Source organism: Colossoma macropomum, unplaced genomic scaffold (assembly GCF_904425465.1).
Source record: "Colossoma macropomum unplaced genomic scaffold, Colossoma_macropomum, whole genome shotgun sequence".
In the NCBI taxonomy this organism is placed as follows: domain Eukaryota; kingdom Metazoa; phylum Chordata; class Actinopteri; order Characiformes; family Serrasalmidae; genus Colossoma; species Colossoma macropomum.
The window spans coordinates 32,669,409-32,740,904 of NW_023494803.1; the positions used below are offsets into that span (position 1 = coordinate 32,669,409).

The 71,496-nt window shown below is 38.2% G+C and overlaps 2 protein-coding genes across 5 annotated transcripts; one reads left to right on the plus strand and one right to left on the minus strand.

Annotated features, from left to right (window-relative positions):
* Window positions 1–543: 543 nt before the first annotated feature.
* LOC118823467 (hippocalcin-like protein 1) lies at window positions 544–48,838 on the plus strand. 4 transcript variants are annotated; one of them, XM_036593110.1, is made up of 5 exons: window positions 14,589–14,969; window positions 16,593–16,723; window positions 39,939–40,445; window positions 43,853–43,958; window positions 44,580–48,838. In XM_036593110.1, the coding sequence occupies exons 3-5, from the start codon at window positions 40,068–40,070 to the stop codon at window positions 44,675–44,677; spliced, it is 582 nt and encodes a 193-aa protein (XP_036449003.1). In that variant the 5' UTR covers window positions 14,589–14,969; window positions 16,593–16,723; window positions 39,939–40,067; the 3' UTR covers window positions 44,678–48,838. The 4 variants fall into 4 exon arrangements, with proteins under 4 accessions (XP_036449004.1, XP_036449003.1, XP_036449002.1 ...); XM_036593111.1 differs by lacking the exons at window positions 14,589–14,969; window positions 16,593–16,723 and adding an exon at window positions 544–627; XM_036593109.1 differs by lacking the exon at window positions 16,593–16,723.
* Window positions 48,839–50,025: 1,187 nt separating this feature from the next.
* Window positions 50,026–54,925, minus strand: odc1 (ornithine decarboxylase 1). Its single transcript, XM_036593764.1, has 11 exons — window positions 54,809–54,925; window positions 53,620–53,771; window positions 53,099–53,233; window positions 52,821–52,994; window positions 52,522–52,694; window positions 52,203–52,419; window positions 52,006–52,089; window positions 51,704–51,866; window positions 51,481–51,596; window positions 51,133–51,347; window positions 50,026–50,915 (listed from the first exon to the last, which is right to left on the minus strand). Exons 3-11 carry the CDS (start codon window positions 53,198–53,200, stop codon window positions 50,777–50,779), a joined length of 1,383 nt encoding a protein of 460 aa, XP_036449657.1. The 5' UTR covers window positions 53,201–53,233; window positions 53,620–53,771; window positions 54,809–54,925; the 3' UTR covers window positions 50,026–50,776.
* Window positions 54,926–71,496: the final 16,571 nt, after the last annotated feature.

Consider the following 71,496-nt stretch of genomic DNA (forward strand, 5'->3'; position numbering starts at 1 on the left):
TCCAAGGCAATGTGCCTTGCAGGGATACCACACCTGTCAGCTATCATGCTATGAGGCTGAGCAGATGAAAGTCTGTCACAAACACAGTGCCTTTGTTCTGAAGATATGAACAAAGCACAGGGCATTGTCAAACATACAATTTTGTGGTCGTGCCTTGCGCAAAATTTAGATTGGCTCAAAGTCATTTCCGCAATCCCACACATCTCTCGCCTCTTTCTAGGTCCTCGCTTTGTTTTGGTCATTAGACAGAGCGAAATTCAGCTTGTGGTGACCAGTCTCCAGCATTGTTGTGCCATTTTAGACCAAAGTAATAACTTCCTCGTAGACAAGCTGCTCTGCTGAAGTGATGAAGTAACTGATCTGATATTGGACATTGCCATATTCCTCTCTCAACCTGTCTATGTTCTCAAAAGCCACATATGCAGTGCTGCACTGTAAACGTGGACTGTATAGTGGTGATGTAAAGGGGAGGTGGAGTGTGCTAGAGAGGAAGCAGCAGGCTTTAATAGCAGGTTTACACACAGTCAGGAGCATCCTGTTTACTCCAGCAATGCACAGTGGCGCTGCAGAAAAGTGCATATAGTGGAAAATAAGCAGGCATATCAGTGGGTGGACCAAGGCCTTAAGGTGGGTACTCCCTGATTTACATTATAATGTTCTGGGTTCTTTTCTTTTTGAACATGCATCTGTATATAAGATATATAATAAAGCAAATATATATGATATATATGATATCTGAGCAAGGTATTATGTATATAATGTATATAAAGAAGGTAGCTCTCTATATATGAGGTATATCATGGAGGAAGCTGTATATGATACATATGAAGAAAGTAATTGTATATGTGGTATATGAGGAAGATAACTGGATATGAGGTATATGAGCAAGGCAACTGTATATGAGGTATATGAGGAAGGTAATTGTTTATGAGGTATATGGAGAAGGTAATTGTATATGAGTTATACAGAGAAGGTAACTGTATATGAGGTATATGAAGAAGGTAATTGTATAGGATCTGTATGAAGCAGGTGAATGTATATGAGGTATATAGAGACGGTAAATGTATATATATAGTATATGAAGAAAGTAATTCTATGCAAAGAACATGAAGAATGTGTTTGGTTAGACAAACCTGTGATATTGTAACTATTTCACCACAACCGCATATACAAATACAGATTCCCATGATGACTTGATCTTGCTGTGGTAAGATTAGAATAAACAGACTGTCAAACACAGATAGTCCAGTGTGGTCATGGTTTAATTGGGCTCTGTGACATGGAAAAAATACTGGTATTGCGATTATATTGCAATATCGGCGATTTGCACTGGTGAGACATTAAAACAACATGGCTAATGATGAACCTCCTTATTTTTTACTACAATAAGGTACTGTTGTTGGATAACATCAGTGCCTTGACTCATCAAAACACCCACAGAAACATGCAGCTGGAAATCCCGAGGTTGCTCAAGATGCTCACAGCACTGTGATTAGTTAAGAGTAAGGGTTTCCAAATTTTGTGTCAGATACGGGCTTTTAACTCAAAATATTTAACTGAAATAACCCACTAGTATTTTAAATGGGCTAACATTAAATGATGAAGAGTAGGCTAATGTTTCTTAATGAAATAATTCCAAGTCCAGGTTTGCAGGTTTATCTTCCAGATGTCTTTTCAAGAAAGCTGGCTTTACCTTCGTTCATCATACTTTAGAAAGCTGCTCCAAGCATAGCACTGACTCAAAAGTACTATTATTGATTTTAGCCATGAAAAATGATTCAGCTAACTACATATTAAATATAATCTACACAAAACGGTCAATGGTTACAATGTCTATCACAAAAACATGATCTATTCTGTAATTATTGAGTGTGTCATTATGGGTTGGAAATATTAACTTCTGTCTGTTTTCCTTGTAAAAAATTATATGTACTTAAAAAAAAATGAAATTTCATTTGACAGTGATATTACCATCACAGTCTCAGAACCCTCTGCAATGTCACCCCAAACCCCTAGGGATTTGCAAACTCCTGGATGGAAAACCCTGAGTTAGGGGGCTCATTTGCGTATTTCATCATTTGGTAATTAGTATTGCAAAGGCAAATCTTGCAATAATGATTAAAAAATGTTGTGGCTTTCAAAAGCTTTTTCAATACTTTATTTAGCCATAACTAGAGTGAATTAATCATTTTCCAGAGCACCTTTATTGGTGTGTTGTACATCATAACATACATCATATTTAAGTTTGTTCCCTGTAGATGGTGTGTAAACTTGTTTTCACTTAGAAAATTAACAAAACATGTCACTTGACCATGCTGTTGAAACTTTTACATTTAAATGTATTTATTATTTAGAAGTCTAACTTTTCAAATAGTCAATATAACTACATTTAGGTTAATGTTAGATGCTGGTGGGTGCAGTGGTGTGAGAGCATCAGCTTGTTTGAAAGAAAACAATAGTGAGTAACCAAACGAGCAAATTATACTGTCCTTTTTTGGTTCATTCAAAGTACTCATTGTATGCAGTGCTCGTACCATAGACCTGAGCAGATTATTTTCTGCTCTGCTCATTCATCACTGAAGTTCTTTGTTGTGAATGCAATCCTGATATGTCAAGGATGTTTTCACTGCAGAGATGAAAACATAAACCCACAGAGACTGATTTATTACACAGAATCTGTGAAGTGAAAGGGAGGGATGTGGCACCAGCAGAGTCAGATTGAGCTTCATCACAAATACAGAGCAGGTTAGAGAAAGGGGACTAGAGACACGATGCCGCCTTCAAAGGCAGAGAATGACTGGAATGTATGTGTGTATAGTGTGTGTGTGTGTGTATGTGTGTGTATAGCTTTGCGGCGCCATGTCCTGTCCTCAAGCTTTCAAGCACTGCCAACACTGGAGCAGAGCTGAAAGTGGAATGTAGGAGCCCAGAATAACATTTCTCCAAAACTACACACACACACACACACACACACACACACACACACACACACACACACACACACACGCACAAGAGCAAGAGCATTAACCTCTTCAATTTGAAGGACCTGTCTATGGACCCACACTTCAATTCACTCACTGTCATAGCTACATAACGTCTACAGTACTGTACAAAACTAAGAGACCACCCTCCATTTATTTGATTTCCAGTCAAAATGGCCCTTAAGTACATATTAATAATATTAATTTTTCAGTGTCAAGAAAAAACAACTAAATATAACACTTTGCCTTTATTACAGTTATCATTCTTTTCAGGAGAAAATCTGCAGGGATATTTTCCACATCTCCAAAGTTCAGTCTTAGAAGTTGGTTACATGTTCAGCAATCCAAATAATCCCACATTCAGTGATGGTGAGGTCTGGGCTCTGGGGTCTGGGCTCTGGGGTGGTCAGTCCATTGTTTTGATAACACCAGCAGTTACTTTGATTTGCAAATTTTCTTCTTTTTTGTCTATTTTATGCCAGTTGGACAGAAACACCTGTGGATTTTTCAGATCTAAAGCAAGAGTGGAGCTTGATCTTCTTTCACCTCTCAGAAACGAAAGCCTTTGGTGATCTATCAGCTCTTGCATGGAGTCCCAATTTTAATGCAGTTTTGGAAAGTCCTGTTTATTCTCATTATTATTTTTCACTTATTTTCCTTATGCATGCGATATTATAATATATATCTAATCACCATACAAACACCTTCTAAAAATGATTAACTTGTACATAATGGTTGTTTTGACTTTGCACATTTGAGACATGACTTTGGTCTAAATAATTTACAGTAGTTACTAATAATAAGCCTCAAAACTAGTATCTGAATAATGAGCCTAGGACTTGAGGTCTTAAGCATCCTGCAATAGATAAAAATGACACTTATGAAGATACAGTGCAGAGGTGCCCCATTCTGGCGCTTGTTTGAAATATTCTATTTGTGATAATGAAAATGACATTGCTTAAATGTGGACAAGATGATTGGTTAGATGTGCTTCCTGAATTTAACACTACTTGAAAGTCTGAATGTCCAAAACTATCCAGACATTCTTCTGATTGGTGAATTCAGCTACTTTAAGGTGCACACATTGCTGAAACAGGTGTTCAACTATCACACACACAGCTTATATAATCTCCATAGCAAAGCATTGTCTATAGAATCGGTCTCTCTGGAGCAGCCACACATGAGCCAAAGGTCACCATGTCCATTGCTAAGCATCAGCTAGAGGGGTGTAAAGCCCCCAGCACTGGGCTTGGATTAGTGGAGCTGTGTTCTCTGGAGTGATGGAGCTCCATCCAGTACCATCAGGATGAGCTGAAGTGATCCAGAACTGATCATCCAGCATCAGTAGCTGACCTCACTTATGCTCAATCATCACAATCCTCACAGCAATGTTCCAGCGTTTACTGAACAAGTGTCTACAAGTCTTTGGATAAATAGTCTACTATTGTTATTGGTAGAGTGCAAAGTATAGATAACCAAATCTTCTGGGATTCAGCAGCAGTTGCTGAGTCACTTGTAGCTGATATTATATGATATTAAAGGTTCTAAATTGAAGTAAGGAGTGACTGATCACCTAGAACTCAGGAAAGTAGGTAGAACAGTACAGTGCAGTCTGTAAGTAATTGTACAGTGTCACAGTTTTTGTTGTTTTGGCTCTGTAGACCTGCAGATTGGATTTGAAATGAAGGGTTGCTGAACAACACTGCATCACTAGAGGAGACACTGTGTCTGGTGAGGTTTATGAGCCACAGACTTCAGGCTGCCACTGACTGCAAAGGAGTCGTAACCAAGTACTGAACATGACATTTGAAAATGGGCTAATTGGTTCAAATATTTATCATCATCGTGATAAGAAAACATTGACTCTGAAACAGCTGCTTTGTAGGAGAGATTATGAGATTGAGATAATAAGAGAGAAATAAATCCCAGAAATATCAGTAATTGTTTGTTTGTTCATTGTATTTCAACAGCTTACAACAGTCTCTATTTTATGGACCATTCAACCGAAGTAGTTCAAACTGTTATCCCACAGTAAAAAATAAAATAAAATAAAATAAAAGAGAAGAAAAATCATGCTTTGATATATTTAATCGCAAGGCATTAATTGAGATAGTCATAAGTTAAATATATACAAAATCATCATTTATAAGGTACTTATTGGGAGGTGTCAGTCCCAAACCTTAACCCATACATTTTAACTTGTAAAGGTAACAAATACTAAACATAATAAATAATGATAAAATTGATTATATTAATAATAATGGTTTTTTTTTACATTTTTAATCCTTTTGACTTCCATTAAAGTGAAGTTGATAGAGTCAGGTTCATCATTAGCTACATTTTTATATAAAACGTTTATTCAAAAACTGCTGTCCGAAGTTTTCATGTCACTACCGAAACGCTAAGCGTTTTACTTCTGTGGGCAGAGCCTTATTTTAGCCACCCCTCTGCATTTTAGAGCAGGAAGTGGGACTGTACCCCTGTCCCTCATGGCCACATGGTGAGCAGTTAGATCCCATTGTTTTGAAGTAAATGTGCCCCAAAGTCTGAAAATCAGTGTGTAACATCAAGAATTGTCACTACTGAAACATATGTTTTCTGCAAATTAAACGTTTTTGTGTTTTAATGAAAAATATTATGAAGTTATTTTGTACAAGTGTTCAAAACTGTGTTTGCGCTGGCTGGTGTTTTTGAGTTCTGCTCAAAATTAGCTAAAAGTGTCACTACTGAAACAATCATTACTGAAACATTTGATCAAGTTTTAAAAGTCTTATAATTGTTTTGGTAGTGACAAAATGGAGCGTTGAATCATTTAGCAAAATAAACATAGTTAATGTATAGGGTTACTCAAAGCAAAAGGATTTCATACTAAAGTCTAAGTGGGTTAAAAGTGTCAAATGTGTTTTGAACTCTGGCTCTGAACCAATTCCTGATGTCACTGTATGGATCATTCCTGATTTACATAATAAAGATGCGCCTTAGTCAGTGCTATTGTTTTCTCTGTACCTACCAAAGAACAATGGTTGACAATTAGCCAAAGGTGAACTGGCACATTTACAACAATGTAAAGTAAAATAAAGCAAAGTAATCGGACTGGTTTTCTCAGAGCCTTCCATGTCTTAAGTGTGGTCAGCATCAATAAGGTCACTCGCCCAGACTATAGGACTATAACAAGCATAGACATTGTCAGAACAATACATTGCACAGTAACTGTGTAAAGGAAACATTATTTGGGTGTATCCAATGTGTTTTCTCCAGCACTTCATATTGTGTGAGTTTGCCATGCTAATCATGTGTCAGAGCTTTAAATGAATGGCTGTTGGAAAAGTAAGCTGGGTTGCTGAGGGCAGTCTGTCCAGCTCAGACTGTTACCCGTTGAATTTCACAAGTTCATGGGGTCTGGACAGAGTGACTATAATGGCACCTTCAGACAGGCTAGAAAGTATGTTGAACGCTCAGGCAGAAGACACTGAGCTCAAAGACATTTTATCAGAGCTATTTTGTTGCCCTGATCTTGTACTGCAGCCACTTGAGTTGCATCATTACATTGCTACACTGATGGCATAGTAAGATATTGTTGCGATGTCTAGTGTTACTAGTACACATGGACGCACTTCACCACACTTATCCCACATTCGACATTTCTTGACCCTCTTGACATTTCTTGATAGAATCACTAGAACTTCAGAAGATCTAATCAGACAGGCCTTTCTTGATGAGTACCATACAATATGTCAAAAGGAAAGAGACAGAATTATGTTTGCTTAAAAGGCCCATATCACAAAAAAGAGATGTTTTGTTGTGGTATGTAAATATTGTTAAATATTGAAAAGGGTACTGTTTAGTCAAGTCAAGTCAAATTTATTTATATAGCGCCTTTTACAACAGATGTTGTCACAAAGCAGCTTTACAGAGAATCCGGGTCCACACCCCAAGCGAGCAAGCCTTGGCGACAGTGGGCAAGGAAAAACTCCCTCAACAGGAGGAAGAAATCTCGAGAGGAAGCATACTCAAAAGGGGAACCCATCCTCCTCTGGTCGACACCGCATAGCAGCACAGACACAAAACAGTATAAGTGGATACAGTTTAACAGTTTAACACCACTGTGCAGTGCGCCGGCCGCATCTCAGGTCAGACCATCTTAGGACAGGCAGCCACTCAGCTCAGGGAAAGAGAGGGGGAGGGGGGAAGAGGGGCGGGGATAGGGGGGAGGGGGGATAAGAGGGACATAGTTAGAAAAACAAATTAACCAAAGGCTCGACTAAACAGGTAAGTTTTTAGCCTAGACGTAAAGATGGAGGCAGTGTCTGAGTCCCGAACACAGACTGGTAGGCTATTCCAAAGCTGGGGGGCGTTGTATGAAAAGGCTCTTCCCACTGACGTAACTTTATTAATTCTGGGTACTAATAATGAGCAGCACCTTGTGATCTAAGTGGGTGTGTCATTGATAATAGGAAATAAGGTCACTGAGGTACTGAGGAGCAAGGCCATTCAAAGCTTTATACGTCAGCAGAAGAATTTTGTACTCAATGCGGAATTTAACTGGCAACTAATGTAAGGTACACAAAATTGGGCTAATGTGGTCAAATTTCCTGGTTTTGGTGAGAACTCTGGCTGCAGCGTCCTGGACTAACTGAAGCTTGTTAAGGTTTTGGCTCGAACAACCAGAAAGCAGAGCGTTACAGTCTAACCTGGACATGATAAAGGCGTGAACTAACGTTTCTGCATCCTGTAGCGACAGTGCATTTCTTAATTTAGCGATATTACGCAGGTGGAGGAAAGCTATTCTGGTAATATTGGTAATACACTCATCGAAGGCCAGACTGGGATCGATCGTGACACCAAGGCTTTTTACAGATGTGCCTGGTGCAGTTGAGAAACTATTGAGATTAGGAGTTAATGTAGGCAGATTATCCCTAGCAGCTTTTGGACCAAGAAGAAGAACTTCTGTTTTGTCCGAGTTTAGTAAGAGGAAGTTACTTGACATCCAGTCTTTAATGTCTTTTACACAGTCCTCTATCTTATTTCAAGTTATATCAAGTTCAATTTTGTCCTCTGATGCCATGTTTTCTAATGATGGTACCTAGTGGTAGCATATATAAGGTAAATTATTTGGGTCCTAAGACAGAGCCCTATGGAACACCATACTTTACTCTTGTGAGAGCTGATTGTTCACCATTTACATTAACAAACTCAAAGCGATCACTAAGGTAAGATTTGAACCATGAAAGAGCTTTACCTGTCACTCCTACTAGTTTTTCAAGCCGGTCTAATAGAATGAAATGGTCTATTGTGTCAAAAGCTGCACTAAGATCGAGTAAAACCAGTAAGGATATGTTTCCTTTGCAAGCGGGTAATAAAAGATCATTTATAATTTACTCTGTATACAGTAAGTACAGTCCATATATGGAAAGTAAGCAGCAAAAACAGCCCATTTTGAATTCTCTGTTTTTGTGATGTCACAAAAAAACAGCACATTTACATCTATACACCTATTCAGCCTACAGCTGTTGAGCTCTGCCCATTCACACAAACGTTATGAGGAGTGATTCAGCCCAGACTGCTTTTTGAATAAGGCACAATACAGGCCAGCCAATCAGAACAGAGGTCATTTACATGTATTAGTGTTAAAGGCACAATACTAAAACAGCCTGTTTAACTCTAAGGGATAGTGATGGGTTGAAAATGGTCATGTAAAAGTTAATTAAAACTGTTTTTAGTACATAAAACCACACAGATGTGATAAGTGGATTTCAGAAAAAAAAATAAAAAATGTAGGATATTGGCACTTTAAACATTACATGTAGTAAAGATACACACTGAAAACCCTTTAAACTGGTGCTCATTTGTTCACTGTTACACAAAGCAGCACTAAATATCCATTAACTGTTCGACTCTAATGAACCACAAAATTCCAGTCATAGTCATCTAATGCTGGATTCTCTGTTTCTGATCCGTCTGAGATCTTACCCTTTCAGGCCGCTTCCCTCGCCCCAGTGAAGTGTGGGAAAGACGCATGAACAGACGCTTTGTTGAGAGGGCTGCTTTACATGGCCTCATCAATGGCAGACTTATGCTGGTGAGGTCCAGAGTTTCAGCACTTCTGCCAGCTCTCAAAGGAGCTTTCATGTGTCCGGCAGATGAAAAGAGTGGAACCCAACAGATCTTCATTCTTGATCGGGTGTAGTCATAACCAAGTGAACAGCATGGCCAGAGAAAATAGACTTCAGAAAACTGAAGCCTGTTTTACAGTCACATCTTCAGAGAGATCTTAAGGCAGGGTCATTCAGTTCCAGTGCTGGAGGGCCAGTATCCAGCACAGTATGGTGACTTTAATGCTCAAACACACCTGGTTCAACTCCTCTGTTAATTAGCAGGTTTAGTGGATTAGGGTGTATTTAAGTGGGCAAATCAATAAACTGTGCTGGACACTGGACCTCCAGGGAAAGAACCGAATGACTACAGTACTAATTTAGCTTTTTTTTTTGTTTGTTTGTTTGTAAACCATGTGAAACATCTATTAAATGAGGTTCTTGTGACCAACTATTGGCATTGAGAATAATCAATGTAATTTTACAGAAAAATTCGGTCAGTTCTTATTCTTTATCCTTTAATCATTGCATAGCTCCATTGGACTGTAGGGTATGTAACACTGTTAGTACTCTACTGCCATCTAGTGGACATGTCTTGGAAACGCCAGGATTTTCTTAAAAATGAAAGAAAATAAGATTCTGCGTTTCTGACCTGAAGTTTTGAAGCAAAAGGTCTACCTTTAGCATCTGTGGCTGTCTTCCAAATACCAGTCATATGAGAGGGAAAAAGTATAGTCAAATGTAAAAGTTTGGTCAACTTTGGTCAAATTACACATTTTGTTCATTTTTGAGGTGAAAATAAGTTGTTGTCTACAGAGAACACACATTTTAATGCACAATTACTGTTTATTTGCTGAATTTAACACAGTGGGAAAAACATATTTAACATATTGACCTGTGCAAAAGTTGCAGCCCATTTAATATTTTTATATTGTGTTTTTTCCAAGTTGTTAATCTCAGCAAATAAATAGAAATTGTGCACTAAAGTTAGCAGGAAAAAAGTTTAAGTTCACCATATTTAAGATTGTTCCCTGTAGAGGTTGTTTTAACTCATTAAGACTTCTTACACATTTACAAATCAACAAAACATGTAATTTGACTGGGGTTGTCAAGCTTTACATTAGCTTACATTCTGGCTAAACAGATCATTTCAGAATGCAACATTTAAAACTTGATGAACACATTTTTATTTTATTTTATTTTTTTCAAAACCAATTTACTGTTTTATTAATAATACATTAATATATTACTGCTAGATAGTTTTGCAAGAAAGCTATGTTCATTTTTTGTGATGTTCACTTTTTTTTCTTTTACAGAAATAAAAAGAGAACTGTCCCCTTTACACCTCAGAGGGATTTCATGAGTCAAGACATTTAAAAAGCAAATCAACTGCTTACATGCTCTGTATAGCACCTCAGGCCAAAACAGTGGAAAGTTTTCCCATAATTCAGCTGATTCAACAGTGACATAATGAAATGTGGTCAGTGTTTCATACAAACAGAGGTAAATGGAATGCTGCACTTGTGTAATGTGCAACATTAAGAAAGAAAATATCTTTACTGAAGCACTTGTTCACTTCAGGGTGTGGTCAGCTTGTCTTCACCAGATGTCCTCAGATATCTTCTTTGTCAAAGCAAAAAACTTGAATTGTGTGAAAGGAAGTGACACTTTGGGAGTCAAAGATAAATAACAGCAGAATCATGTGGTGAAATTCTACAGTCAAGTCACGTCAGTTTTCATGAATGTTTATTCAGACTATGTGTCTAATTGTAGTTAATTAACATTTGATTTAATGGAATGTGAAAGTCAGTCAATGTCAGTACAGTTACTATAGAATTATGGGTGGAATACTATTAGGAGGCAACCAGATCTTCTGAGCTTTACCAGAAGTATAATATAATCATTTATAACTGCAGAGAAAAGGTAAAATACAGTAAAAGACTTTTAAATGAAACACAGGGTGACTGACAATCTTTAATGGTATAGAAAGGTAGGTAGAACACTACAGTGCAGTCTGTAAGCAACTGGATGGTAGCATTATTTTCTGAGGGGGGTGTTGGCTCTTGTTGTTGCTGAACAACACAGCATCACCACAAAGACAGTGTCTGGTGAGGTTTATGGATCACAGACTTCAGGCTGAAATCAATTACAAAGAAGTAAACATAATAACATTATTTACAACTGAGCACAATTGAAATTTCAATTTCTCTAATTATTACAATTTTCAAAGGAAAATTTCATATCTCTAAAACAATGGCTTTACAGGAGAAGGCAAAAACATTATCATTCATTCATCTTCTAGGTTGAGGGACCCCATATCCCTACAGCCTTTGGGCGGAAGGCAGGAAACACCCTGGACAGGACACCAGTCCATGGCAGGGCAGACACATAGACATACCCATTAACACACACCCCCACACCTAGGGGCAATTTAGTATCTTCAATTCACTTGACTGCATGTTTTTAGACTGTGGGAGGAAACCAGAGCGCCTGGAGGAACACAGGAAAAACAAGCAGAGCCCACACAGAAAAGACCCTGGTCGCCCAATCCAGGCCCTTCTTGCTGTGCCACTTCGGCCACTTCATTAAGTACACCATGTTGTTTCTACACTCTTTGTTCATTTCATCAGCTCCACTTACCATATAGGAGCACTTTGCAGTTCTACAATTACAGACTGTAGTCCATCTGTTTCACTGTATACTTTGTTAGGCTCCTTTCACTGTTTTTCAATAGTCAGGACCCTCACAGGACCACCAGAGAGCAGGAATTATGTGGGTGGTGGATCATTCTCAGCACTGCAGTAACACTGACGTAGTGGTGGTATGTTAGTGTGTGTTGCACTGGTCTGAGTGGATCAGACACAGCAGTGCTGCTGGAGTTTTTAAACACTGTGTCTACTCACTGTCCACTCTATTAGACACTCCTAATTTGTTGGTCCAACTTGTAGATGTAAAGTTAGAGACAATACCTCATATGTTACTGTACAGTCTGTGTTGGTCATCCTCTAGTCCTTCATCAGTGGTCGCAGGATGCTGCCCACAGGACGCTGTTGGCTGGATATTTTTGGTAGGTGGACTATTCTCAGTCCAGCAGTGACACTGAGGTGTTCAAAAACTAAAGCAGCACAATTTAAATGTGACACTTGGTGCTTTAATCTCACAGTCCAACATTGTTCTTGGTTTGGGCATGTGGTTAAGATAAACCTTAAATAACATCATCTATGTCATTGTCCAGTTACTTCCTGGATGCACTGCAAATAAAAGAGATCTCAGCAGTTACCAGTGAAACATCTATACAAAGTTTCAGTTATGAAGACTTCAGGTCCCTTTATTCTCCCACATTAATGATCTTCTCTTAATAAAGCTGCCATATTCCCTTAGCGAATTCTCCTGTGGGTGTCCAAAGAACAGAATGGTTTGGCTAGGATGATGAACGTCTTTGAGGGACTTTTGCTGCCACAGAAAGACTCTCCTGAGATACGTTATGTAACATGTATTATGCAGCCTAGTTCTTCCATTCCCTACTCTATTAAAAGAAACTGTTTCAGGTCAAGCCATTTTTGGGAGTTCTTCAACTTGTCCCTGTAGAGAGGCCTTTTTGGTGCCAAGAAGGTCCAGTTCTTAGGGTTACTGAAAGAAATCATTGCTGAGTGGTTGTACTGAAGTGTTTTTCTACATCCTAAACTGAAAGTGAGAATGTGTACCATTTTTCCATAACATGCTGGAACATGTTCTGTTTAACAGAAGAGCTGGGATAGTCTTCAGCGCTATGATGTAACTTCATTTCTTTCCTCTACCAATTTGTATCTTCTGCTGCATTTTGACTCATGTCTTGCTGCTATAGGAGACAGCATGCACTGTCTATAGATAGATAGATAGATAGATAGACAGATAGATATCTACACCTTTGCCTGTATTCATCTGTATATCATCTTCATCCATTTCTGGGTCATTTGTGAATTCAGCATCATCAGAAAGCTTACATATACGGTGGCCCCCAAAAGTATTTGGACAGCTGTGCTATACGTAGATTGTTTTTATCATATAATCTGACTGTCTATTTTAATTCTATTAAATGAATCTCTTGTTGTCTAATTATAATCCACCCTGAATCAGTGCTGCTGGACCAAAATAAAAACTCAAGAATCAAGTCAAGTCAAGAATCATCTTGTCACTCATCCATCACTGTTGTTTTGAGATCTGGCCTAACTGACTCATCTTGTAAAACAGTCTTACATAATTCATATAGTTATATGGTTATATAATTTATAAAGTCATATATTTAAAACAATTCATAAAATTATGCATAAACTGTCATACAGCTTCATCTTCATGACTGAATCACTCTTAACAGTTGTGAGTGAGAACTGGGGAAAATGGAGAAAAATGGCAATTAATTTATATTTAATATCAATAAAATCTCAAATTTTAAAATGTAAAATATTTCAGAGGGTAGTCTAGAACAAGACATGCATATGCAAGATTTCACAATATTTTACATTTTAAGTTTTTGGATTTTATTGAAATGTAAATTAATGTATATATGTATATATGTATGCAAATTCATTTTACTCCCCAGTTCCCATACATCACACATGATGACTGTAGTGATGGGTAATTAACAAAGATGAAGACCATGATAATGAAGAAAAAGAAAACGATGATGATGAAATAAAATGATGATGATGATGATGATTAAAATTACAACAATGGCAAAAAGGATCATAATGATAATGACGACAAAGAAGAAGTAGAAGAAGAAGAAGATAAAGAAGAAGAAAAAGAAGAAGATTATGATGATGATGATAATGATGATGATGACTGTAACGATGAGGAAGAAAATAAAGATAAAGGAAATAATGACTAATTATGAGAGAACAAAATGATCATGATGATAATGGATACATGATCATAATTTATGATACTGAAGAAGAAGAAGAAGAAGAAGATGATGATGATGATGAAGAACAAAATGATGATGATGATGATCAAAATGAAGAAGCAAAAGCAGAAGAAAATTATGAAGACAGTGAAACAAAAAATGAAAATGACGATGATGATGAAGAAAAATAAAATGATGATTGAAATTATCATGATAATGATGATAATGAAGATATACATGATAATAATTCGTGATATTGAAGAAGAAGAAGAAGAAGAAGAAGAAGATGATGATGATCATGATGATGATGATGATGATGATCATGATGATGAAAAGGATGACTGTAACTATCATGATAATGATGAAGATGAAGATATACATGATAATAATTCGTGATACTGAAGAAGAAGAAGAAGAAGAAGAAGAAGATGATGATGATGATGATGATGATGATGATGATGATCATGATGATAAAAAGGATGACTGTAACTATCATGATAATGATGATGAAGAAGATATACATGATAATAATTCATGATATTTAAGAAGAAGAAGGAAAAGAAGAAGCATAAGAAGAAGAGGATGATGATTGCGTCATCATAATTCTCCGCCCCCTTCTGCCGCGGCGTCCATTCAAAGTTGCCGAGCCCGTGTAGGGGGTCCAGCGCTGTGCTGAGTGGAGGTTTGTTGTGATTCTCGTGTTCAGGTGAAGCGGAGCCGCTGTGTCAGGCTAAAGGCTCCGGGCTAAACCTCCTACAGCCTCAGAGCAGCTCAGCCGAGCCGAGAGTGGTCCACCCTGCCGGGCTTCTCCCACTTCCTTTCTCGCGTCTCCGCTGCTTAGGCGGTTTCTCGCTCTAATTCTGCGCTTTAATTCGCACTTTGTTGTGGAAAATGCACTTGTAGTCACAGCTGTCGTAGAAGAGGGAAGGCGAAGAGGCTCGTATGGGTGTCTGGACGCTTCTTCAGCCTTTCATCGACTTCCAGCACTCACAGAAAGTGGACTTGAAGACGAGAGTAAGTAGTCGATACCTCCTATCAGCTCTTTTCTCGTGAAGGCTAAGATATCGATGGTTGTTCCTGAACATTCCCTCGTTTTGGCTCTGGGGTTCCTGAATTTTCTTCAGCCAGTTGAGAAACCTGCAGATGCTGAACTGTAAATACACATATTTACGTGTTTTTCTTTACTGTTTCTTCAAACTAAACAATGTTTACAGGTTTCACTGCCTGTTTAGGCTGCTTTAAACTGAATTACAGGACATACATGCATATTCATTTGCAGCTCCTATCTAGCATAGAAGGTAAATGCTATTTTGCTGCTATTGGAACAAAACCTTGTATCTCCATTTTTGCTGTTTTTCAGTTTTTGACATAATTTGAAAATGCCTGTTGCCCTTTACGTTGTGTGTAAATTTAACGATGAATGGACCAACAGAAACGGCCCAAATTTACTTGGAGAAACGTCTGGTTCCATTGACTTCCATTAAAAGTAAAGTATGTTTTTTCCTTCTCCTGTGAACTTCTCATTTTGGAGATACGAGGTTTTCTTCTGACAGCAGCAATTTATTGGTTATAAACACAGAAAAAGTGTGGAGTATGACTAACTAAAGCAAAGGTAGTTGTGTGTGCGTGTGTGAGTGTCAAAATGACCGTTAAGTACAGTAACTAATGTACAGTAATGAGCAAAAGTCACAGACCGCATTTCATTTATTTAATTTCCAGTCAAAACAGCCATTTAGTACAAGTTATTCGTTTTCAGGAGATACGTCTGAGGGGATTAGATAGATTAGATATAACACACTTGAAGGGACAAGTCAAAGGAAAAAAGCGCAAGACCTGGTAGACCACCGAAACTGTCCCTGGTGCAGTTCCAAAGCATTCCACAGGTACTTCTGTCCATCCTTCCAGACAGCTCAACACTATGGGTCTGAAAGGATGTGTAGCTGTCATGAATCCCTCACTGAAAAAAGGATATGGACAGAAAAGAAGAGCATTTGCAACTTAAAGAAGCTGCTGGTGTTCTCAGAACAATGGACTGACCACCCCAGAGTCCAGACCTCAACATCACTGAATGTGTTTGGGATTACTTGGATAACAAGTAGCAGAAAATGCAATCAACTTCTGAGACTAAACTTTGTAAAATATCTCTGTAGATTTGAAAAAGAATCTCGCAAAAAGAATGGAAGCTGTAGTGAAACACTTATTTTATTTAGTGTTTTCTCCTTGATGCTAGAAAATGAATACCTTGTCCTTAATGGCTGATTTGACTGGAAACTAAATAAATGAAGGGTGGTCTCTGACTTTTGAACAGTACTGTAGTTTTGAGCCAGTTACGGAGTAATCTTTGGAGAACTTGTCCCTTGTATAAATCTGTCTGTGGGTATTAAAGGGTGTGATTTATAAAGTAGTAGCTCTGGGTCAGCAGCAGTGATAGTGAGAACAAACACATACCCAGGTGATAAGGCCTGATTACAGCGCAGTCCTTGTTTAACTGGCACAGTACATATTATACTGCTGTTTGGTCGCTGTGCACTTTTTAATGTTTTCAGTCATGACTGTGGCTTTAAAACTGACCAGTTTCTAATAGTTTTGTTTTGATGACAAAACCACACGAGGTGGTGTTTGTGTCGCTTTTCTCAGACGCTCCCTGGAAGGTGACAGCGGTGACTTTGTTGCAACCACAGAAAGTTGGCATGCAGCAGCAGTGGCAATGACATCTCACTGACACAACAACAAGCTGCTGATTGTGGTCCATATTTTCAGCAGCCCAGGTAAACACCTCTAAGGTCACATGACCTTGATCTAGATCACGGAGGTCAGCCACTTCCCACAGGTTCACTGCTGTGGTATTTCTGTCAAATTTTCTGCTCAGTGTGGTGTGGATCTAGGTTAACTGTCTCCCTGCACCTTACATAGGAACTAACACTGCTGTGCAAAAGGAAAAACGACATTCTGTTGAAGACAGAGCTGTTTTCGATCACAGTATGTTAATTACGTGCTCTGCGCTTAGTGCATTCTCTTCACTGTGCTGCTTTTTGGTGAAGGAACAGCTCTGAAAACAAGCCAGAGAGCAGCAGTGACACAGTTAGTGGGCATTTGGCTTGGTTTACTTGGGAGAACAGTAGCCACCTTTTACATTCAGCCACATTTTATGTTTGGGATGTAAAACATTCATAACTATGACTTAGATTTTTACCTGGATTATTATTTTAATAAAATTAATCCTGAGTGAGCTTAACTCTTAACACTTTCACCCCCTGCTACCTCAGAAGGACTACAGTACAGTACACTTGTTAGTTCATGTCCTTGGTAGGAATGTGAATGAGTGCTCGAGTACTCTGTTGACCATTTGAGGTGCCAGCATTAGAACAGTGAAATCACTATTCAGGTAACCATCACATTTTGTCACTGGAAAAGAGAACAAATATACATGCTAACAGTTCAGTTACTGTTGTTCTGTATTACATTAGATACACATTTGATGAATTCAAGTCGTTCTATGGAGACGTCTATTTTTGTGTTCCTAGAGTTTACAGATATATTACACTTGAAAAACATGTTAGGGTTACAATTTATTTATATTTTAAAATAAAGCAATGTTATTTTAACAATTTCACCTTCTTGAGTCATCAATTTAGCAGTGTTGGTTTTTAAATCAATTATGTAGAATTCCAAGCACACAGAAGAGCCCATCCTCACAGTCATGTGTAAAGGATGAGTGCCATATTGTCAGGTGAAAAACACGGTTTTTCTACAATTTTAAATGCAATAATCTATACATGACTATGAAATATACACCGATCAGGCATAACATAATGACCACCTCCTTGTTTCTATGCTCTTTGTCCATTTTATCAGCTCCACTTACTATGTAGGTGCACTTTGTAGTTCTACAATTACAGACTGTAGTCCATCTGTTTCTCTGCATACTTTGTAAGCCCCCTGATCGGTGTATGATTAAAATGACATAAAGAAAACAAATGGCAAATAAATATTATAAAATATATAATGAGAGTTCCCCAGGAATCATGTCACTGGTATTACTTGCGTAACAAAAATCTCTTATTTTGAAATAAAAATCACACTGATGATGTCACTTGACTTCCTTTTACCTATTTTCTGAAGATCTATGAAGAAAAGCACATGGTAAGTCCACTGTGTCTTTTCAGTTATCATAAATTTTCTCATTTAGCTCATGATGTCATTTGAAGCTTTTAGTTGAAGTCACTGGTGTGACCTACTTTATTCTTAGGTAATTGTGAAAAAATAGAATACAAATGGATTGAATTGCATATTTTAGTGGATATTCCATGATTGACAACATGTGGTTTGATGTGGAAAGGATTCATTTTATTAACATGAGAAGCCAGGTAAACATCTAAGCCATAGTTATGAATGTATTACTTCCTATTTCTATGTGTTCCTTTTGGTTCTTGTGTTCCTGTTACAGTCAATATTTCAGTCCTCAACATTTTTATACAACCTACCACTTCCCACAAGGCTCCGACATTTTTTCTTAAGGTTTTTTTGTTTAATTCTGTGAACAGTTTTTTTTTAAAGATAAGCAAGAAGATTAGAAATGAATAGAAAAGATCAAGAAGTGACAGTTAACCAAAGCTCTTCTGTGTGTTTTAGCATGAGTATGTTGTTTTCCTATATGAGTCTGTAATCATAGCTGTATAAATCTATAAATTTAAGGCTGGTTTTGTAAGCAGAAGTTCATGTCCCTGGTAGAAATGTGCTTGAGTACTCGAGTACTCCATTAACCATTCGTGGTGCCAGCATTAAAACACTGAAATTACTATTCAGGCATCCGTTACAATTTGTCGCTGGAAAACAGAACAAATCTACATGCTAGTTTTTCTTGTATTTGCAAGTAAGTGTGTTATCCAGCTTAATACAAAGACCCATGATGCTTTGAGTGTCTTATGGACAGAACTTCCATAAAGCAATGGCATCACGTAGTAATGTTTCATGTAAAAAATCTGTTCATAAACTTTTTTTTTCAAACCAGTGCTAAAATAATGCTACTTGTGTGGTATGTTAGCTCAGCATTATGTCAGCTCTAGTTTAAATAAAGACATTTTAAGCTCATAACAGGCTTCTAAGTAACATATTCTTTACTTTGTCTGTTTTATTAGACTATATCAGCGAGCACCAGCAGGCAGGGACAGTAATATTAGCCACCAACCTCACCTATCATCAAGTGAAGCACTCAGCTAGCTCAGAGAACAACCCTGATACTCTATTTCTCTTAGAAATGCATCACGGTACATAAGGAAAATGCATGATAATTTCTGATTCATGTTGATTTTAAACAGCGGGTGCGGTAAATGGAAGAGAGCAGGAAAAGAGAGAGAGGACGATGTAATTGCTGAGTTTACCCTATTACTGTAGCTCCCCTGAAGCTCTCCTGATGTTTTTCACTTAAGACACATCCTTGTTCTGCTTGCATACATGTTTTTTCAGAATGGAGAGCCGAGCTTTAATTGGATAACATCTTAAAAGTAGAAGTATAGGTGGATGGATGGATGTATGGATTGATTTGAGGAAGGATAAGTGAAATAGTCAGCCATAGAGAAAGAGTGAGAGCAGTATCTTTGTAGGAACAGATGTGCAGAAGCCTTTTTACCTTCAAGGGCTCTCATGAAGCACTGACGAGCTTGCACCTAATTTCTAAAGCATGAAATTCCCCAGACAATAGGACTAATTTTTCATCCCAGTGGCTTTTTACCTGCTTTTGGCTTGCATCTAATCAGGAGAACCCACCACGGCAAAATGTGCCACATGTGGGTGGTTAATTTCCAGCAAAAAGGTCAAGTTTCCAAGTCAAATCATCTAGAATATTCCACATCAACTATCACTGGCTTATAGGCTCTATTGAATGTATTATTATTATTTCTGTGAGAGAACCATGCTTTAGTTTGTATGATGAAAGGTGGTTTGGGTATGCTTTAGGTCTAAGGCAGAATTAAAGCACTTCCCATAACATTGTTAATCATGCTAATGTAATAAGCCTTATCAGTTAATTGAAAATGTTATTTTTAACAATGTAATTTATTGCCATTCGGTAATTCTACAGTATTTCCAGAGACAATTTCCATACTGTCGTATGCTAATTCTCAAACAGCACCTTTAGTTCTCTGCAGTCTCTGAGGTTTATTATGGATGGTGTCAAGGCCCAGTGATTTGACATGGAGTGACTCAACTGTACACTTGTTTGTTTCATTGTATCTTGAATAATGGGTAGGTTATTATGTTGTCAAGTCCTTGTCTTATACCACATAAGACTGTAGAACAATATACAGAATAAGGCTGAGTGAATTTATGCCAATCAGCATTAGTGACTTCTTAGTAAAGCCCTATCTGTCAGGAGATGTGAAGAAATCAAAACGATCACGTTTGGACATTGCCAGATTCTGTTTAAGGCTATGGTAAGGCAAAGCAGTGGCCTGATTCAAAACAATGTTACATTGCAGGGGTGTGGTCAAGCGCTGTCTGCAGGGGAGAGGCTGGGCCAGAGTGAGGACGCGGACTGATGGGCAAACGCTTAGATCTGTGGCTAATTTTCTCTCTCTCTACTGAGGAAAGAAGCTCATATTAGTAGGGAAAGAGAAAATTATCTGAATATCTGAACAACTGTCTGATGTGAGTTTGGACCATGCTTTCAACATATGGTGGTAGTATGAGGTGGGACCGGGTTTTAGGGCGGGGAACTCTGAGAACATGGGCTGGAGTTCTGGGTGACTTCCGCTTGGAGCTAGAAGGCCGGACCCTCCTTTTTTGGATGGTAGGAGGGCTGACTTAGCACTGAGAAACTTCATCACAGGAAATGGAAGGTAGAGATGGGAATGTATAGGCTGTTCGATTGGAAAGAGGAGAGGTTTCACGCATTGCCCCCCCCCCAGACTTCAGTTATTCCATAATATCCATATAATAGCCAATAAAGCATCTCAGTATGACCACTTCCTTGATGGTTACACTTAGAAAGGCGTTGATATGGAAACTGTGGGCCGATGCACATATTTTTCATGTAGATTTCTCAGATGCCGATACATGAACATTTATAAAATGTAGAAATTGGGACAACATCTGCCTGGATTAGAATCAGCCAAATCTAAACATCTGTCTTGTGCAGTTTTTATTTTTTAACCTCTTAAAATCCCAGGCTTATTACATACTAAGGCTTATTTTTCAGTAACTACATGGACTTCAGTGCAAGCTGGCTGAGCTATTCTTAGGTTAGAAGTGTGTAATAAAACTTTGGGCCCACCGGTTGGCCCTGGCCGTTTAAGGGGTTAAGCAAGCATCTGCTGGTACTGATTCAATTCTGGTATCATTGTGAATCCCTTGTTACATTCATTAAGGCTGGTTTGGGTTAAGCTCTGTGGAACAGGAACAGAAATCAGGCAGATGTGTGCACATTTTTACAGTTGATAAATAACAACCTTCTGTTGAGTTTTGGTGTTGTATATAGTTTAAGACGACACTAATACTTCCTTACTGACAGAAAGCACTGGAGCAAGAATCCATATTTTAGCTGTTGGCTCTTAGAGGTTTACCAGCTTGACAACCAGGAACAAGGCAATGTCCTTAAATGTCAGGCAATGTCACAAAAACTGCCTGGAGAAATGTTTCAGTCAGGAAACAGTGTAGATGTGTGTATGCTCGCTAATGATTAACCGCCCTGCATGACTGCAGTGGAGGACTACAGTACGGGACAAAGAGGGTCTGTCTCAAACCTGCTTCGTGTCTGTCAATGACATTTATTTCCCGCTGGGCCAGGAACATTCTCTGGCTATTCTGTATCACCTTCGCAGGCCAGTGTGAGGCTGTTTCCCATTCAAACATGTTGTTTGTTTCATTTAAGTGCATTGATATTAAATAACACAATGAAAAAACATTTAAATGACCGCAAACTGCGATTGCTGTAAAGTGACTACATAGTGACTGTTATGCAGCTTCCAGTGTCACCAGAGCAAAGGCAGTTGGGGAAATGTGTGGTGTGAAGTGTAAGGAGTGAGTGAGAGAGCAGGCCAGTGTGAAAAACAAAAGACCGGAAAGAGGGATTGAGAGTGAAGGGGATTAAAGGATAAGGGCCGCAGATAACAAAACGATAGAAAAAAACGGCATGTAGGACTACAGAGTGATTCAATAGCTGTGCAATAACTGAAGAAAGCTGCATGATATTCCAAACTTACACAAGCCCAATAGACACATGCATGCACACACCAAACTGTTTCACACCTCATATAGGAAATCTTCCATGCTTAGACAAGGCGCCACTCTTCCTCTTTTGGGGTTTCCGTGCAGTCATTTATAGAAAGGGAGCTTCTCCGTGCCTCTCTGGCAGGAAACAGGGAAGTTCGCCACAGACATGACTGATTTTTCAAGCATATTGTTGGAAATGGTGGGCGGGTTTTTTTTTTCTGAGGTGTTGATCAGCTTACAAATAGCATTTCGTGTGTGTCTGTTTGGTTGACGGCTGCTGTGTGAAACAGTTTGTAGGACAAACATTTTTCAATGGATGAGTGTAAGCAGCTTAATTCATAGCAGTGGGGCCTTTTACAATTTGGTGCAGGCAGCAAGTATATTTTTGAAAATTGAAATGTATTGAATGAGGGATCATCCACTCCCTTGAAAGTCCTGTTTTAATCTTACCAAATGGAGAGTTAGTCAGCAGTAATTATATGGGATGAGCTGTGTTTTAATCAACTGTGCAGGCCAAGATCACTGGATGGGTTAGTCGTTGCGTAAGATATCACAGAAGGTCTTGAACTTGTTAATTACAAAGCTGTCGCTCATTAAGGAATGGTTTGAAGACGACTGAGAAGGAAAGTTTAAAAGCTTGTGTGTGTATATATTATATTGTGATTATTAGTGTAAATGTCTCACCTCATTAATTTGATTTGATTACAGTTTGTAATCTAATTTTACCACAAATTCCACCATTGACTTGGTGCAGTTCAGAATATACTGAAAACGCAAATGCGACTGAAGTACAACTGTACAGACAGCAAATATGATGCACCAAGCTTTTTATGTGGATTTTTTTCAGAATATATTTCTGATAAGATAATACGTAAAAAAATAGGAGTTTCCAAACCAGAAGTTTAACAAATGTAAAGATTTAGAGAAAATGGGATCCCTAACAACTTAGGTAGACCACAAAAACTGTTAGCTTCATATAAACAGTCCTTAAAGCTTTCATCTATGAAAAAATCCACAGGTGTTTCTGTCCATCCTTCCACTCTGAGAAGAAAGTTTGAGTCTGAAGCTGTTACTGAATAAAGAAAATGGACAAAACAAACATTTTCAAATGAAACATAAAGCTGTTGTTGTTCTCAGAACAATGAACTGACCACCCCAAAGACCAGACCTCAGCATCACTAAATGTGTTTGGAATTGTGAAAATCAGAAATTGCAACCAACTTCTAAGACTGGACTTTGGAGCTGTTGAATAATATCTCTGCAGGTTTCTTTGAAAAACAAAACCAGAAAGCATGTTTCCCGAAATAAAGGCAGTGGACACACTAAATACTGAAAAATTTGATATTGTATTTGTTAGTTGTTGAGGCATCTGTGAAATTTTCTGTTAAATGAATGTATATATATCACCACATTTCCCACACAGTTATTATCTGTGCTTGTAGCAAGACATTATTAATGGTTTTCTTTGTCCTGCCGTACCATTGTGGTTTATCTCATTCCAGAAATCTTGATGAGTTTTTATTGAAAGGCTAAATTGCTTGCAGAGTCATTTCAGGTTAATGCTGCAGAGGATTCCCATCGGTCACGTTAATGTGAATGATAGCTCTGTAGAATAGCCAGTATATTAGAGTGATATGCATGATCCCTTAAGGTTCACACACTCTTCTAACCAGCTAAGCTCCTCCAAAGGGGCTTCCGCAGGCTGTCTCAGCTGTCTCCATACTGTTATGAAACTCAAGGATTGGTGACACCAGGGTGTTTCTAAAATCCACCATCATTAATCCAGTGCTAAATTTGATATAAGACCTCATAGAGATTATTAGGGGATGTCTACAAATAAACATTGGTATAACTGTGTAACTATATGAATAAATGTACAGCATCCTCAGCATGAAATGCCACCTTTGGTAATGAATATAACTGTTGACTAACTTGAAGGTGAAGAAGGTCTTTAAGTTAAGCCTACGAAGAAATTGATCGTTTTCAGGTTGTCATCCTTACCTTTCTGTTTCTCTGGGGTTTAAATATGAGGCTCCTTTATTAGTCTGTCAATGTGGGGAAGGTTAGAGAGCACTCAAAATAGATATGAGAAAATGTTATTGATCTTGGAATAAATGGAGATGTTGGTGCATCAGGGGGTCACCAGGTTTCCAGAACTATGAAAGGATGCCAACCCCATGCCAACACAAGGGGAAAGCTTTTAGCCCCATCTGAAGCTTGCTGAAGGTCATTAGACCATAAAGTGCAGCCTGGTTCTGTGGTCAAATGAGACCAAATAGAAAATAGAACATACTAGCTACAAACAGCAGAGGTAAATTCAATTTCAAACATGAATGGTTATTGATAGTGTTTATGTAATGTAGAACTGTTTTGTACACACGAGTCCAGACTGCTGATCTCAAGATATTCTACATGTTCAAGCCGCACCTTCAAAATGCTCACCAGGGCTAAGAGAACTGAGCATATTACCCCAAATTTAAGATCTATACACTGACAACTAGTTAGTTACAGAATTAATTTTAAAGTATTGCTTCTTGTCTAAAAATCACTCCATGACTGAAGACCAAGACACATCTCTGATCTCTGAATACAAGCCTGATAGGCCTCTCAGATCACTGGTTGCTGGTCAACTAGCAGTTTTTGTGATGCCCAAAGCTGGAACCAACTGCCAGAAGATTTCAGACAATGAAATTTCTCTTCTGTTAATTTTGCTTTTATTTATGTAAATCACTTTGAACTGCCTTTGTGTATGAAATGTGCTATATAAATAAAGTTGCCTTGGTATGGAGGAATATCTCAGATCTGTTGCAGAATATATCCAAAGTCTTGCTATGTGTTCTCCCACTTTATCGACCATTGAGTGCTATTATCTTGGCAAGAGTGTACAGTGTAGTAAAGTTAGGGGTGCCAGTAATTGTGATATTTATGCCACAAAAAAATAATGTTTTCTTACTTTTTCTGAGCAGAAGTAAACATTCAGAAGCAATTTGCTCCTGATAATATAGTGAGAAATCATTCTGGAAGGCTGTGTGCATCTATATGACCTCCACTACAGAAAGGTGGAAGAATGTACCCTGCCTTATGCATGTGTGCCTGCTGTTGGTATCAGGTGGTCCATACACCATGCGGTGTAGTTTTGAGGGCTGGTCAGGTTACCCTCACCGCATTGTGAGTTGACCTGGTTGAGTGAATACCTTACGACATGCATTAGTGATGAGAGCTTTGACTTTTCTTCTCCTTGTAGTGCTGTCTCTTCTCTCTCTCTCTCTCTCTCTCTCTCTCTCCTCCTCTCTCTCTCTCTCTCTCTCTCTCTCTCTCTCTCTCTCTCTCTCTCTGGGACCAGATGGTGTGATAGAGATTGCTAAAGGGGGTTGAGATGGGGGGAATGAAGATGTTGTTTTATGTGCACATATGGATGGCTGAATCCATTGCTTGTGCATGTGTTAATGGATATGTGCTACTCATTCAGATGCAGCGCTGACAGTTCATCATCAATATACAAAAAATCATGTTTTTTTTCTCTCACTGTCTCTGAGCAGAAGTAACATTGAATGGGATATAAAAGCTTTTTATGCTTCTAATTTTCAGCAGATGTCCATTTCTCACTCTCATAACTACATAACGTACATATTAGTTTCATATTAGTTAATGGATGATTTGTAGTAGTTATTGAATAATTTATAACAGTTACTGGATAATAAGAGCTGGGTGATATTATGTTGACCGTAGTGGTGAGTAATGTTTGTTTGTTTGATGTCTGTTAGTAACTTCGTTAGAGGGCGCCGGTGAGCAATGTTTGTTTGTTTGATGTCTGTTAGTAACTTCGTTAGAGGGCGACGGTGAGCAATGTTTGTTTGTTTGATGTCTGTTAGTAACTTCGTTAGAGGGCGCCGGTGAGCAATGTTTGTTTGTTTGATGTCTGTTAGTAACTTCGTTAGAGGGCGACGGTGAGTAATGTTTGTTTGTTTGATGTCTGTTAGTAACTTCGTTAGAGGGCGATGGTGAGTAATGTTTGTTTGTTTGATGTCTGTTAGTAACTTCATTAGAGGGCGATGGTGAGTAATGTTTGTATATTAGAGTTCAAGCTTTGAATGTTATCAGTTGGGAGCTACTGTCAACAGCTAAAAAGCAAGATAGCTACCACTTCAGGCTTTGGCCAGAAACAGTTTCAACAAGCAAATGCGTACAACAGTGGCCAGCCAACACATTACAAACATACGGTCTTTCTGTACAAGCTCACTGTGTTTTTAGGTTACTGTGGCATTTAAAACTCTCAGTACTCAAGGGGGCTATCAAGGACAAATCTGAGCATCTGTTAACAGGATCTACTGTTGTTCCAACAGCCACAACAACTGAACATGGAGAGTAGTGTATTATGTGCTGTTTAACTTCTTCTATTAGAATAAATAATATACACTTATCAGGCATAACATTATGACCACCTCCTTGTTTCTGTGCTTATTGTCCATTTTATCAGCTCCACTTACTATATAGGTGCACTTTGGAGTTCTACAATTACAGACTGTAGTCCATCTGCAGCACAACACACACTAACACACCACCACCACGTCAGTGTTACTGCAGTGCTGAGAATGATCCACCACCCAAATAGTACCTGCTCTGTGAGGGTCCATGGAGGTCCTGACCACTGAAGAACAGGGTAAAAGGGGGCTAACAAAGTATGCAGAGAAACAGATGGACTACAGTCTGTAATTGTAGAACTGCAAAGTGCACCTATATAGTAAGTGGAGCTGATAAAATCATTTTAGAGTGCAATTAAACATTAAACCATGTTTGCTTAGCTTGAAGTATTTGTGTTTTTGTACTTTTTTCAGGCTTTATACTTTGATTACAAATAAATACAGTTCAGTTATTAATCACAGTTATTTATATGGCAGTTAATCTTTAGCTAAAATGTCATGACTGTAATAGGCCTAGGCCATATATCATCTATAATAATTTACTGATTCTGTGTGATATTGATTTTTGGTTTTAGTATTATTAATAGATAATGAGCTTTTTATCCATGGTAACTAATATTCCATCAAACAGTGGCATCTCTGTAAGCGGTTTACAAAATAGAATGTTTGTAAAATCTGTTTTGTGCCCTTTTCTGCAGATGGTAACCAATATCTGACACTTAACCGCAATGTATGTGATTTTAGATTGTTTTAAAGGAATACTCAACAAAATACGTAACAACATGATAGTTTACAAACATAAAAAGGAGTTTGTCTACATGAGTTTTCTCTCTGGTTAATGTATAAAACTGTGCAATGGTGTCATTTTAAAAGAAACAAAACAGAAACAGTTATATCACTTCAAGCTTGCCTGCTGTGTTACACACTCTTTTAGCACAGAGTACCATTGCATTGTTTAGTGTTATTAATGCAAACTGAAATATCACCTGCCACCATGATATTTTGAAAATATCATGATATTGAATTCTGCACACCACATATGTTAATAACAGAATAATAAGCTCAGAGTTTATAGGGAATCATTCAGATTCATTCAGTTCATGTGTGAGTATCTGAAAACACTTGAGTAATTCACATTCAGTTGCAGCTCATTTTCTGCCTTTCAGTGCAGTGAGCATTATGGGAAAAAGCGGCTGGTGTTCGTACATATGTGGGCTCCTTTTACAGTCATTGTATAATTCTGTAAAGTGTCAAACCTGCTTGAGAAATGAAAGTAAAGGTGACTGATGTGTGAAAAGAAAACTTTTAATAAACGTGTTAGAGCGCAGCCGGAGTGTCTCAGATGAAGGTCACACATGGCTGGTGAAGTGTGAGGAGCTGAGCGGGAGAGAGAGAGAGAAAAGCCGGCCGAGATGACAGCTTGGGTTCCTCTTGTGTGGTGCAACAGCCTGTGTGTGGGATGGAGTTCATTGCCACAATGAAGCAGCGCAGAGAGAGCGGAGTGAGTTTGGAAAAGTGGTTATTAAAGACCAAGAGCCAGGGGAACCCAGACATTACAAAACCTAGTGAATTAAAGGCATTTTTAAAATATATATAAATACATGTATTTTTTTATAATAATTTCATTTGCTAATGGCTCTACATGCTGCTACCAACTGTGGATATAGAACTGGCTCTTCAGGATTGGCCCCTGATTATGATTCTGATGAAGCCAGATGAGCACTAAAGGTATTTATGCTTATAGTAAGTATATATGAATATGTTACTGTTGGTAGAGGATAATAGGACTGGTAGTCAGTTCCTAGGAGAACGGAACTGTAATTGACTCCAAAATAGCAAACTGATTGTTTATTTTAGAATCAGTTATTGTGAAAAAGACAATTTTCTTGCTTAGTTTGTGGAAGATTGGTTTTATGTAACTTATTTTGCCTGCAAATCATCTTATTTTCCATCATTATTGCTAGAAAAGTATCATGATATGCAGCATGTTTGGCAATAAGAATTTCACATTGTGAGAAGATCACCGTGTTGTCCAGCTACATCATTGTTGTGTTTTTCATTGTTCCTCACTGGCTGCACAGATGTTAATTGTTATTGCCCTTTACAATAGCCAGTGATGTTGCTGCAAGGCTGCAATATGCAAATATGCTCTGCAACCAGTCACAATATTTTTTTCTTTGTGCAGTGAACCTCATAACCAGTTCCAGTTTTGGATGAGCAACTGGGTGTTTTGATGAAGCAAGGTCTTCATATAATCCAGCAAAAGTGAATTATTTAATAACACATTATTTTGAGAGTTTACTGTTTTCCACTTGCCTTAGACATAGTCAAGCAGACAGGATAGATTTGATGTCCACATTTTGATTCTTAGCACTGGAGCTGGGAGGCTAACGTTGCTAATAAAAGTAGAAGTCAGTAGTCACCCAAACTTTTTCCAGTAATACAAAACTTCATTCAATCCACTCAAACACGCATATGAATATTAGATATTATATATAACTTAAATTTGAAATGCCAGAGTAACAGCTATTCATAAAAAGAAGCAACAGAAATTGCAAACATAATCTGTTGCATCCATATGACTATGTGACATGCATCCATGCAACGAGCGGTGGAATTTAGGCACAGCATTTGTTGTCTGAAGTGGCTGCCTGCTGTGTTCTGCTTCACAGAGAAGTTTTGTTTTTGGTGATTTTGGTGTCTGCTGATTTCTACTATTTGTTAGCAACATTAGCCTTGTAGCTTGAGCTCTATATTAAAGAAGCAAAATTTGCATACCAAACATATTTTGGCTGATTAAGTGCATCTAGGGTAAGTAGAAAATTGTGTAAATCAGATTTTTCTCTGAACCATTCCTTTAACTAACATTAAACTAAACATCTATTAAAAGCTACTGAACCATTAGTTCAGTAAAAAAGTATTTGCCCCCAGATTTCCTCTGTTTTTGCATTCTTGTCATACTAAATGATTTCAGTTTCTTATACAAAATGTAATATGAGGAGAACATGAGAACACAAAACATTTTTAAGTGATCATTTCATTTATTGAGTTGAAGAAGTTTTGCAAATCCTCTATTACTCAGCCTTAAACCTGGCTTCGTAGGCCTTTCCAAACTTTCTCTCTCCTCTCTTCTGTAATTTCTTTTCATTGCGACATAATGTGCTGCTTGTTGAGGCGTTTTAGCCTCCGTTGCTGGAAAGGTTCTATTTAAATGATGTTTAGATTCAACAGGGCTGGCAGTAATTGAGCCTGGTTGTGTCTAATTTAATTGATCCCAATTATTAACTAAGTTTGGTTGTTTGGATTAGTGAGTCACTAAGGGGGCAATTACTTTTTCACACAGGTCCAGTTGGTGTTGGATAACTTTTTTTCCTTCAATAAATGAAATAATCATTTAAAACTGAAACTGATCTGAAACAATTCATTGTGCAAATACTTTTCATAGCACTGTAACTCTAACTCTGATATTATCGATAAACAACTCTGTTTCAACAGATAGTTTGTGAACAGTTTTAGCCTCTGTTGATCATCTATGGGGGACTGCAGTAAGGCTTTCAGCACTGTGTTTTTGATATATTGAAAGCTGTATTGCAGTCACAATATAATCTAGCAAAATAATCGCAATAATAACATTTTGTCCTCATTGTGCTGCACTGGCATTGTGTGGGACTGTGTATCATTTTGGGGTGTATGTCTTTTTCATAGTCATTCCCGAGTAGACAAGCACTTCCCACATCACCATCGAAATATGGTCATATTTTTCACGCTCTCTAGTCTAGTGGGAGTACAATGTCTGTGCCTGCGGTCTCCAGTGCTTATTGCCTTATGCCATAGTAGTTTTTAATAACTGTATTTTTAGAGATGGAGAAAACCCACTCTGGAGAGGAAAAACAGAAGAAAAACTTCACACCATTCTCTCCTGTGAGATTTATTAACTGCTGTGTTATCTAACTTCTTGAGGAAAACTTCTGTAAGAATATTATCCGCATGGTACTGAACATTATGCAATAGTCCTTCATAAACTTGCTTATTAGTGGAGTTATTATCTGTGTGGGTACTTAATGATGATTTATCTTCACCTGGACTCTGTGTGTGTATGTGTGAGTGTGTATATAGGTGTGTATGCGTGTGTGTGATGGGTGGATATCCTCTTGGAGGTATTGTGATCCCTGCTCAATAACTCTTTCCTTCCCTAAAGGAGTCAGTGACTTAAGCCAAGTCAACAGCAGGAAGAGGAATGGCCTATTGTTACCCATAAACCTACAGGATATTTGGGGTGGGCGTTTTTTTTCCACATCCTGTTGTTCTTCTGCCCTGTTGTTCCATTATGAACATCTCTTTCAGGACAATTAAAATGATAAAAAAAATTAAATAAATAGACTAATCCATCAAAAGCATTATGCCAGGGCCAATACAGTGCATTTAAAAAAGGGAATTTTGGGCCGATGTCCAATATTTTTCATGTACGTATTTGCCAATGCCGAATGCAGAAAGTGGAATAATTAGACTTTTACATTTATATCTATAGGGTTTAGGGTGTTGGTAATGATATGTAAATTTCATTAATACAATACATATTGCCATAACTTTCACATTTATTTATTTATTTTCCCAAAAAGTTTTTTTTTTCCTCCAAAGAAGACACCAGTGTGTTTTGAAAGGATAACTGCCACAATATTTTGTGTTTTGTGTGTAAAATGTGTTCTCCTGGCTGAAATGAGTGTGAGAGGGGATTTTCTAACATGGTTTAATGACTCCCAGCAAACAGGACTCTCTACAACCAAATAGAGGTGCAAACACTATAAGCATCCCTATGTAGCTATTTTGCCTTAGTTTTGCCTGTTCAGAATCAGTGCTTGGCAGCTGCGTGAATCCTGTGTGGAGAAGCATTTGCTGCGACTCATGTTTTCCCCTCCCTCCAGTATCTGACACATTTGGGTGACATCTTCACAAATGAGTTAGCACATTTGAAGTGTCAGCATAGGTATTTAATTCTCACGCAATGTCGGCACACTGTCACCATACGGTCTACTGCTCTTTGCCTCAATATAGCACTTAACGGGGAAGCCAAAGTGTTCCCAAAAAGGAGGTAAATGCGAGGATAAGTTCCCTCGCCATTTCAAACAGCTTGGCTAATCAACCATCCAAGGTAGTTAATTTCTTATTTGCATTTTTCTCAGAGGCACAAGAGTGTAATTGCTAAACTATTTAGGGTAGAACAGAAATTTTTGAATTTTTGAACAGAAAATTTGAGTATAGAGCTAACCTCAGCTTTGTCCAAGGTAGGCTAACCAAACTAGTTTTTTTCCAGTTCACATTGATGGTTATTATTTTTAGGAATATCATATCCAGCTATCACACATTTTACAGCATGAAATCTATTTGTATTCAATTCACAGTGTGTAAACCCTTGCAACCCCTGTGTACAAAAATGAGATCCCTGCAAAATAAATAAAATGTATACATTTTACCACAGTAGCCAATTGTCACCTAAACATTCCAGAGTACAATAAATCATCATCAAATACCTTGAAATATTCGTCAAATCCAAAAAAAAGTTTTTTTCAGTAATAAACTTATACTGGTATGAATCTGATATGCATTCCTACCAATAATAAAGTACCTTGTTCAATCAGTGGCCTTATGATTACAGGGAAAAGCGCAGAGCAGCATGTCCTGTTTCAGTAAACCACCACTGTTTTCTCCATAATTATGCAGATAACAGGTGGCGCTCATTAAATCCGAATGTCTTCAATAAAAGCAGCAGGTAGTGCAGAGATGATTTGTAACTTGGAACTGGTTTTATGCACAGCGGTCTTTATGAATCGTGGTTGGGCCACTATTCCCTGAATTAGTCCACAGAGCTATTACTGTCATTAGCCTTAAGGGCTTTTGACAGAGCAGAGCTGAGCTCTGTGCAATTAACTCCATCCCTCTGGACACATCTCTTCCTCTGATCGATATTCACATTTTCCCCCTTTTGATTTTGCGTGGCAGGGGATCAGTAGGCTGTCGAGGAGCTTTAGCTTAATCTCTGGCAGGCTTTAGCGCTGCCGTCTTCTGTCTGTTGCTTTGCATGCCGTCCGGACCATTCAACTTTTTAATAATTCATACTGCCTTCTCATTCTGAATGTTTTCTGATGGATCATGTGGCATGAAAACAGGTGATGGCAACTGATAAACGTGGCGCAGTACGTCACGGTTGCAGCCGCTCTATGAAATTAGTCCAGCTTAGCTCAATCGTAGCCAATTGTTTGAGCCTCTTTTATTCACAAAGGAGCAGTGCCCATCACTGGTGGAAGCTTTGCGTGTGCCTGGAATGGTCTGCTGTGTTTGCTTTGGGTGGCAGGTGGTGGGCATTGTCTCAGCATGAGGCATGAGTGAGTGTCAGGTCTTGGCACGTTATTTTCTCATCCAGAAGGATACAGCATCTGCTTTTGGAGCTTGTGGGATGAGTTTGTGCGTGTGGAAGTTTTCGTGTGGCGTGCCATCAGAAGCGTACTTGGTTTTTTTTTTGGGTTTATGTATTCTTGTGTGTTTTGTCATTTCGAATTAATCCACAGTTTACATTTACATGTACACATTACAGCTGCGTGCTGTAGACAAAATACTAGTATTGCGAGTATATTGCTAAATACTAAAATTTCAGTACTTATATTTATGGTTGTTGGCAGATGCTCTTATCAAGACCTACTTTCAGTTTAATCATTTTACAAAGAGAAGTGATTCTTGCGTTAAGAGTCCTGACCAGTGACTCTCACAGGGACTTGATCCCTACTCATATTCCCTTTGTGGTATTTTTTTATTTCATAATATGCCAAATGTTTTCAGTGGGTGTCAGGTCTGGACTGCAGTCAGGTCAGTTTAGCACCCAGACTCTTTTACTATGGAGCCATGCTGTTGTTATATGTGCACTGTGGTTTGGCATTGTCTTGGTGCAATAAGCAAAGCCTTCTCTGAAAAAGACATCATCTGGATGGTAGCATATGTTGCTCCAAAACTTACATATATTGTTCAGCATTAATGGTACCTTCACAGATGTAGAAGTCACCCATGCCATGTGCACTAATGCATCCTCATACCATCACAGATGCTGGCTTTTGAACCGTGCACTGATAACAAGCTGGGTGGTCCATCTCCTCTTTAGCCCGGAGGATGAGGCATCCATGATTTCCAAAAGAAGTTTTACATTTTGATTCGTCGGACCACAGGATGCATCTTAAATGAACTCAGGCCCAGAGAAGGCAGTGGCGTTTCTGGATCCTGTTTATATATGGCTTCTTCTTTGCATGGTAGAGTTTTAACTTGCATTTGTGGATGCAGTGACAAACTGTGTTTACAGACAATAGTTTTCAAAAGGGTTCCTGAGCCCATGCAGTGTTTTCCACTACAGAATCATGTCTGTTTTTAATGTAGTGCTGCCTGAGAGCCCAAAGATCACAGTCATCCAATATTAGTTTTCAGCCTTGTCCTTTGCATACAGAGATTTTCCTAGATTCTCTGAATCTTTTAATGATATTATGTATCTTAGATGAGGAAATCCCCAAGTTCTTTGCTACATTGAGAAATGTTATTCTTAAATTGTTGCACTATTTGCCTGTGCTTCGTTCACAGTGTGGTGAACCCCTCCCCATTTTTATTTCTCAGAGACTCAGCCTCTCTGGGATGGTCTTTTTATACCCAGTTGAGTTACTCACCTGTTGCCAATTAAGTTCATTATTTGTGGGAGGTTCCCCAGGTGTTTTTTAGCATTACACAATTTTACTTAATCTTTTGCTGCTCCATCAAATGCAAAATGGGAATATATTAAAAATAAATAAATAGTTTCATTTTCAGTTTCAACATTTGATATGTTGTCTTCATACTATTTTCAATGAAATACAGGGTTCAAATGATTTGCACATCATTGCATTCTGTTTTTATCTGCATTTTGCACAGCATCCCAGCTTTTTTGGAAATGAGGTTGTAAAATAGTAGTAAAAAGATAGTGGGGACTATTTTACCTTACAATGACCTGCATGTATTCAAAACCATTTAATGTAATAACTTTCAGTGAGGCAGTTTTTAGAGGCATTAAACTCTTCAGACATTTGGTTCCTTTCACCACCACTGTGAACAATCCTGACTCTCTAGAAATTTCTTTAGAACTGAGCATTTCAAACCAAACTGCTCTGTAGGACTTACATCTTAATAATTTAATGCATGCATATTCTTTTACAAATCGATGGATTTCCCTTTAAGTCTGAACTGTACTTCTGCTTAGCAAATCTGCCATTGTGTGCACCAAAGAGCAGTTTTCAAACCAGAATATACAGAAACTGTGTGATAAAGTGTGATGTGATAAAGAAGAATATTGTTTTTTACATTATAATTGAGGTTCATTTGTGGTAATTTGCTAGTTTTGGTTCAAATTGAGTTTTTTTTGAATTTCGTCTCACCCCCAATGCTACCAGACAGCTAATCAGAATTTGCTGGATGCACAGCTTTGCAGATTTGTGCAACACTTAGCCTTTGCAGGCTTTACTTACCCAGGAACCCCTCATTTACGTGCATATTTAAGAAAGTTTAAATCAGGAATTACATTTACACAAATACACTGATTCCTCCAAAGTCTCACAGAAATGGTCATATGCCACTGTGGATAGTCAGGATGCTCACAGCACACACAAAAAAACACTGTGATTAATAAGAGAACTCACGTGCATATTCCATATCAGTATTTCAAAGACCAGTATCATAATAATGATTAACAAAATGATGTGCAGCCGTAACACATAGTAATTTAGCAAGCTGTCTATTAATATCAGATTTTTTTTGTGTGAATGTGGCCAGATCCCTCCACTCATGCGCACTGAAAAGGCAACGTCTACTTTTCCTTTTGTGATGGTAGCCATGGCGACCTTACTGTACCTGTTAAAGGTTGAGAAGGTGCTCGGTTTTGTACATGATATCTCTGAGGTCTGTGTTAATAGCAGGTGATGATTTTTATTAGTATTTGTTAAGTTATACAGCTGGTCAATTCACTGTAATTCCCACATTCAGTGAAGGAAAAAAAGAAAAACATATCTGCTTTGCATATATTTACTTACTCAGAATTATGATTATTCATCAGTTTAGTAAAAGTCTCTGGGGTGCTCGCTACCCATCACCCAGTCTAATGGATGTATAACAAACTTGCCTTTTCAGCTGCCATGGCTGCTTGTTAACCTGTAAGTAATGATGTAACAGTAGTATCAGCTGCCTGCTGCTGCTCTCACTGGCCTTTGCATAATCAACCTGTTGACTGTAGCAACTCCTGAGCATCTGCTGGGTAACAAGGGTAAGTAACAGACTACGGCTATTGCGATAATATTGCCAGATACTGCAATTGTGTTTGCAATATGTTCTAAGGCATTGGCGAATCAGTAATGATTAGTCTGCATTACTTTGACCAAAATAATTAGCTTTTCTTGGATTAAATGAATGATTCATCAGATCAGCCACAAATACACTTGGAACTGTGATAAGATGTTTAAGATGCTTATATACATACATACATGCATATTGTTGCTGTTGCACAAAAACCCTTGTAGCTCCAAATCAACATTTTTAGTGATACTTCTGTGTTACAAATTGTAATATATAGGCCTCCAAAGCAAAATAGTACATTTTTGGCAGAAATTGCAGAATTATTATCAGTTGTGTCCACAAACTACGATAACTTACATATTGATAATCCATCAGATAGTAATTCCAAATTCGTTAGACTTCTAGAGACATTTTATTTGAAGCCGCACGTATAATAAGCTAAATTAAAATAAAAAATTAGTCATCTTGCATGTTTAAGGTGGTAGTAAGTTAGTAAGTTCAGGCTCCTGCAGATAGCGTTGCACAAGGATGATCAGGCTATAAATACCTGTGGCATGTGCAATGGGATTCATAGATTGAGAGGAGGTGGTACAGTGCAGTGAATGTCTTGTTCGATGTGTAGAAAATGGGTCACACAAAGCAGATGTTAATGATTGGCAAAAAGCAGAGATTGCATTTGAACATGGCCATAGTGTGAAGGAAGTAGTTCAATTTTACTGAAGGCATGGAACATCATTCATCTTGAAGATTTGTTTTTTGATGACGATGGTCGTGGTGGTGGAGAGGACTTTGGTCAAAAAATTATCATTGGTGTTCAACTGGGTTGACATCTGGTGACTGTGGAGGCTGTAGCGTATAATTAACATCATTTCCATACTCATTAAACTATTCAGTGACCCCTCGTTTCCTGTGGATGGGAGCATTGCCATCCTGGAAGAGACCACTCCCATCAGGATAGAAGTGTTTCATCATAGGTTAAAGGTGATCAGTCAGAATAACTTTGCATTGATTTTCAGTGAGTCTTCACTCTAAGGGGACATGTGGACCAAAGCCATGCCAGGAAAATGCCGTCTGCAGTGCTAACAGAGCCACCGGACCCCATCACTGTAGAGGTCAAGCATTTGGACCTGTGCCATTCTGTACACCACACATGCCTAGTTGTGGAGAATATGGTGAAGAGAATATGGTGAAGGATTTCTTTGACCAAATCACTTTGACTCAGTTTGATCATGTCCTGCATTGACATTCTCAGTCACCTGAAGAACGGTCACTCTTCTGTTATTTTCCTTACATAGCGCACTAATGTATGAGCATCACAGTCACTGAATGTGCACTTCACACTTTAGTCACTATTCCTGTTGAAACACTAACCGGTTGAGCAGTCTTTGTGATTGAAGCTCCTGCCATTCGTGCCACAATAATAAATCCTATTTAGATCCTCTTGCCATCTTGATCCAAAATCATGGTCATCTGGGCCTTTTTTTATACATGCCACAAAGCATGGTAGGATGGTAATTGCTTAATTGTCTAATGAAGTACACCTACCTGGAAACATCTGCACATCAAATAATTTATTTGAGAAGTTTCATTCATGTCTTTGTTCTATCCATAGTGTTGAGACAGCATTGGTTCATGTTGTCAGTGACCTCAGGCTTAGAGTTGATGCACAAAATCCTTCTATTCTGACCTTATTGGATCTTAGTGCAGATTTTGATGCCATTGGTCACAAGATTCTAATCTGCCATCTTGAATGCCTCTAGGCCTCTAATGTACAATTTTATAATGATTTAAATAATAATTAATACATAGACAGTTCTTGGTTTCACTGGGAAATCATTTATCAAAAGATGTAACATTTCTTGTGGAGTCCCACAAGGTTCAGTTTTAGGGCCTTTGCTTTTCTGTTTGTACTTGTTACCTTTAGGTAATGTCATAAGGAAACATGCTATCAATTTCATATCTATGCTGATGAAATGCAGTTATACATTTCCATTTCTTCTGATAATCAAGATTCTGTTGACAGGCTTACCAGTTGTGTGTCAGGTATTTCTGAGTGGATGTCACAAAATTTTCTACAACTAAATCAATCTTAGACTCTGAGCTCTGTTTTATCCCGCATGTAAACGCAGTCAGTAAAGTAGCTTTTGAGAAATATTGCTGAAGTTCAGCCTTTTCTACCTCAAGAGCAACACAGAGAAACTTCATACATTTCATACAGTTCATACATTTGTTACAGCAGAGTTGATTACTGTAATGCTTTTCTTACTGGGCTTTCTAGGAAAACAGTCCATCCTCTACAACTCGTACAAAATGTAGCAGCACACATCCTAACAAAAACATAAAAATAAGCTTGAAAGAACTGCATTGGCTACCTGTATATTTTAGTATAGTTTTTAAAGTTCTGCTGCTAGATTTTAAGGCTCTAAATAAAAGCACCTTAAAGCACCCACTTATCTCACAGAATGTCTGTCTGTGTTCCAACATGTGATCTTAGATCTGCAGATACAGGCCTTCTGCAAATACCTTCCGTGAAATGCAGAAAACATGAAGAGGCCTCTTTCTGTTATGCTTCTAAACTGTAGAACTCAGTTCCACCTTTTATTGGACACTTAAGCTCCAAGTATACTTTTAAGAAACATTTGGAAATGTATCTCTTCAATTTAGCAATTTATTAAAATTCTGCTTCTCTTTGGTATTTATCTTCTTAATTATTTGTCATTGACTTATTTTAAATTATTATTATTATTATTACTTACATATATATGCACTTTATAAGTTTCACTGTTGATTATGAATGTAGATTCAAATTTAAACCTCATACATGCTGTTGTGTTAGTGTTGTAGGCACATGAACAGCAAGTGTTGGTGTGAGGTTTGTTTTGGTACTGTGTGTTTATGTGGGGCAGAAGTCTGTCCACTGCTTCCTCCAGTAGCCCTAAACCTCTAATAGAGTAGTTTGGAAGGCTGTCTTTATGTTTGTGATTGGCAGAGACTTCCTACTATATTTCAGGTGTAAAATTAAGGTCTGAAACACTCAGAGAAAAAATGAACATGGTTGACTCAAATGACACACAGCGGTGCTCATTCAATTATACCAGGAAATGGGCATTTTTGATAGCTGTGAGAAAGAGTGGCCTGTGGAGTACAGATAATTTCACCACAGTGGGGATGGCAATTTGGAACCTAGCTGCAGTCGTCATTAAGCCTCATGAGCTGGTCGGCTCTCTGGGCTTATTTTCCAACTACCCACAGTGCATTTCAGCTGTCTGTCAGCACAAAAATATTATGAACAAGGAAAATGTTGAAAACATCAGCTCGGTCCATTAGTTACAGCATTTTACAGTACAATGGGGGCTTAAATAGGCAATTTTCAGTGAATTGAATATAGCGGCACTTACTTAGACAACAGATTAGCTCAAATGCTTTTAATACTTTCACCACAATTTACTTACTATTAAAACTAATGCATTTTTATTTAAATATTTGAATTTACATTAATCATTATTATAATTACATTGTGTACTGATTTTATGATTGGATTGTACTTGTTCTAAATGCCATTAAGAGCTCATGGGAGGAGAGAGTTCAACCCTCTCAAGCTTCTATTGTGCTTGCTTGGTTAATGACCTAAGAGCATCGTAATTACCTGATGGAAGAGAAAGAAACATTTGCTCTGTTTCTTAATGGTTTCATTAGGGCTTAATTTATTTCTTGACCCATGGTCTTCAGTGTGGTAATGCTTTTTGATTAGTTTAATATTAAAGTCTGTTTTTGATTAATGAGCCCTGACAGAGGCTTTCTGTGCAATATCGAAGCCATTTTTGCATTGGAATTCCACATAAAATCTTTTATGAAACAAACGGGAACCTTGGTAGAACAAAACCATCCAAAACTGTGACTTTTTTTTTTAAACCACCCTCTTAGACTTTTATCTCCTTATTCCACAGGATAACCTCTCTCACTGTCTCTCTAACACTCTCTCTCTCTCTCGCCTGTCATCTGACAGAGTGCAAGGTCTGAGGAGATAAGAGGAAGAGCAGAGAAAAAAGAAGCAGGAGTACAAAAGAGCGGCGCTGTGGAAAAAGGGAAAGAGTGAAGTAGAGAGAAAGGCCTGCAAGGGGATCAGCTGGGAACCATGGGGAAACAGAACAGCAAGCTGCGGCCCGAGGTGCTCCAAGACCTGCGGGAGAACACCGAGTTCACTGACCACGAGCTGCAGGAGTGGTATAAAGGCTTTCTGAAGGACTGCCCCACAGGTCATCTCACAGTGGAAGAGTTTAAAAAGATCTACGCCAACTTCTTCCCTTACGGAGACGCCTCCAAGTTTGCCGAGCACGTGTTCAGAACATTCGACACCAACGCCGACGGGACTATCGACTTCAGGGAGTTCATCATCGCGCTGAGTGTGACCTCACGAGGAAAGCTGGAGCAGAAGCTCAAGTGGGCCTTCAGCATGTACGACCTGGACGGCAACGGATACATCAGCCGAGCAGAGATGCTGGAAATCGTTCAGGTGAGGATGTTTTGTTATCCTTCAGAAGTAACATGTTCTTCTCTTGCTCTCCGGAATTATTGGTGCCATTGGTAGAGATGAGGGGAAAATTCTTGTTTATCAACTTGATTTGACACTGAATAAATTAAAAACATATTTGCACATTAACATGAAAATATGTAAGAAATCTAACCTTCCTTTGAGGTAAAACGATTGAAAGAAAACAAATACAAATGCAAAACTGTCACCATCACAGTTTTGTTCCAATCTGGCAGTGTGATTGGCAGAGAGGCCCTCTATAAGTGCCAGTATGTCCTGATAATGGCTCTCTGACTGAATCTATGTAAGTATCACTCCACCTCACAGTTCAGCCATGTGCCTTTGATCGCTGCATGTAAGTGCCAGTATCCCACAGTGCATCACTCCTTCTCGTGTTTCATTGTGTAAATAACATTTTTCTTAAAAACGCTTGTCCTGATTAGTGGCCCCCTTTTCTAAAATCTAATGGACACATATTTTTCTTACATATACACCTTAATGCGCCAATATTCTACATTTTTCTTTTCTTTTTGTATTTTATTGTTTAAAATATAATGTTTTTAATGTTTGTGTAGGTTTATGTACCAAAAACAATAATATTTATTTTTTACATTAGCATTTTTCAACCTCTCTTCATCCATTGGCTCCAAACAGGCTGGATTTTGTTTAGTTTAGTGCATTATGTTTATTTTGTCAGGGACCATACACCAAATACATTAATCTGAATGAAAAGAGAAGAGATGCTTTGCACCAGAGTTATATAATAACCTAGTTTCCATCTGCAGTCCCTGGGCAGGTAAACAAAATTACGAAAGCAAAAATACAGTTAAACCCACAACATCAGTTAAATATATAGCCAACTCACACCCCCGACTTTATCTCCACCAACCAACCCAAATGCATACTAGGCCTTCTTCAACTATCGTTTACACAATAACGGTCTTTTTATTTACTGTTCTTTAAGACTGATCTATGAAAATGACCTCTGTTCTGATTTGCCAATACCTTTAAAAGGCAAAGGAGGCACACACCTTTAAAAGCAATCTAGGCTACAAAGTGGACTGTTAAGTTTGGACTTAAATCCTCAGAGATGACTTATAGCCTGCGTGGTTTGAGGAGTGAACAGTATTTTTAAAAACTTTGGTGAGTTTTTTTTTTTTTAATTGAAAGAAGTAGCATTACTGAGTCAAGCGAGTCAAACTGTAAAGGTCGGATTTGATGGGCATTTTTCGGTCCATGCCATTTGTCTTTACGCATTAACGTCACACATAAAGGCTGAAAAAGAAGGTCCATCTCGATGTTTAGGTCTCAAGTGCAAAATCAATAAATAAAATAAATTGATAAAATATGATGACGGTAGTACATAAGTCACTCACGTCAACAGAAGACATGTCCTTCATCAGGTTTTGACTGAGATTTCTCTGAATACTCATACTTAACACGCTTGCAATCATCAGATTCATCTGCTCTGGGAAGGGCACTGATGCTACAAAATGTTCTTTCACATATTGAGTGCAATTACACATTTCTGCCAGAGAAGTCTCCGAATTTTTTTTGTTTTCTATGGATATTTTTTCTTCACTTAAAAGTTACATTCCTCTCATATTTTCAGTGTAAGATCAAGCTGGAGGTCACTGTATCTAATTGTTATTTGAAAGGCACTGTTACACTTTGTATTTATTTAATTTTTAATACAGTATTTTTCTGGGCCTTTTCAAGTAAATAATATATCAGTGATAAAAAAAAATAATTTTAAAATGCATTTTTTGTATTCTAAAGAACTGAGGGGGCACATTCCTCTACAGGTCAGTCATATGTGGTGTCACTGACGTCTCTCCATTTAAAACATAGCACAGATGCTACAATTTCTTGTTACTCAGTAAGACATTAAATTGCATTCACATTTATATGACTCCAGTTGGTGCATTGAATTTGTTGTGTTGTTTCTTCTCCCTGTCCTGTTATGGACCACATGTAAGAAGCTTTTCTGAGCCAGAAAGCTGTGAATAATATCAGTATCTGCACATGGAGACAAGATAATCAAGTAAAAAAATGAATTTGAAAATGAAGCATGCTCAGGGGAGCGCCACAGCCTCATGAACACTAAGGACCATCTCTGCTCATTAAATCTAATGATGAAAATGAGTGAAATTGGAAAGAGTGGCTCTCTGTGGTACTGACATTTAAAAATCACATTAGCGACAAAAATTTTGAAGTAAGGCAAGTGCTTTGAATCTTGGGAGAATGTGAGGGAAAATATGCGAGAAATATCTGCCTTGATCATAAATATATTCTCTATACAGATGGCCCAGCTTCCCTAAAGCACTGCAGTGTTAGACATAGTGATATTGCTCTGCCATCTTAGATCATCTTTGTGCTACAGAATGTGAAGCTCGGTGGAGACTTTTTAACATCATCTTCTATATTTTTGTAGTCTTATTTTTACACTGGACTCTACTTTTAACTTGTTTGAGTTTATTTAAATTCTAATTCATTTTCATATAACCATTTTCCAACCTCTTTTTGTTTATCCCCTATAATTCAATGTACTGGTGTTGTTACTGTACCTTTAAGGCTGATATGTGTATCACCTTGAAACAACATTTGTTCCCCCCCCCACATCTTTCACTCCAGTAACTACAGACCACATGCAGTAACAACTACTTAGCACTTCAGTGTGACTGGGAGGACTAAACTGCTGTCAGCTGAATGGGCCTACATAAATATGCATGTCTGACATCATAACTATGATGGGTTTAAAATGGGCTGTTTTTGCAGCTTCGTTTCCATATGCAGTCTTATGTAAAAATTTAGGTGCCCCTGGTCAAATGACATGTTTTGTTGGTTTCTAAGTGAAGAAAAGTTCACATCCTCTGCAGAAAACACACAATTGCAGTTTTTTTTCCAGAATTTTACACATTGGGAAGAAAAATAAAACAGTTGACAATGGTTTGTGAAATAGTTATGGCACATTTTTATTTTTTTAGATTTTCCCTGTATGTTAAATTCTCTAAATAAATAGAAATTGTGCACTAACCTTTGCAGAACAAGCTCTATACCTATACCTCTATCTATACTGAACAAACATGTTTATGTTTGTTCAGTATAGAGGACATGTTAACTTTATTTTAAACTTTAAAATCAATAAAACATGTAATTTGACCAGGGTGTTCAATTTTTTGCAAATGACTGTATTCTCAGAGACTGTAGTCTAAGTCATTATATTTGAAACTAACATCATTCATAGTACATTCAGTTTTTATTTCAATCAAGAACAGTTTTACTAGTACAAAATTATATTGGATAGTAAATCTTTGATTTGTGATTTGTTCATTTTAGTAGGTAATGCATTGTTTTCATTGTGTTACGTGTTAATTATTGTCCTTCAGGCTATCTATAAGATGGTTTCTTCTGTGATGAAGATGCCAGAGGATGAGTCTACTCCAGAGAAGAGGACAGATAAGATTTTCAGACAGATGGACACCAACAACGATGGTAAAATCAATTAAAAAAAATCAGACACTGATGTTGGATGAGAGGGCCTGGCTTGCAATATCAGTTCTAGTTCATCCCAAAGATGTTCGATGGAGTTGAGCTCAGGGCTCTGTGAGGGCCAGTCAAGTTCTTCCACACCAAACTCACCCAGCCAAGCCTTTATGGACCTTGCTTTGTGCACTGGGGCACAGTCACGCTGGAACAGAAAAGGTTCTTCCCCAAACTGTTCCCACAAAGTTGGGAGCATAAAACTGTCAAAATGTCTCGTTATGCCGAAGCTTTAAGGTTTCCTTTCACTGGAACTAAGGGGCCTGAAAACCAACCCCTGAAAAACAACCCCATAGCATTATCCCTATATATATATGTATATATATATGTATATATATATATATATATATATATATATATATATATATATATATATATATATGCCACTGCTTCATTATTTTTATTATTGATTCTTCATTCACCTAGTTGATTGGTTGATTGGCTTGGTATACAGCTGCAGCATAGTGGCTAGCATTACTAGCCTTGCATTAGTAATGTCTGATATGTTTATGAATAAGGAGTCCATAAATCCTTTGTGATATTTAATGTCAGTGTCCTGCTTTGCTGTTACAGGAAAGATTTCTCTGGAGGAGTTTATCAAAGGTGCCAGGAGTGACCCCTCTATTGTCCGCCTTCTCCAGTGTGACCCCAGCAGTGCCAGCCAGTTCTGAGCTTCAGCCATTGAGATTTCAGCCGGCATAGCACATCCTAATAGTGTTCATTTGAGTCCAAAGTGCACACTGTAAGTTTTCATGTCACTGTGAATTTTATCACTGTAGTCAGTATGAGATTCACTGATTCCTTCACAGCATGTCACAGAACCTCTGGTTTGGACCAATTTGCGAATGTGGATTTTGAGGATTGAGGTCAAGAGCTCAGTCATCAGTCCTAGTACCATTATGCTTCAGAGTACCACATATTATGGAATGGGAATGTGGTGTTGTGTAATTTTCTCTGCGTTTGTGTTTTAATGGTTAATGGAACAATGGGGAAAAAAAGAATGTGTTTGTGAAAAGGCAGCACTGTTAAGGACTGTCACTTCATTTTAGTGAGCAGTGCATAAGACTGAGAGTTTAAGCAGGTTCTAAGTGTAGAATGATCTCAGTCTTACTTTTGTTTTAGCTGGATTCTTTTTTTAATTACATCCAAGTGTTATATTGGCATTGTTTTGTGCGCATTGATATGTTTCTGGTTGAAAATGCAAGCAGTCTCTAGATCCACAGCACCCTTCAGCTTCCTCCCCCTGGACTGCATGGACGTTCATCAGTGTGCCTTTGTGATTGGCTGTTCTTTTATAAATGCAATGGATTTATCCTGTTTGTGGTTCTGCATTTTGTCAGACGGTTTGCTTACAACCTTGCTGTTGCATGTATTTTGACAAAATTTTTATATTACTGTTGTGGTGAATGTAAGGACTGTACTGATATCGTTGTTTTGTATTCTTTGCCATTATTGTTGTTAATGGTGCACCCCTATGGAATATAGTGAAGCCCAATGTGAATGCCTTTTTCTTTTTACTTTTCTTATTCTTCTCTCAGTGTCATATTACTCTGCCATCAGAAAAAGACGAATTATTTCAGTGTGCCACATGCTGTATCTTCATGCACTACCTGTCAGATAGCACATTTCAGTAATGTAGATTGCGCATCTGGGACTTCATCGTTTTCTGTTTCCCATCGCCATAGAAACTGGCCTGTCATAAGATGCTACTTGACGGAGATAGTCATGGGGATGCTTCTGACCCCACGACTGGCTTTTTCCAGCACAGTCATTAACATGCCATCGGGAACATGTCAAGCGAAGTGTCACTGGAATCTCCCCTGTGACTTCTCAGACGTTAAGTAAACACTTCTAGTTAAACAGGGCGAGAATGAAGGAAAAATCGAGTCTAAATTGTGATCATAAACGTAAAACTTAAATCCCTCCATGACAGTTATGACCCTGGCACCAGAGCAGAGCATTAAGCCAGCTAGCCTTGACATTTTTTTGTTCTAAACTGCTGTTCATGGTTATAACAGATGTCTTGCAGTATTTATAAAGAAACTGTAACTGTGCTATTAATATAAAAGTTCTGGAGTGTTACTGTGACAATTCCCCTTTTGTTTGCATTAAAATGTTGTGCTTCCTTTTTGGATTGAAATAGTGGTTGTTTTTTTTTTTTTGTGTCAAGCATCACCTCAGTGTTTCACAGGGTCAGATATTTATGACACATACTGTACTGTGCAAAAGTCGCGACCACCAAGCAATCCCAAACACATTCGGTGATGCTGAGGTCTGGACTCTGGGGTGGCCAGTTGATTGTTCTGGGAACACTAACAGCCTCTTTATTTGATTTGCAAATGTTCTCTTTCGTATTTTGTTCCTCAGTAATGGCTTCTTGACAGCTACACATCCATTTCAGACTTTTCCGTTCTAAAGCAAGAGTCAAGCTTGATTTTCTCATTTTTCCATCAAAGATAAAAGCTTTATGTAATGTTAATCTGATAACAGTTTTGGTGATCTTGCATGTTTTTTAGACATCACAGTTGTTTGAACTACAATTTTGGAAAGTCCTGAAATCTACTCTGGAAGATCTCCTGAAAAATGAAAAACTTGTACTTAATGGCTGTTTTGACTGGAAATTAAATAAATGAAATGTGGTCTCTGACTTTTGCACAGTCCTGTAAATAAACAAAAATAAAAGAGGACAAACCTTTTGACTTTTGCATGTGTTATAGCACTATGAATTAATTCCAAAACTAAACCAATTACACATTTTCTTGTATAAAATTGTCAAAAAATGGTCTTACTGGTTAGATTTACAGTAGAAGGAAAGCTCAGCCAGTAGTCTTGAGTTCAGCTGCTGTGTGTGCCCCATGGAATTGAGAGACCGAGCAAACCTTGTTATTTTCCTCATATATTTTCATCCACTCACTGGTAATTCTGTTTTTAGACGGTGTCTAAAGAGATGGATTTTATGCTCATGCAGCTCTCAGCAAACTGTCGTGAGGAACCTTTCTGTCCCAGAGGATTATGCAGCTGCATGCCTTCCCTGAGCTACCAGCAGCACGCCTTATAAACAATTGCAAATCGTGCCGCTTAATTAGCCAAGGTGCACTGTTGAATGCATCCTGCCTGCAGCTCCTCAGGTATTTGATTCCCTGATAATGGCAAGTGGGGGAGGGGATATTGACTGGTGCTGCCCCTTCAAACAAGCAGAAGTGCTCACACCGAGGATGGAGACAGGAGGAGCTGTGTGTGGAATTGATGAAGCACAAATTGAACAGGATAGAAACAGTAAATGGGCCTAGGACGAATTCCCTCAGCCTGCAGTGACTGGCGTATAGCAGTGAGTCATGTCTAAGACTCAGTGGCAGGGAAACTAGTGGAACCAAGTGCTGCAGAAGTGATAAGCAAACTGGTAGAGCATTCAGGCAAGAAAGGGAGAGATTAGAAAAGTCTGTATGGAGGACTGAAAAGGGGGTTTGTGCTTGTCTGGCTATTGAAATGCTTATGGAGCATTTAACATTTCGATTTACCTGTGTTGATGTTCTAAACCAGCAGGGAGAAGAGAATCCATGGTATTTTCTCACACATTACAGTAACAGTTTATTACTGTAATGCGTGACTGAGTTGTTCCACACTGAAGACTTACATAGAGAAACACTGCCACCCAGCAGCAGAGATTAGAACTGCAAGAACCCTGCATAGCAGGGAATGAATACCACCAAAGAAATGCTTCTATTTTGAATTCTTTTCCAAGTTAGTAGAGTTTTTCATTACAGTGTATATTATCTGCATAACAATTTCAGTGGAAAGTAGAAACTTTGAAAATATTTAGCTGAATTTCAGAATTTCTTAGTATGTAGTATTTTCCTATTTTTGTTTTAATTACGGTGTGCACTCGAGCTGGACTCCACAAAGCCTCTGATAAAAATCAAACCCATCTGAGAGTCGCCTGAACATCATCTTCAGTGGAAGAGATACGACTAAAAAAGCCTTACCATGGTCCCCAACTTGCTTAAATTTGAATAGTGTCCTAGAAAAAGTGCAGATTCTTGATATTTCATTTTACTTTTCATAACTTTTCTGTGTTTATTTATTTTTTTCTAAATTCTAAAACACTTTGTTGTTTATTTCTGGTTTAAATGAAAACTAAATGCCAGATTTTTAATGTGGTCTCAAACTTTTGGACCCCACTGTAATCCACAGAGTCAAAATATCTAGTACTGTGCAGAAGTCTAAAGCAGCCAAGAAAATTGTTTAAAACTATTTATCTCAGCAGTTGAGTGTGTTTACTCTAGTAAAAGGCACTACACAACATTAGAGTAATACAAATAGGAAGATGCTTTAATTGCATCTATACATGCTTTAATTGTTAACAAACAGCCTGGTCAGAGTCCTTGATTTTCAAAAGGGTTACGGTTAGGTTTAGGATTAGGTTTAGGGTTGAAATTAAAGTTTTGGTTTAGATTTAATCAAATCTATTACATTTAATTGAAAGTTAGTTTAATACCTATTTAGTTGATTGTTAGATAAAGCCAAGGTAAACATCTACAAAGGACTCTTAAAATGTTACTTTTGTTTTTTAAAATTTATATGTTGGAAGAGCATAGAACATGTCCAGTGCTGCACTCCAGTCATTGCATGGATTTGTTAAATTACATCAGTGGCGCATCTGATTTAATTCAATGAAAGACTGATTAGATAAACTAGGTGTTGGATGATAACTGTAAACTGCCCTCAGAAAGGCTTGGAAATAGTTAATCTCTGCAAAATCACAATGTACTGTTGGTTTGTTTGTATTAATTCCAGTGTTTGTTTTTTTAATAAATGTCTACTGCTCAAATAGATTTACATATCATTATTTCATTTGCACAGTACTGTATATGGTATAGAAAGCACTAGTCTAATGACTGGGAGGAAATCACATCTCTTGGGACAGGAGGTACAGTGAGGTCTGGGTTCATAATGATAAATAAAAATATGTAGAAAGTAAAAAAGCAAATAACCCACCTATTTGATGCCAAAACATATGGTGAAAATAAGGGCTTTTTTCCTAAAAAACATTCTATTTTTTAAATATTTTTCAGTGAGTAATGTTGGTTTCTTGAACATAAAAGACATCACCAATGTCTCCCCTATCAAAGATAAAGCTGTTTAATATGGTGCAGAAATTTCAGTGCAATTTAATGAAAACGCTCAACACCATCTCCTTCCTTAACAGGACAGCTTCTATGGGCTTCAGTGCTTTTATGGGATTCTAATCAACTGTTATAGTGGTACAGCTGGTACCATGGGAGTTGCCTTTTGAATTTCCTCTGGCACTGCTGTCGTCAGTTATATATCATTACTGTCCAAAGGATCTCCATTTTTTTTGCCATTTTTAGTTTTCTGCATAACTTACGTTAAGCGGCTATCCATTGTATTGTGTGAAAATTTCATGATTGGACCAATAGAAATGCTCCAAAACTGCTTCAAATGCAACCTCTTCACTTTAACTCATTGAAAGTAAAGAACATTTTTGCCTTCTCCTGCAAAATTTTTGGAGATAGTTGTTTTTCTTGGTACAGTGATGATATTCTCTCCTATTGTACTGAAGAGCAGGACCTTTGAGTAAAACATAGGTTGTTCAACATTAGAATTACTTGATAATCTGTTTCAGCCATAAATACAGCAAATCGTCTTCTAATGCTGTTATTGTGTCTTGCCATTGCATCAGGTAACTTCGTAATAACAAATAATTTAATATTTACATATTTATCAATTGTACACTGGGCTAAAAGATTAAATGATACTTGCACATTTAAAATCCAAGAGCAGCCCACAATCACAAGGCCAGCAGGAACCCAGAGTACAAAAACTTTACTACACCTAAATGATGCTACATATTTTGAATTGTGATGAACACAATTCTTTTAATCATGCAGTTGGATTGGATTTGAATTCACATTTAAAAATTCCAGTTTAAAAACCCTAGTTGCTCTTCAGCATTAAAACTGATGACACTGTTATTGGATAATTATAAAACAAGCAAGCACACATTTACAGCTATATTTTATTTATAAAAAAAAATACAAAACATTAAAAAAAGGTTTCCATAGGAAAGCAATATGAGTGCAATCCCATCTCTTTCATATCAATTTTGAAATGTGTCATGATAATTACTGGTTTCTACTTAATAATTATTATTATTATTATTATTAACTTACTTGTTTAACAAAAAAAAAAAGTTTGCAAAACATTTTTAAATAGGAGAATCAAAGGAGGAATGTATTGTTCCTGTGAGTGATGAGATCTGAGAATTCATGATGAAACATTTCCCCTGCGTCCCTCTGTGGTTGTGAACAAAACAGTCCATAGTAGTGGTTGAAATGCATTCATAGCTTAAAATCAAGGGAAGCTCAGGAGGATAGGTTTCAACGGCAGTTGACCTTCAAAACACACAAAACACTTCTTGCTCTCTCCTATTCTCCTGTCAAGTAACTGGCCTTACATATTGTAAGAATACAAATATGAAGTAATGACATTTAAAAATAAGATAAAAAATAAAATAAAATAAAATAGACTGAATGAAGTGTGCGTCTACAATAGTCTGAGAGTACGCACCACAGACCTGGCACAGGTAAGAACTGACACAGTGCTTTATAACTGCAAAATTTGAACTACTGGCACAATTAACCCTCACAGCAACAGGGGGCATCAGAAAATTGTGTCACTATTAGAGAATCAGTTACAAATGACTTAATGCATCGCCTTTATCTGTACCAAATCTATGGTGAGGTGGCGGCTCAGAGCACACGGGGTGCACAGGGCTTAGCAGGCAGCTCCAAACTGCTTTCACGACCGCAGTGTGATGGCATGTTGCCAGGGCACTGATCTTCTGCCAGAGCAGGCATCCCCTGGGCATGGATCTGCTGCATGCACTGCCTAAAAAGAGAGGAAACACTTCTCTCAGTACAACAAGCATTTAAGCTTAAATTCAGCTTTTACTTACACTTGGAGACTTTTGAGAGATGAGGGCCTCTAATTTAGAGTGTGCCAAGTTTACAAATAAAACAACAAATGAATTCAGTTTTTAAAAATCTTGAGAAAAAATAAATAAAAAAAAATAATAAAAAAAAATATCAGTAAAACGTGCGCTCACCAGGCTGCTCGGGACATGATGTAATGGATGTCTGGTTTCTGAAAGCCGTTGAAGGTGGAAGAGGCAGCAACAGTGTAAGCACCCATGTTTTCAAACAGAAGCCACTCTCCCACCTGCATGTCAGGCAGAGTACACTGCTCCACAATGCGATCTAGTCCATCGCAGGTGGGACCCCAAATACTGCATGGGTACATGCGCTCATCAGGCTTGGGCTTCTACAAAGCAATACCAAACAGCAGTGTCACCAATCTGTGACCAAGCTAATACCCTTAAAGTCTCACTTTAGTTTATGGATTATTAAGGCTTAAAACAATCAAATCAACAGTGTTAATATATTTAAATCCATACCTTGTGAAGAACAGGCATCACATGTGCATGATCATATAGGATGCAGTTGAACGAGCCATAAACCCCATCATTTACATAATACATTAGGGTTCTGTCACTGGTCCAATCATCTTCCTCTGAATTTTTTAATGTACAGGAAAAACAAGGAACAAATTGTTAGACTCAATTTTCTATGGAATGTGATCAATAAACTCATCAGCTCAAATAAAACACAAAAACTTACCATCAGAGCCTGACTGCTCCTTCATGATGACCTTTTTTGCAATAATGTTGACAGCTAGCGTGTATGCAGAGGCTACGTAGTATCGGCCAGGCTCGGCAATGATCCTCACGCCAGAGTCTACAGGAAAGTACTTATCCAGTGCAGGGTTGATCACAGCGGTTATCTAAGAAACAAAGATAAAACCAAAATAAACATCTTTAAAGCCACCTAAAACAATTTTCTGACATTTTAAAATGGAGGTAGTCCACAGACACACCTCAGTCCCATTACTCATATGGAAAACAGAAATAAGTGATACACACCTCCTCAAACTTCAGCTTGGAATCATCAGAGCCAGGGAAGCCTCCACCGATATCCAGTAGGGTCATATTGTAGCCCAACTCGGCCTAAAAGATTATGCAAATTTCAGATGCAAGTTCAAGTATGCAGCAGTGACGCACCAATGTACACAATCAAATGAGCTATAATTGACTGTATGGCTGTGTAACTGTTAACCTACCCCCATATCAAAAACACAGCGTGCATCTGAGATGGCCTGGCTGTATGTCTCTGGGTCAGTACAGCCACTGCCCACATGGAAGCTGACTCCAATGACATCCAGACCTAGCTCCTTCGCCCGCTCCAAAAGCAGCCTGCTGCTCTTCAGCGTGGCTCCAAACTTGACACTCAGCCTGCACACTGCTTTAGAGTCATCTGTTGCAATACGCAGCACCAGTCTGCAGAGATATCTCTGGGTTAGAGACTACAGACAATAAACAATCACAATGTTCTACATTTACTCAGAACACACACACAGCAGACAAAGAAAGTCTACTCACTTTGCATTGTCATGGCTACGAGCCACCTTCAGCAGCTCCACTTCACTGTCAAAAGTCATCATTTGAACCCCGTGGGCAGAAGCATACTTGATCTGGGACACCTGCTTGCAGGGATTGGCATAAATGATCCTGCTGGGGTCCACTCCCAGAGATTGCACAATCTGGATCTCAGTCTAGAAGGAGATTGACGGGACAGATTGGTTAATTCAATGCAGTTTCTACTACTTACTTTTTCTATCTCTGTGAAACAATTAAGCTGTATATTCACCAAAAAAGGAAACAATAAAATTAGAACAAACCTTGCTTGCACAGTCAAAGCCTGCTCCCAAAGACGCCAGCGTCATCACGACAGCCCTGCTGTCATTGCATTTGACTGCATAGAAAGGTGTGACACGAGGCAGGGCACGTGCCCACCTAAGGTGCTTCTTAAGGACATCACCCAGATCGGCCACATAGAACGCATCCTTGTCATCCTACAGAGCCAGGATGAAAAGTGTGATCAATACAGGTAACACCTAGTAGCATGGTCAACACAAGATAAATGTCATCAAAAACTGTGTGAAAGGAGTAAACTCACTGATAAGGACAATTCATTGATCTTCTGCTCAACAATGTCCCGTGCACAGAATCCCTCCTCCAGGAAGGTGAAGTCAAAGTCGGTGGGAGTGAAGGTGTTCATGGTCTCAATTCAAGATTTGACAGCAAAAGAAAACTGCAGAAAGAGGAACAAGGTGTGACAAAACATCCTCAAACAACCCCCAACCACAGTCATTATCTGTTCATGACAAGTATGACTACGTCAAAGCTGGGTCTTATCTTCTCAGGCATAAGAGTTAATAGTAATAACAGCTGCAGAATGTACAAAGGCTACCCTCTGACAAATCCACATTTATGAACTATTTTACAAGGACAAATAGCATTACAGTCAAAAGAACACTTTAAACAAAGTTATCATTTGCAGCCAGCAATAAATGAACTACTGAACAGCTACTGTGCATTTATTGCTGATTTAAAGAAGCTACAATACAAGGTAAATATTACTTAATCTGCCAATTTCAAAATGTTACACAAAAAGTAATTAAAAGATTTAAAACTTACTTGGACAGAAAGAGATGGAATTATAAAATGTCTAATGCCAGCTGAGTTCAGAACACCCAAGGTGGTTCCCCAGTGAAGTTGAATCCTTTCAGATAAGCCTCAAGGCCAGGGCCAGCAAAGCAGCCAGTGTGTGCTTTCCTCAAGCGAGTAGTCTAAAAAGAAGAAGGCGTTGTGAGTGAGTGTCTGGTTATATCATTCTGGGATTGCTTTGCCCTCTATAAGTCAGTCAAGAGACAAGCATCAGTGCCGGACACCAAATCATCCAGAAATTATTATGACTACTGCTTAAATACATATCGGATGTAATATCAATATGAAGAATATGTGGAGACTGGAAAAAAAGAATAAAATGCTTATTTTAATTTCTTTTGGTTAACTTGGCGAGACCACCCACAACTGGCCGAGGACTAACACTGCCAGAGTGGAACAGGAGTCTGTCCCTCCTGTGAGGGGCGCTACAGTCTAGTAACCCAGTCTGGGATTAAACACTCAGAGCTCAGACAGAGCCAGATTACAATTTATAGTTAGTTAACGGAACACGGGGTTGAAACCAGCATGCGACACAGCGGCTCACATTTAAAGGCTAGAACTCAATTAAAGGTTCCATGTTAATACACAAGGGAATAATATGTAGTTAAGAACCAGCTGCGTCAACTTTCTCAGCGCTTTGATAGTGACACGGTTCCTCTCAAATGACCGGCCACGTGGATTGAAAAGGTGTATTTTACCACATTTGAAAGCCGGCTAGATTGAGGTTAGACACGTTACTTATCTTGAAAACAACTTCGTTTATTGTGTACTGCCTACTAACATCACTTAAAAGGGTACTTTGTTCATATATAAGCTATGTTAATACAGGCCTCAGCATTGGCAGCCCGTTAGCTAAATGCGGCACCAGCCATGACCGAAACAGAACCGCGCAAACTAACCTAACGTTAGCTAACCGAGGAATAAATATAGCTAGGATCCAATTTCTCGACATCTTTGGGTGGTTGAATCGCCTAGGCGTTATAATAGTGGTCAAAAAGAACTTCTCTCTCATCTGACATTACCGCCATGCAGTGCTTTCAATGAATGAACTCGCTGCTAACACTGCTAAGCTAACTTTGTCGCAGTGTTAAAGCAACTCGTCTTCACTGACCCAGAACGTCGTGTATAAAAGCAAGAAATACAGTTCCGTATTACGTACCTTAAAAAGCATTTACAAAGAGTTTTCCCATTAGACCAGAATGCTGGAAAAGAAAATGGGTTTTCAAGCTCTCGACCTCGCGTACTCTTGCTCCTCAACGGCTGCTCTGAGTTGAATGAAGCCGGTAAAGCGGCAGCAGCTAGCATATATATAGCTCAGGCGTTTCCACGGCAACACGCCAGTTGAAACCGGCCTCGGCTCCATGTGCGAACCGGTTTGGGCTTGCTGGAGCCTTCGCTCCAGGCTGGGTGAGCTCCTAGAAAAAGTTAACACGCTTTTCACTCAGGTAGTTTACTTATTTTTGTCATGTTAAATTAATTGAGGTAGATCATTTTATTGTCCATTTCTGGAAATGTGCTTTTATGACTTCACGGTGGCTGCGTTACATCACAAAACACACACAAAAGACAAAAGGCGGCTTCAGTCACTAGTCGTGACGTTCAGTTAATATAAAATGATATAATGATGTGATGTAATAAAAATAAGTAGTTATTTTTAAAATGTAAGTGCATGGATTGGAACTTTTCAACTGGGAATTCAGAAAAAGAAATTGTGATAGAGTTTTCTTTTTTCTTTTCTTGTTTTTTTTTATTTATTTATTTATTTTATTATTTTTTTTATTTATTTATTTTTTTTTAGTGGTTCCTTGGTTTCTTTGTGCAGGGATGCCCTAACTTTCTGTCTCAGGGGCCATAGTGCATCGTTTGTGGTGCGCTGAGGGCCAAAAAGACAGACCAGTATACAAATAAAGACCGTACACAGGTTTAATTTCATATTCAGTTTTTTTGAAAATGTGTAACTCTGAAGAACATGAAAGAGCTTCAGAAGGACTTGCTCATTGATGTGACTCAGGTGCAGGTGGACTGCAGGATCAAAGTTGAGAAATACTGGGCTAGACAGGTTTTGCAGGGCTGGACTGTAGGCTGTAACTGGGCCAAGGCCTGAAAATGAATATGCTCCATGAGAAAGATGCTAGTTGAGTCCCATGGACAGTTTTTATGACAATAGCATGCTTGGATTGTGATGGAAATATTTTGTCATAATGTCTCAGATGTGTTTTGTTACTGTTCTCGTCTGTTTGTATGATCCATGACTGAGATTTGTAAGACATGATAAACCACAGAAACAGTCAGAGCTGTGCAAGTGTCCTAGTTTTTAAGCTTTACTTTTCAAGTTATGTCTATATAAAGTCTCAAAAAGAAAGTTCTTTAAGACTGATAGAGTTTTTAAAGAGTTTTGAGTTTTGTCATTCTCAAGAGCATCTTCTGATTAGGTGCTAGTAAAGGAGATAAAAGAATCAATGAGATGTGAGAGCTCAATTTGGTAGATATAGTAAGTGAAATTGCCTTGAGATACAGTTCACAATGGTGTGTGTGTGAAAATCATCAGCTCTAATGAAGTAATAAAATAAGAGACGCTAAGTATATTACATCAGCTGGTTTTAATGATGAGGGGACTGCATTCATTTAGAGGGAAAATCCACGTTTTTTAAGAGGTACATTTAAAGGTTAAGTTTGACACAGAGACATTTGTTGACAGTTGTTGAGTTTTTCTACAGTGCATATCTAACATCAAACCACTCTGAGTGGCTCTGTTTATATCTGAATGTAGTCCACTTGCCCAAGTATTTAGGGGACACATGCATATCTGGACATATTTTACATTCTTTTAGAACATCAATATCAGATGCAGTTCGCTGATATAAACTGTAGAACCAACATCATTCAGTTAGTACAAAACTGTTTATTTCCAAAGTAGTAGTAGTAGTACATTCTCTAAACATTTTATTCAATGAAATCTAACTTTCAAAGCAGCCAAGTTTTTAAAAGTAAAGTTTAGTGTGTGTTTGTACCTGAGAGCCAACTTAAATTTGAGCTTCCTTGTTCTGATGAGTTTCAGTATTATTTCCAGGGGAACTGTGTTGGTAGGATGGCAACTGTAAGCTAAATACAGGTAATAACAGGTGTATTAGACACAACAATGGTCAGTAACATACCTCACATATTAAGGGTGACAATTAGAGGCTGTTTGCCCAAAAACATTATCCAGACCCTCTGTTATAAGAATCAAAAACCCACCTTCAGCGATATCCTATCTAGGTACCACTTTAATACAAGACTACCCTTAAAAAGCATTTATGAATTGTTTAAATGTAATTTGTTAATGGTTCTTAGTTAGGTCATAAATGTTTTAAAAATCATTAATAAGCGATTATAACATTCATAAAAATGGCAAAAGCGTGCTGTCATATCTAGTGAATATAAATATGTGATGAAGCTGACAGTGACTGATGCAGAAGACAAAGATCAGTAAGCGTCAATATCTGAGGTTTAAAAGTATAAATGAATGAAGGTTCATTATTAGGCAAAAACAGATCACCGCTGCCTTTTTTATTTATGTGTTATAACTTCTTATTATTGATCTTAAGGGGTTTATAACCTAGTTATTAACCATTAATAAACTCATTTTAAACCCTTCACAAACGCTTTATAAGGGTAGTCTTATTTTAAAGTGGTACCACTATCTATATACTATGGTTTCCCCTAATGTTTGAAGGATATGATATATAGAACACTGCAATTGACATTGACATGTTTAAAGTCACATATATATTCACAGATAGCATATTACACATAGCAAATACCTGAAATTTAAAGCAGGGCAAAGCAAACTAGCTCTCAGATATTCTTACTGAAGCTCTAATTAGTCTATCTGATCATGAATATTGTTCCACCTTTTTAAAATTCAAAACAAAGCCTCTTTGAAGTGCAAGCTAAGCTTTAAAGAGTAGTTTGGAGCTTGACCTGTGATGCTGCATTCCACTGATAGTGTTAAAATCTATAAGTGCAAACAAGATGGGGCTTCTTTTTCAAAGGCATTTAGTGATGCCCATAATAGGTAAACAGTGGACTCAAGATCAGCAGTGCAATGACCACGATCTGGGGATACATAACAGGTTCTGACTCAGCTTTCAGTAAATCTAAATCAAAATGAATATCAGTTTTGTTATGCAGTGGTGTCTAATCAGTGACTAAACAAAGAAAACACTGCAAGAAGTATTGGCTTCACTTTTTTTTGAATGGAGTTACAAAAAGTTTGTCCTCTGAATCTTAAAAGTCATTTACAACTGGAAAACAGCATGTGGTCTTTAGTTGTCTAGATTTCCGCTCTACTCTGAACATAGGAAACTTCATGGTCCGTGAAGGCTACATTGCTGTGGTGGTGGTTGAAAATACGTTTTCCAGACATAAACGTGCTCCTTCCAGGCCTTTTCTAATCTGTCACTCTGTTTCCAGACAAACCCTGTGATATTTCTCCAAACCAGAGCATGAGGTCATTCTTTATTACTAGCTTCAAACACTAGGAAACACGTCGCTTCTTTAATGAATGGAATAAAAATCGAGGGAAGAGTAAGAAGAAGATGTTCTAATTTATTTGCCTCTAGACAGCTGGATTAGCCAGATGGCATGTAAATTTCACATTTTTTAAAAATTTGTTTATCAAATTTCTTATGTGTTGTTCAAAGAAGGTTACAGGATGGAGAGAACAGGGTAGAGTTGATCCTCTGTTCATATTCACTGTTCACCATTCACTGTCGGAATTTCTGCTTTTCTTTTGTAGGTGGGCTTATCAAAGGACGGAACAAAGTGGGTTCTTGTTTAGCAGTACAAGGCAAGGCTGGTTGTGTGTGTACATTACTGTGCACAAGTCAGAGACTACCTTTCATTTATTTAATGTCCAGTCAAAAAGGCCATTGAGCACAAGTCATTCATTTTTCATGAGATTTTTCTCAAGAGATCACATATGACAGAATTCACTTGCATTAGGAAGAAAGTCAGAGGATGTTCAAAAAATTATTAAAAGAAACAGAGACTCCTAACTTCCATGCAAAACCTGGTAGACCACCAAAAACTGTCCACATCAGAAAAACAGTACTTAAAGCGTTCATCTTTGAGAGAGAAGAGAAAATTAAGCTCTATTCTTACGTCAGATCTGAAAAAATCTACAGGTGTTTCTGTCCATCCTTCCACTGTGAGAAGACAACTCAACACTATAAGTCTGAAAGGATGTGTAGCTGTCAAAAAGCTGTTACTGAGAAAAGGAAATAGACAAAAAAAAGAACACTTGCAATCAAACAAAGAAGCTGCTGGTGTTTTTAGAACATTGGACTGACCACCCCAAGGTCTGGCCTCAAAATCATTGAATGTCTTTGGGATTACTTTGATCGTGAGAAGCAGAAAATGCAACCAACTTCTAAGACTGAACTTTGAAGATGTGAAAAAATATCCCTGCAGATTTCTTTGAAAAATAGAACACAAATGCCCTGAAAAAAGAAGAGATGCTGTAATAAAGTCATAGCATGGACTACTGACTGATTTGATATTATATTTAGCTGATGAAGCTTTATGTAATTTTCTGTTACATGCATTTTTTTTTGCGTTTTTCCCTGATGCTGAAAAATGGATAACTTGTACATAAAAGCCACTTTGACTGGAAATTAAATAAATAAAGGGTGGTGCTGTACGTTGCATGTTGCACGTTGTGGTGTGTTTGCATGTGTATGTGTTTATACAGAATACTACGTGTACAGTATGATGGGCACTCTGTTGTGACCCTGTGAGCTCAAATGCTCAAAGCGTACACAGTTTTAACCTTCCCACCCCAAAAGCTTTATTGCTGGAAACAGCATTAGCTTTCAGCCATAGCAATTCCTTAGTGTAAGCACTCTATGTGCCGCCCAGCCTTTTTCAAATGACAGCAAGTGCACCAACATGACTCAACCCGCTTCTGTCCAGTTTCCACAGAACACAACGGTCACATTGCTGATGTTTACCACACATGAGAGTGGTGCGAGTGACAACATTGTGTGTTGAGGCCAAGCTTATAAGATGATCAGCCATGACCTGGATGGGGAGGGGGGCATTTTAAAGAAGAGAAAACAGCACTTGCCAGTGATCCTTTACAACGTGAACATTTTATGATCAACCTACAGAAATGGTTCAGATTTACTTAGTAATATACTTTTATATTTTGATCATAATATGTTCACAGTATGGTTGAGTCCAGCACAAAACATCATAGTTCCAATATTCAAATAAGTGACATGGGCCAGGATGCCACAGACACCCTCAGTGTACTTCTAATTAGGATATAAATGCATTTTCCATATCTGTCCATTAGGTAAGCATGCTGCCTCCTCGCTGAAAGGCTGATTACTTGCTGAGGGCAGGTGATGATGTTAGCGATGACATTTGTTGCTGTCTGACATCACTGCTTAGTGGATCTGCTGCTCTAAGTGCATTAAGTCTCAGAGTAAACACACTTTCTGTGTCACTCTGGCAGGTGGCACATTCAGTGCTTACAGATCAGGATAGAAAATGGTAGTTTTAAGTTTTGTGACATCACAAACAGTGAATTCAAAATGGGCTGTTATTGCAGCTTAATTTACATATATGAATCGTACGTTCATGTGTAAGTGAGGAAAATTTGGTTTAAAGTCAGGTTTAAATGAACACAGGCACACAGTCATGTTACAGTTAAAAGATTTCCTTCACTTAATATGACATCCCATGGTCTGTAAGGGAACTTGCATAATTAGAAATGCAGGAAATATTGTGTCACAAAACCGGGTGACACAATTAAATGTGTGGACATGGCCTAGTGTGTCAACATTATTCTACTACTCCTAATCCTCACTGAGCTCTAGAGCCAACTAATGGGATTCATTCACCTCTCAATGGATGGAGAATGAACAGAAGATGCAAACAAACATACACACACAGGTCATTATCCCAGTAGAACAACCCAGGAGGGATATTACTTCATTACTTCACATGCCTTGCATAAATGTATTACAGAGCTAGTGAGATCCACAACAATTTCAAAACAAAGTAACTTGTCCCAGAACTACTCTTACACAGACAGATTTTTATAAGATCTGTGTCTAACACATGCGCGGCCATTTAAAGTACTACATCCACATTTACCTAAAATTAGAAAGGGAACCAAAACCACAGTGAGGATTTTTTTTTTCCCCATACTTTGTGTGAGAGTCTTGGGGTCAAACATGTGGTCATTCATCTCCTTATTCAGCCTGAGTCTCCAGGCTGTGGTATCGCTGTGACATATCAAACGTTTTCCTAAAAGGAAACTTTCCTGGAAACCACGTCAGTTACACAGCAAAGGTACAGAGGGAAGAGAAAGAGCATGCATCGACACACACCCACCCCTCCCTCATAGTCCTCCACCTCATACACACACACGTTCATCACCACATGATCAAACCTATCCCCTTACAGACGGAGGTGAGTCATTCTTCACTGAACTGCATAGTTAGTACTCATTACTGAGGTAGCCGTGTTCGTCTGTGACGTAATGACACGCCTCTCCACAAACAGGAAACTCTTAGTACGCCAACATGTGCAAACATAGAGGTTTCAACACGCACTAGCGTAGGAACAGGGAACAGGACAAAAACTGTACCAGATTCAACTGGTAAAAAGCAACACAGGCAAACACCTGTTGGGTAACTGACTCTTCATTGTTGTAAAATAATTCATGACGGTTCTTCAGCTTTTCCAAGTAGTGTGTTTTGGTCCAGTGTTAACTCAAATTCTCTCATTTACATTGAGCACTGTAGATGGCATATGTTAAAAAGGGTCTAAAGGGAAATTCCACTAATGTTTCAAAATTTCTGCATAATTTACTGGTTAAGAGGTAAATCAAGACATTCAGAATGGTTTTATGTGAAACACTTTCTTGCAGGGAAACAACCCACGTCAGAATTGTTCACAGTGGTGCTGATAGGAACCAGACGTCTAAAGATTTTAATGCCTCAAAAGCTCCCTCACAGAAAGATATTACATGAAATGGTTATGAACACTTCCTGATGCCTAAGAAATTGTTCCACAATAGTTTTGAGAAGCTTTTTATAATCCATTCATATTAAAACAGTACATGTAGGATATTGGGATAAAAGGGTTAAAATATTGAAATATCCAACAGAAAATGTTCCATTCACGATTTGTTTTCTCTGTGGTATCTAGGTAGATACAGCCAAGCTTGCTCTCCCATTGGTAAGGCCTTCAGAAGCTGAACTGAAGGCCTAACACATCAGGTAATCCACTAACAGAGTTTGGAAGTGATGGTGAAATCAGCCACACGCTTTTTGATTTCAAGTGGTGCGACCATTTCTGTGAGAAAAAAGTCACTCCAGGAAGTAAAATATGGAATGTCTTTTATGAGATTCAGATGTCTGCATTTGATCTAGAACAACCAAAAATGTTAATGTGAAATGATGGTAGCTTAGTGCTAACATGCTATTAGAATCCCATAGAAGCAGTAGGGGAAATTGGTGTTACAATAGAAGAATTTTTTTTCCTGTTTTTGACCAGGTTTTAATATTTATGGCCCAAACTGAAGGTCTGGCTCTAACAGACATGGTATACCACTTGGGAACTTGTGGTCTAGAGTGACGTTTAGGTAGACACTATGAAAAAATAAGTGAACATTTCAAAAGTATTTATTCCGTTCTGTGTTCAGTGCAGAAATGTTGAAAGATCCTCTCATGTGTTACAGTCGTGCCACATGCAGCACTTTCAAAATTTTAGTGTCTTGTAATCAGTTCGGGTATCTGACCAACACAAATAGATGTGGAAATTTGTGCAAAATAATGCAGTGTTTAAAAACTCCAGCAACATCACTCCATACACCACGTCACTACCACATCACTTGTCACTGCATTGTTGAGAACGGTCCACAGTCCAAATAATATCTGGTCATCAATGGACCTTTAAATTGATGGACTGAGTAGAGGACAGCTGATAAATTGTGCAGCAACATATTGGCGACACTCAGTAATTGTAAACCTACAGAGGGCACCTACATGGTAGGTGTTTCTGATAAAATGACTAGTAAGTTCAAGGTAGATATGCCTAATAAAATCTTAATATATTACAGTACTGGGCAGAAGTATTTAGTGTGTCCACACTTTGCCTTTATTATATATTTTTAGGGAGACTTTCAGTTTTCAATCTGCAGGGATTTTTTTTCACACCTTCAAAGTTCAGGCTTGCAATCTTGCAAAATTAGTTGCATTTTCTGCTTCTCATGATCCAAATAATCTCAAACGCATTGAGCAATGCTGATGTCTGGACTGGAGTGGCCAGTTAATTGTTCTGAGAACAACAGCAGCTTCTTTGTTACTTCCTTTTTGTGTATTTCCTGAGGGGATTTTTTCTGATCTGAAGCAAGACTCATGTTTCCTTTTCTCCTGTTTCTCGAAGGTGAAGTACTGGATATCTGATGATGACAGTTTTGGTTGCCTGGTTGTTTGTTAGGATTCCCATTTTGTCATTTTAATAAATTTTTGAACTGCAGTTTTGGAAACTCCTGTTTTTTTCACTTGCTTTCCTTTGACTTTCTCATTTCTTATGCAAGTGGATTATGTTATATCTAATATACTCAGAAATATCTCCTGTAATAGGAAAAGCTTGTACTTAATAGCCGTTCTGATTGGAAATTAAATAAATGAAGGGTGGTCTCTGACTTTGGCTCTTTAGCTGAGCCAAAGAAACTGGTCTAAATATGATTTCAAATCTCACTAAAGCACTAAACTAAACATCACTAAATATTGTTGCTCACTTGCTTCACATTGTATTCATGCCTAAGCTGTGATTCAGCGTTCATGTGTTGTTGCGTCTTGAATGCGTGCTCATCCTGGGTGACTGTTTCCCCAGTACTCTTACATTTAGACACGCCTGTAAGGAGTGCACAGGGACAAATTCCTTCAACCGATTCCAGTGTAGCTCAGAGTGAAAACTGAGGCGATACTCGTTGGAGCCATCAGCTTTCACCCAGTCATGTTAGGACATGAGAAACACTAAAATTAGGCAGCAAACCCAAAACTGCTCTGAACACTGCTCGCCTCTAGAATGTGGAAAGAGGCATTGTAATGTTCTACACATTCCCTGACATATTGGCATGTTCTTCTAGCTTCTTGGAGGCCACAAGTTGGAGTGACCTTGCAGTGCAAGATCAAAAATAGGTCTCGAACAGAGCTGTTTAAAAAATGAAAATCTTAGTGAAAATCAAACAACAACAAGATCTTACTTAACAGTGTTGGAAATGTAACTGATCTGAAGCAACATACACAAATAGATGGATTGCTGACTGGGTCAATGGGCCACCAGCCCAGGGGCTTCCAGAGGCCTCAGACCACCAACCCCTAGGGGAGCAAATACCTGGGAAAATCTACTGCAGATAAAATGTTAGATGAAAGAATAGTAATGGACTGTGTACAAATGATTAAATAAATGAAGAACTGTTATCTGTTCTCAGGCCACGCTTGGTTTTATTTTATTTTATTATCGACTCATGGCTTTTTGTTGTTGCCATTTATCTGGGATGTTTTAGATGTTCACATAGGACTACTTATGTTTTCATATGGACTACCCTACCCAATATGTTTAAACTGTGATATACTTAGATATTTACAAGAATGTTATGATTCATTTAAACCCAACAAATTAACAGAGATAGTAATAAGCTAAATATATACAAAATCATAGAGTACTTTCTTTTGGGAAGTGTCGGTCCCAAACCCTAACCCAAATATTTTTCATGTGAAAATTACTTACATTTTTAAAAGTGTTTTTCTAAAATATCTCAGATTTTAGTGAAGTTAAACATTTATATTTATTGTGATTTTTTTCCATTTGCTTTAGTCTGTAGGTGGAGTCTTATTTTAGCCACACCCTGCATTTTAGAGCAGGAAGTGAGACTGCATCCCTGTCCCTCATGGCCACATGGTGAGCACTTAGACTCCATTTTTTTGAAGTAAAATTGTCCCAAAGTCTGAAAATTAGTGTATAACATTAGGAATTGTTACTACCAAAACATATTTTCTGCAATTAAGTAAACCTTTTTATGTTTTATTGAAACATATTATGATTTTGTTTGTGTACAGTTGTTCAAAGCTGTATTTGCTAGTCAAGTACTGGCTAGTATTTTTGAGTTCTGCTCAAAATTAGCTAAAATTGTCACTATTGAAACAGTCAGTACTGAAATATTAAGTTTTGTGTTATGAATGTTTTGTTAGTGACAAAATGTAATGATCAAATATTTATTTTAATAAAATAAACTCAAAGCAAAAGGATATTAGTCTGAAGTCCAGGTCAATTAAAAGTCCCGAATGTGTTTTGAACTCTGACCTTGAACCAGTTCAGTATTATGATCCATATATTACTGCTCAGTTTGGCTTAAAAGAAAAAGAGAAGAACTCATGATTGAAGTTTGTCTTTAAACATTCAAATCGTACGCAACAAAAAGAAACTGCTGCTATGCAAACACAATAGAATATTACACATTAATAAGGCTAATTTAGTTTATTTTCAGAAAAAAAATGTGTGTTATAAACATATAAACATATAATATAAAGTGCATATAAACATTATCTATTGTTTAATCTCACTTTCCAGGTCTTGAAAGAATGTGTTAATGAATTAATTCTGTGTTGTGGGCCTACAAAGATGCCACGCCAGACTGCTGTGTGGTTCCTGCCTACATAGTCGATATGATTTCCCCCTACAGATACACAGCTGCTATTTAAGGAAGGAAGTGGTTAAAACGATGAAACCTCATGTGTGTCCGTAGAGATGAGTTTGACCACAAAGATGGAAAATGTCCTGAAATGTCAGTAAATGGTTTGTTCATCTCATTGCCATTGTTAATAATCAGCCACCTCCATCTTTGCCTTTTTGCAGTTCATTTGATCAGTTAAAAAGACAAAAGAAAACAAGGCCAAGAGCATCCAATTCTGCATCACTACATCTGGTTTATTACTATGAATTTAATACTTGTGGAAAAAAAATAATTGGGGGGAAATTTGACTTCATCCTATGACTTTGTGCTTTTATGTCACCTCTCAGATGATGCATAAATCAGAAGGTTTTGACCACATTCGATATTTTAGGGTTCAAGAAAACCTTAAATAGTCTCTAATGAAGAAACAAAAGGCATCGGGTAACAGCATATCCTCCATTTGATCAGTGCGCGACGATTAGGAAAACACTAACCGCATTCTGGGTCACTGAGCGGATCTCTGCAGCTGGGATTTCTCACCATTAAATCTCAGTTTAAAAGAAACAAAGGATATTTCTGCGTATCTTCTGTGAGGTCATTCGAGCATTGTTTGGGCAGCTCTGCGGCGCAGTGAACTTATAAGATCTCGTTCAGTGTCTTTTATGACCTGTAAAGTGGGCAGGCTCAGTGGCCTGGGCCGTCTGTAGCTCCTGTAGGGCAGACAGACGGGACAGACGCCAAGACCCACGGCAGTGAGATCACTCTCTCCGACCGGAGTGCCCGAGTCAGCACATTTCTCCCCTCTATCTCTCCAGCAGCAAAAAGACAGAGACAAAAGGGGCAGATCAGAAGGAGAATGTAAAAGAGGGGGATCAAAAGGGATAACTGAAGGGAGACAGATGAGGGAGGGAAAGGGAGAGGGAGGGGGGAGAAAAGCCAAATCAAAGAGAGGGTTCCCCTACACTGAGGCACCTCTCACACGCACAGCTCTACACACAGGCCCCACCTGTACATGTCCACAAGAACTCAGAAAGGGCTTCACGTGTTAATGTGCGTCTAAAGGAAACATTCAGCCTTCTAACATGAATTTTATACTTGTGGTAGAAATAAATGAGAGAAAATTTGACTTCATTCTATCAGCAATAGTGTCAGAGGAACTGTAGCCTTATTCTAGCCAGGCTAGCAAATTAAATAGTAAGTAGGCAGGTAAGTAAATAAATAATCTGATGAAAGTTTATAAAATTGAATGTCCTGTAGCTCTGATTTTTCTCTTCTGCAGAGATGAAAGGTGTCTAAAATCACAGTGACAGGCTCTGGGGCGCCCCCTTTTCTCATGTGGTCTGACACCATTGACCTCTCTCTCTTTCTCTCACTCAACCATGAAATGGTCACATGAGGATAAAATGTACTTCAAGCCAGCCAAAGCGCGGAGAGGCACACTAACCCCTTTCCTAGAACTCGTCATCTCCCCTAACCACTGCGCTCCCCGGAATTCAGAGAAACCTGCCCACGCTCTCAAATCCCTGAGCGGGACCTCACACACTCGCAGGCCAGACAGTGACGCTGGAGGGTCTGTTTCACGGCTGTGCTCACTGAAGTGAGTGTTGGGGGGGATTACCCTGTAAAAGCAGCCCCCTTTTGTCTCAGAGCTGGGCCCTCTGTGGCCCACTGAAAGCCCGCCAAGACTCCTCACTCCTTCTCTACAGCCAGCTCATTGAACTAGATATCAGCCCAATCTGCTGCGTGATGGAGATACATAAAGAGCAATGGAAAGGATATGGAGTCATATTCATGATCTACATTAGACAGTTATACATCAGTTAATTCTGACCATACAGTCTGGTTGATTTAAAAGCACACCACCTGTGCTGTTGTACCCGTATCGCTGATATGTGATATGCAGTCATATTCATGATCTACAGTACACGATTATAGTAATAGTTAGTACTGTAATAGTTCTGACCTCACAATCTGATTGGTTGAAAAGCATTCCACCTGTATTGTTACATCTGATAACAATAGTTATTTCACCATACCTGTTTTACTCCGCTGACCACTGGTTGCTAAGCAACAATAGTCATTTTACTTGATGTTTTTGGTGAAACTACATTTATTGACGAAAGAAACTGACAATATTTAAAACATATGACGAAATAATATTCGTGATCTACATTATACAATTACACCACAGTTAGTTATGACCGTACAGTCTGATTGGTTGAAAAGCGTTTTGCCTGTCGGAGTCGTTTCTTGCTATACAGTCATGTGCAAAAGTTTGGACACCTCTGGTCAAGTTACGTTTAGTTGATTTGAAGTGAAATACGTTACATCCTCTACAGAGAACACACTTCTGCACAATTTAATACATAAATACTGTTTATTTGCTGAATGAAATAACACATAAAATGTGACCTGTGAGAAAAAGTTATGGCGCATAACTTATAACTTTAACCTTATAACAATAACTTTATATGTCTTATTTTTTCCAAAATCTTAAACTCTGCAAATAAATATAAATTGTGCACTAAAATTTGCGGGAAAATGTCCACGTAGAGGATGTGTTAACTTATTTTTACTCATAAAATCAACAAAACATGTAATGTGACTAGGGGTGTTCAAACTTCTGAATACAGCTATAAGCAGTACAAGTTGCTTAGGGCCCCTGAGCTGTTTGTGTCATTCTTTATGATATTGGCAGAAAAGATTCTGACTGAACACTGAAATTCCAAAAATTCAAAATTTCAAAGAGCATTTATTTACTATTCTGTATAATTTCTCCTGTATATAGGTGTATACAACATTGATTTGGGAGTAGGCAGTCGCTTAGGCCCCAAAAGGTTCAGAAATGCCCGACTCCCTGTATTATTATATATTAGCTAAAAGTTGATGGAGATTCTTTTTAGGCAGAAGAAAGTCAATATCATAAATCTATATCTGAAACAATGTTCAGAACTCTGCGAAGTTCCGTTATATAAAAGCAGTGGAACTATCGTGTTCTATTGCTTAACATCACATGGTTTTAATTCATGTCAGTTAGTCATTACATCAGCTGAAGCAGTTAGAGCCCGTTCTGTGGTAGATTACAATCTTGACTCTCAGTCTAAGCAAAAGATGATGATGTAACACATAATTCTTCATAACACAGAATGAATTTAACTGAATTGTGAACTGATGCTTATAATGTTCGATTCTAACATTTTACGTGAAGCTGTGGTTAGTGCTGAGAACTGCTCATCCACTGTGCGTGCCTGAGTACTAGTGACCTATTTTCTACTGTCTTCTCACCCTTGTGTCTGGCTCTTGGCTCAGCTTATCCCTCAGCCTGCCCGGGATGAGGATCTTTGTCTCGTCAAAGTTGACTGCAGCACTGAAGAGGATTCACTATCAAGAGTTTAGGTGTAAAACCAGGTGCTCTCAGTTCTAGCATTACTTGGCTTTAACATACTGAAGACAAAAAGGACGATAAATGCAGCATCGACAGTGAATTAGCCACAAAACAGTCCTTTCCCTTAACCCTTGTGTTTAATGTATATAGGAATACTTCAGGAATTTCTATACCATTCCAATAAGAATCTTATGCTAAATTTAGACAATTACTATAGTTTACTACAGGATAACAAACAAGCATTATATATAATTATATGACAGTGCTACACGAGCATTATAGGGAAGCAACATGTAAACTATTATAGATGTGTTACAAAGAACTATATGTAAATCTTCTACATCTAAGAACTAATTTGTTTGTATAAATATATATAATTATTTTATTATTATTAATAATAATATATATAATTAGTTATATAATTATATTACTATTACTACTAATACTATTTTTGTAGGTAATCTAACCATTATGTGATGTGAAAGATTTGAAAGATTTAGCTACAGCTGAGGCATCATATAGCTCAGGATTTAGCACAGATTCTCCCGGCTGGCAGACAAAGCCAATGTTGTGCTTTCCTTGCTGTTGCCACTGTTCAGCACTGCGGAAAAGTGTGCCATGTTGCGCTAAGTGTCAGTAGGACTGACCTAGTTCCTGAGTGCCAGACTTCCTATCGCCATGACAATGATGGCAGGAGGACTAAAGCCTTTGGGGTGACCAATGAACTGAAAGACAAGAAAAGGTCTAGGTTGCAGAAAATACACACTCCACACCTGCAGGAAGCTCAGCATGAGGCCCATTTCTTACGTAACTATGACATCTTCAGCAGTTTCCAGACAGACATACACGTTTTTCCTGTAGACAGCAGAGTGATGTAGGTTAGAGTTGATTGCTCTGAGAGAAGAGACAGAACACATTCACTGGCTCCAACAACTTTAGATATCTCTATTATTAAATTGAAACAATTCAAATGTGCACATAATTTCCACATGAATAAAATATAGTACATCAACATAATTCCTTCACATTTTATTTTATATATCTTATTTTTTCCAATATATTAAACTCTGCAAATAAATAGAAATGGTGCACTAAAATTTGTAGGAAAATGGCATATTTAAGTTTGTTCCATGTAGAGGATGTGTTAATTTATTTTTAGTTAGAAAATCAACAAATCATGTAATTTGACCAGGGATGTTTATTTATTACAACAAATGTAGTATATATATATATATATATATATATATATACACATTTCTTTTTTTCCCATCATTTGATAATGCCAGTAAGGAATTTTACTTTGACATTTGACAGGAAAATTACTTTGACTAAAACGAAAAATGTTTTTTTTTCCTTCTAGCATAAATTTACCATTTTGTAGATACAAGGTTTTGTTGTGAGATCAGTGATATGTTGGTCTACATGTGGTGGATTAAAATAGCAGTTCTCACTTCTTACCTGTGTAAAATTGTTACATAGACTAGAAACAAACTATCACACTGTGGCCCATCATCAGTCCTTTAGGCACACTTTAGGAACAGTTAGCATTTGAGTGGCAGGTCATAGATTTGAACCTTATTTTATATAACATCTGCTGACAGAACTCAGCTATAACCAGTTTTCAGGGTACTGAAGGGCTTTGACATCAGTGGGCCTATATTTTTGTACAAAGTTACCTCAGAAATTTGTGGTTTCTGCAAACCAACCTCGTTGCAAATAAACCTCAACCTTTAGGTGATCTTCCTTTAGGAGAGATGACTTAGAGCATCAGTCAACTGGGGGTACATTGTGAGCATCTCCCCCTCTGTAGCGTATTGTTCCATACCAGTTTCAACTGGATCCAACCAGATCTGCTTACCATGACCCAGTGCCCTCCCACTCCAACAGCCTTATTTTATGGCCTTGAAAGCTGTTAGTCTTCAGATTACTGACTTTAGTCCTGGATAACATCACTAGAAAAATTCCTGAAAATACAACCAGGTTTTAGTGTTCAGAAAGCTGAAGGCCTTTGATTTTCAACTATTTTTTTGGAAAAAGCAGCTTTTTTTATGCTAAATGAGTGTACACACATAATATACCTTTATAACTAACACCATGACCAACACTGAATGGTATGGCAAACTGGAACTGATTCATGGATGACAACAACCATGCTAACAAAGTGCAGCCAGTCATAGGCTGCCTTGAGAACAGCCTCAAACTAGTTCCATAGGTCAGAAACCCCCGCCCCCTGCCTGGTCATTAAGGGAGGCCAGTTGAAGAAGAATGGAGAGAGGAACTTAGTCTGCGAAGGTCAGGAGCACCAGAGGAAGAGGGCTCCCTGTGAGGGCCAACCAGCATACAGCACTGCCAGAACATGTCTGGGGAGGGGGGGCTAAAAAGAAGGCGTGGGCCCTACCATGTGGAAAGCTGAGGGAGGGGGAGGGGCACGGGCTGCTTCCTGAAATATTCACCTCATGCTCACCTGCTCCTTTTCTATCACTGCCTCTTCTCCTCTTCATGCGGGCTCTACTTTTAGGAAAGCACAGTCAGCTAAGCACGGCTGAGATAATACTGAAAAGAAACCTGTAGAGAAATGCATAAACTCGTAGCCCTTAGTGTATAACAGTCACTGTCTTAACAAACCTTTTACATACAAATTAGCAACTTTGTAGAAGCAAAAAATGTATAGTCCTGTAAAGACATCTTAGGCACCTAAGCAAACTGTTTAAAACCGTTTACT

Bases quoted from the DNA above. Each gene is read 5' to 3' on its own strand.
- LOC118823467 (XM_036593111.1), top strand. From the start codon at position 40,068: ATGGGGAAACAGAACAGCAAGCTGCGGCCCGAGGTGCTCCAAGACCTG. The intron at 40,446-43,852 runs GTGAGGATGTTT...ATTGTCCTTCAG, and splicing joins AGATGCTGGAAATCGTTCAG to GCTATCTATAAGATGGTTTC. The intron at 43,959-44,579 runs GTAAAATCAATT...TTGCTGTTACAG, and splicing joins GATGGACACCAACAACGATG to GAAAGATTTCTCTGGAGGAG.
- odc1 (XM_036593764.1), bottom strand. From the start codon at position 53,200: ATGAACACCTTCACTCCCACCGACTTTGACTTCACCTTCCTGGAGGAG. The intron at 52,695-52,820 runs GTTTGTTCTAAT...ATCTCCTTCTAG, and splicing joins GCTTTGACTGTGCAAGCAAG to ACTGAGATCCAGATTGTGCA. The intron at 51,867-52,005 runs GTGTGTATCACT...TTTGTTTCTTAG, and splicing joins CCAAGCTGAAGTTTGAGGAG to ATAACCGCTGTGATCAACCC.